The sequence below is a fragment of the Sinohyriopsis cumingii genome, chromosome 10 (assembly GCF_028554795.1).
Source record: "Sinohyriopsis cumingii isolate HCF-2022 chromosome 10, ASM2855479v2, whole genome shotgun sequence".
In the NCBI taxonomy this organism is placed as follows: domain Eukaryota; kingdom Metazoa; phylum Mollusca; class Bivalvia; order Unionida; family Unionidae; genus Sinohyriopsis; species Sinohyriopsis cumingii.
In genome coordinates this window covers 67,437,334-67,509,422 of record NC_142970.1, presented here as the reverse complement: position 1 = coordinate 67,509,422, position 72,089 = coordinate 67,437,334, and the positions used below count along the sequence as shown (strand labels likewise).

The window sequence follows — 72,089 nt, the reverse complement described above, 5'->3', positions numbered from 1 at the left end:
TCCAACATCTAACCTTTTCTACAAGCATAGAATGTTGTAGAAGTGAGTTAATTTATGATTTAGTTGAATTTCGTATCAGCTTTTCAGAATTCTCTAGTGCATAAGTGAAATGAAATATTCATATAAAGGATTCGGGAAACAAACGATTTTTCCCTTGTTAAGATCATTTTGGAATCATTTATATTTGTGCTTAATATAATTTGAGCTGATTTTATTCATTTAAAATATTATTGAATTTAGTGTATGGACATTGTATGTTATCATTGTGATAGACCAAGTCATGCATGATATTTTCGAATTCATTTGGAACATTCAATACTGTTAAACATGTGATATCAAATTTATGAATATTTGGGATTTAATTCACAATTATCTGTCTTTTAAAGTTTCTCTTTGTATTGGGGGGGGATAAATTATTTAGAGCAATATATCCCATCTAGAATATTACTTGGATTTAATAAATTATCCATTGACTCTAACATCAATCTAAAAAGGCATCCTACAGCAACTGATACTTTTATCTTCAACAATTTACAAAGTTTAATACTTTAAGACTTATACATGATTTAGAAATTGGAAAATTAATGATGTGTATCCCTTTGCAAACTATCTTGTAATATAGACAGTTATGAGCGAACGTAGATAAAGCCAAGCACTTAAATATTAAGTTGTATTATGATTAATGGAATGTTGAGGTTATTTGAAACTCTCAAAATGATTCTATAAAATCTCGATAAACAGTTGAGTATCTCACAATGGGATTTTATTAAAGCTTATATTTGCTGTTTGTTGTGCTAAACCTCTGTCGCTGTTCTTTGATAGACAGTAAGTTGTCAGTGTTAATTAAGATCAGTCAATCAATAGTTTTACAGTTTCTTTTTAATTAGTCTAATGTAATGATTTGCTTACACTCATTAAAGATAACACAATTATCTATTTAAAACATGTCCTAGTTTTATCAATATATTAGATATGTCTGTCCATAAAACTAGGGCCATTTCCATATTGATATAATGGTCAACAGATACAAACCCTCATATTAATAAGTAAGTCAAGTATTAACGGTACAAAGTACATTAAAGAAACCATATTGACATGTTCGTGTTTACAATGGGGGTGGGTTGAGATTTATCAGGGAATGTATGGTATACATTCTTGAAGTCTTCTACTGTTGGTATTAGATCAAATAGTTTCCCAAATAATTTTCCATATGTTCTATTTTCATTATGTTCATCATAAATGTGCTCTCTGTCCCGAAAACCGATGGTTACAATCTCATTTCAATTGATTAATATATTGATTGTTTGATTGATTTTTGAATCATACGATTGACTTGTTCGTGGTTTATGCCTCCTTGTAGAACATAGAGACGTGATAATGAAGTGAACCATATATTTTGTTCTGTCCAAGGTTTTTGAGGGGGCCCCGAGTGGCCGAGTGGTCTAAAGCGTTCTTCGTTACGGATCACTACCATCTCACCGCTGTCTGCGTGGGTTCGAGTCTCGGATTCGGCTAATGTGGGTATGTGAGAAAGCTTGCCAGTAGCTTCTCGTGGGTCGGTGGTTTTTTACCAGGTTTTCCCGGGTTCTTCCTCCACCATTAATACTGGCCGCCATGTATAGCCAATCGCGTGCTGAAAAATGGCGTTAAACCCAACAACAACAACTGTCCAAGGTTATAACTGTCCTGATTTCAATTGTATGCATGAAATATATAAATAAAGAAATATATCCAGCGAACATCTGCTCTAAGAACAAAAACATTATGTGCAATAATTTTCAAAATTTCATAATGCACTTGTACTAAATCGCAGTACTATATTTCATACATCCACCAATTTATTATTTCCACGTTCAGTGGCAGTTTGTTGTTTGTGACGGGTGGGGGCTTGAAGCTATAAGCTATATGAAGCTATAAGCTATATGAAGCTATGTTTGTAATGGGGGAGGTGGCGTGAATCAATAAGTCCAATGAAAACTAAAATGTATTGCATATATACTTTTATTTTGCCCGACATGAGGTGTCTGATAGGTGTTATGGTATAGTATGATTTGATATTGTATGGATTCTTAACGTCAACGAATTGCACTGCATTCGATACCATCGTATTAAATAGCAGTATTACAGGATTGTATTTCATTATATTGTGTTTCATTAAATTGTATCATAGAAAACCGGAAACTTGTTAATGCCATTCATATGATGTATTGGTCTTCTGCAGTTTTCATTAACATGTTGTAAGTCAACCAGGTAATGTCACACTGTAGATTAAAGTCAATTTGGGTTTCAAAATATTGTGCAAGCATGCAGGCAAATGAGCGGATTACAATCTGCAGTCTGTAAAACCATCCTTGTTTGCATCTTTGCATTCAAATGTATCAATGTCTCCCACATTCGGGCTATTTCCTTCCTTATAAAAATGATGATAATCATCGTATATCGAGTGAAGTAAAATGCTTTGTAATTGTTTCAGAAGATAAACATTGATTAGTCTCTGTTGTCTCCACCAAGAAAGATTGATCCTTTAAATAATTTCTAAACATGGAAGGAGAACAGGATTTTACATTGCATAGATCACTGTATATGTGATTATACAAATATTTCACAGACAATACGGCTCACAACCAGTACACCTCACAGACAATACACCTCACAGACAATACACCTCACAGGCAGTACACCACACAAACAATACATCTCACAGACAATACACCTCACAGACTCCACCTTCATTGACTATTTCACCACATATCTACATTCAATTATGCATTATGATAATAATGGTTTTATTCAGATAGATCACGACTCTTCCGGGAGTATAAAATAATATCCACTTAAAATCTACTCAAATGCTCTCAAGGGATTGCTTGCAACAAATACAAATTTGAATGTATCCTACTAATTGTGTTCGAATTCATTTAAGCAGAGTACACGCTTCGGATTGATTCAAAGACCCGCTGAACGCAGGGAATTTAAAATGCATGTCTACATCACAAATGTTTTATACAGATACATAAACACAAACAAAGCTAATCACCTGATCGCTGAAAGAAGCAAAGTTCCAACGTAAGATAACTTTCCCGCCTCGTTAGTAACAATAGCTTTCATGAGGATTGAAATCACGTTTGCCAGTGTTGCATCCAAGATTTTGCCAGAGCCGACCCTTCTCGATGCTCAGGAGGTCACGTGTGTAGTATTCCCATTCGTTAGGAAAACAACTCTTTGAGAACGGCAATTGGTCAATGCCCTTGACCTTTTCATTTTATTCCGACTTAAAATAGCTTCAGATTTCCAATGCAAAGGCAGGCCAATGGTGAGGCCCAGAACATATTAGTTGAAAATCTTTCTAAGTCCCACTAATATTGACGTTATTGAGGCGTATAGGCTATAAACAATGCTGCTAAGTGCATTGGCAAAGGACACTTCGATGCAGCCGAAAGGGGTGGGGAGTGGACCGCCTTGTAGTATAATAACATTTGGTATTTGAATTACGATCTACGAAATAGGCAAGAGCTTGTATTTGTTATTTCAATGTGTGTGCTATCAATTATTAGCGTTTTCCTCCCTTGGTTCCTTCTAAGAATTCAGCTTATTCATTCATTAATGCATTATTTTCATGAACCAATTCAATCATATTTAAATCAGCATTTGCGTAAACATCCGCAGCTTACAAGGATATAAGAAATATACCTCCCCATTGAATAAAAGTACACCAAAACCTGACAGCAAAATCGTGTGTGTTTTTTTTTTCTTTCTTGACAATGTCTAACCGTCGTGTTCTGTTAAATGAGTGGTTCAAATATTCTCTGGTGAAACTATTTAGAGCAAATACAAACGAAGCTTAATATAATGTATCATATTTCCAGATGTTCTCATGGCTATAGCTATCATCGAAGTTAAACTTAAGACCAATATTGATATATTCATATTTTCAATGAATATATCAGACCTCAGTAAATTGTATCCTGCCATTGAAAATCATCTGCTCATCAATAGTGTTATTATTGGCGCATTGTTTTCATTTTGATTGATATATTGATTATTTGTTGCTTAAATGGGTGCCACAGTTCCAAATCCAAATCCTAAATAGAGTTTTTTACATATACTATACAATGTATTTATTGTGAAATGTCTACCCAGAAAAGCGTCAGCATTTTATTTTTATGTTCACTTCTATACCACCATAAAATATATAATCCATTAGAACTTGTTATAATGACAAGCTACAAAATAACAAATAAGATACTCTTCAATATTTTTACAAAGCCCTTGGAAAAAAATGGTGTTTTAAAATATTTATCTCTACATGTTTTCATAATGCAGTTAATTACTGCAGTTTTAAATGATAATTTGGACCAAACGTTTTGACACTATTCCAGTTTGTTTTTAAAAACAAAAAGAAAGGTAGAGCAGTATGTTTCTTATCAAACAAAGTATCGTCTAAAATCCATGGTACACGCAATATATTTGAAGTTATTTGAAATAAATAATGATGCAATTGAATGAATCGACATTAAATTTAGCGCTTCATTTGATATGAAAATTATATCACAAATCCAGTTTTACCTGGAAATAGTAGTCACTTATCCTTTCCTCGGACATGAATTTTACCCCTGGGTCTGTTCTTATTTTGGGTTTTGTTATATTTTGTTTTTACCACATTATTTGGAAATGCTGCTTAATATTTTTACGCCTTTCAAACGTTCATCAAATGGTCTTTAATTTTGTACTCTACATACTTTTTACCTCACCCTAGGATCAGACTTTAAATCTTAGATACAAAACAGGAGTGACTCAGATGATGAGCAAAGGAAAACGTCGGCCTTTACCGATCATTGACATCTCACCTCTGTCCGCATGGGTCTGAGTCAAAGGCTCAGCTAATACGTGTATGTGTGAAAACTTGTCAGTGGCTACTCATGGATTGGGGTTCTTATAAAGGTTTTTCCAGAGGTTCTTCCTGCACCTTTCATACTCTCAGCCATTTATAGCCTATGGTCTGTTAAAACTACGTCGGCAAACCCAGATCAACAACATAATTTCAGCAGTCTTCGCATATGCATTCGAATAATCAAAATGAGGCTTAGTGACCGAAACACCAATCACATCTCTTTCAAACCGTTACATCCATCACTGTGACGGTTAAGTGATTGGCCTAAATTATATCAGTCATTTTTTGAGTAGAATCTGTATCGAAAGACAGGAGTATCTCAACAAAGTACGGAGTTCTATTTCGTATGGTTTATTACTTTACGTCGAATAAGCACAATCTAATTATTTATTTAGCGACAGGGAAAATTAAGGAAAAGCAATTAATCATGGACAAGTCACGTTACCTACGCAAAGTTGTTCCGATGGTTCGAACTCGACAACTTTCGGACGCGTTAAAGGCAATCATCCGTGTTAACAAAATTTGGTAATACTATACTCAAACGTTAGGCCCAATTCAGGGCCACCCATTATTCTAAAAACAGAATATTAATCATTACTGCCAACTTCTAAATTGCATGTTTTGTGTATATGTAGACATTTTCTTTGTGTGTATTCACTATGAAACGTACTAATATCCCAAACTTTACATACAATTTGTGACTGAAAGTTTATCTGGACGTATGTAGTTTGAAATCATGACCTTGTCGAAAGTCCATTACCTTAAATAATAAACTGATATAAATGTGTGTCCCTAATAAATTATCTGGTATAGCGATGAAATAATACATTCACCATTCGGTTGTTGTCCATAGAAGTTCTCAAACATACTTCAAAGGTGTTTCTCTGTTGCACAGATATCATAGTATCAGATATTTATTCAAGTAATGACATCATTTTCTAGTGCTATGCCTTTCACGCCTGCCACTGCTCAACAACATATGATTGAATCATGTATCATTTAGGCCCATCGTGATAAAAATCACAAATGTCAACATACAGACGAAAACAGAAGGGCTAAAATATGTGATCATTTTTCATAATCTTAAAAAACCATTGTATACCATGTAGAATTTGTTCGACCTTGTACGCATTTAAATATGATACACCCACTTACGGATGTCTTGTAAACAGTATATTTGGAAACGTTGAATTTTGATGTATATGGATGAGAAGAAAATAATTAAAAATTTGACAACACACTACACATCAAAGACTTGTGAGAAAGAGAGAGCGCGCTAACAGGTTTAGCTCAAAAGGTGACCGTTATTCTACACTAAGAAATTACAGTCGCCTACCATGGATAATCCGAGTTTTGAGCGATTCTGTGTATTGAATCGGTTTAGCTTCCACAATTAAGCCTTAAAACCCTTCTACCCTTCACACCTTATTTGTATTATAGTTTGTAGATACAATGTGATGTTTATCGAAGTTTAGGTCATGGTCAGTGGGTGAAGATTATGGCCTGTAACATTACCTTCAGCCCTGTGTGTGGTAGTATATAAGCATATTTTCGAGTTTATGGGTGAATGTTCACACTTTCAGTCGTGATTGTATGCTGTGAGATAATCTAGGGTCGTGGGTTCGAGCCCGGCAGAGTCATATTAATGATATATAAAAATGGTGCTTGCTACTGCCACGCTTAGCGCTCAGCATGAAGAGGTTAGTGTCAGTACTGGTCGGTCCGCCGTCCGCATAATCTGCCTGGGTGGGATATGACGCTCGGTCGTTAGGTGACTGTGCAAATATTGATATCATGCGGAATGATGTGCAAAGCTAGACATCACTTATAAAATGCAGCAATGCAATAATTGTTCAAGATACTTTTAAAATATAAAAGACACAGAGAAATAAACCCTACTATTTTCTTTTATTTCTCTCGCGCTAATCATACACATTTCATTGATGATGGTATGTAAGTATCCTTGTATGCATGTGTTCGAACATTTCTTTTCATAAGTTATATATTATGTGTTCGTATGTGATTAATCTTTCCCGTTTCAGATGTGATAGTATATTTGTATATGTGGCAGCACTGCAACCCTTTCTGCTGGATAGTACGTATAAGTGTTGGTCAGTAGAGTGCGTAAGTGCTGATTAGTCGGTCTGCGTGCTGGTAATTATGTATCTATATTAAATATTTCAACCTTATATCGATGATATAATGTTTATGTATGTGCATCATTAAAGAGATATGAAGGTGTAGATTTTGGTCAGTAAACGAGTGAATGCTGGTTGGTCATACGACTAGTTGGTTAGTATGGCATCGCTGAATTTTTGTACATCTTGCAGGGGTCATATAATGATTCAGTATGTGGAAACACATTGATCTTTGATGATCACTATATACCTGGGTACTCGTTTGTCAAATGGCATATTGGATTGCAGGTATAGTTGAAAGTCAATCGCCATTAAAAGCATGTTTACATATTTCCAAGAACTCAAATTATTTCGCTGGTTATCAGGTGTATGTGATGTTCAGTAGATGATTCTGTACAAAGCAGTCAGACTGTAGTTTAATAGCCCATGTCTATGCTCAATTCCCTTTCTCAGGGGTGACGGTGTGTGTGCATATGTGTGAACAATATTATCCGTTCCAGTTATTACCGCTCGTACATATTTAATTTTGTTGGTTAGTACTTGTAAGTGTTGGTGAGTGGCTGACGTAGGTGCATATTAGCAGGACTGCGAGTTGGTTAGCGTGTATGTATAGGACAATTCCTACACTTTTCTGGCTGATACGATGTGTGTGAGAGAAACTCTTCCTTTCTTTGGTGCAGGTATTGGTCAATAAATGCAGGTATTGGTCAATACATGGATGGGTCCGTAGTTGAGACGAAATTTGCTTATTTTGTGTTTGTGTGAGCACGTCTAACTTTTATTTGCAATATTATGATTATGTATGCGAAAAGACTCCTAACTATTTGTAGGTTAATTGGTGCAGATGCTGGTCAGCAATTGAGTTGTTACTGGTTAGTCAAAAGTTGTATTGAATGGTTGATGTGAATATTTATCAGAGAGCGTCGATAGTATGTTTGTGTAGTGAAAACACTTCACTTTTCAATGGTTAGATATCAGCCAGGAGAAGAGTGGATGTTGTTCAGTCCAAATGACTTATAGGTTAATTTGCTTGTCAGCCAGAGTTGACAGTATATTTGTTTATTATGAAACACTCTTATTTGTTTGTTGTTTTCGGCTGGTGTTACTCAGTAAATGAACGGGTGATCGTCGTCAGATGTTGCGTATGTTAGAATGTAAATGTATGGAAAATCTTCCATGTTTAGGTTGTTATCTTTGCGCTTGAGTAGGTGTTCTTACTCTTTGTGCTGCTAAGTACTTGTAAGTATTGTCTAGTAGAGAAACGCATGGTCAATAAAACGGTGCATTGGTTAGTAGTTGCAACTTTAACAGTGATTTTATCCTGTTCCGAATAAACTGATTGAAGTAGCATATCGCACTAAATCTAGCAGTGGTAACATAATTCACTTTCCTTATTCATAAAAAACAAAAATACCGCATGAACAAATAGTCAGAAAGCATGCACCTTGTGTGTGATTTGACCATGTTTGCCACTAAACCAGAAGAACAAACATGTAACAAAACGGGGACTGAAATTTTTTGATCATAGTGTTATCAATGTCTAATGACGTGTAGTGAAAATATATTTTTTCGTAAACAATCAAAACTAATCATATTGCAAATTCCACTAGTTCTCGCTAACAATAAATAAAACATTTTGATATTTATCTTGGGATTCGAGATTCAAAGTTAGGGCCCAGAGTATTTTGCTGCATTAGTATATGAAAACGTAGTATCAATAAAGCAAAGGTTGAGAGATATTGTGACCCTGTATTTATTTTCTCTTTTTCTAAACCTGAAATATTCATTTAGATATCTTAATTTCTAACACTTACAGATATGTAGAATGTCAAATGATCAGAGACTCCCGGAGCCAGAACGATACAATCTAGTAGGAGCCACAGCGATGAGGCATGGGATTTGTAATAGGGACAGACCAAAAAGAAAAAGGTGATAAAAGTATACCTGACGAACTAGTGACAATAAAGACAACGTGAAAAAGAGAGCGTAAAGAACCATTTCATCCGTTGCACTTTCAGAATCAAAGATAAGCTTGGAGTAAGATGTCAAACAAAAAACAAAAAGGCTTGGAAACAAAATGCATGTCATGCAAACTATAAGCGGAAGTCACACAGAAGACAACAGAGAAAAAATACATTACTTGGCAAGATTAATATAATCTAGGTTTACAATGAAAAAATGAAACTCCAGTCAAGTATTTACATTATTTATATCATCACTCAGCGGAGCCTCCTGGGGAGATAAACAATGTAACAAACAACTGGGATTTCCTTGCCTCGGTACAAATACTAACATAGATTATTTTCTCATCCAATAATTTCCAATTAAAATAAAAACAAAAGCACTTCCACGATAACGTTAGCACAATCAACCCGTATTGTATTCATCAGGCACTACTATTGCTTCATATTTTTTATACAGCTCAAACGAAATAAGAAACTAGAAAAAGAATAGCTATACTTGTCACATATTGTAAGTTAAGTTGCGCCAAAATCTATATACGACAAGTTGTATCGCGCAATGTATTTCTTATGTGATATTGTCTTGTATATCTTTTGGGTTTTGTAGCGTTGTACATAAATCACAATGCAACAGTTCAGTAACAAAAAATTCTGAAATACAAAAGTAGAAAATCTGTGGGAAAAAAAACAAACGTTTCTTACTGTCACGGAATCGTATAAATCCATTTGTTACTTATTAAATACATGTACTCGGGTTTCCTATGTTTATAAATTCCTCGCCGTAAGACAAATACATTACACTACGGAAATGTAGTGTCAGTGAGCAATCTACTTGAGGACTTTCAGATGTCCAACTTTAGATGCATGTAAATTATTTTTATTAATTTTTTATGTACGTTATAGGTTATAACTATTTGTACTATCAGGTTTATTTTTGTATATATGTTTTGTAACTCCGGCTTGCGTAGTATAACACAACTGTTTTCTACTCTTGTATGTGACTTACCACGAGATCTATATTAACACCAAAGCTGCATTTTATTAAGAAACGTTTTGTAACATATGATTCTTATCGCACACAGGTAGGGTCGCTACGGAACATGTTTATTGCTTTGTAATAGAGTGACGATAATGTACTTTGCATAGCTTACCATATATATCGTCATTACGTGTTACAGTATATGCCCATGTCAATCTTAGCAAACGGTGTTAGATTTATTTTCAGCTGATGAGAGTGGACTGGGAAGCAGCTGTAGAACTGACCATAGTGATCATAGCTGACGGGGTAGCAGCTGTAGAGCTGACAGTAAAGCTGACCATAGCAACCGTAGAGCTGATTGAACAGTGGTTTGCTGGTTCAGCAGTAGGTGATCAGACGTTGTTGACCGATTGGTGACGCTGATTGCCAGATAGACCAAGTGAATAAATAGTGGTCGGTGATTACCTGTCAAGCTGAATGATTGATTGACCAATGCGACTCGTAGCCAAGTATTCTATCAGCGGAGAGTTTTGTGTAACTCCAGACATGTATTCTTTTAGCAGTAGGCCAATTTTGTGGTTTGTGATATCCATTGTTTTGGGACTGTAAAGACATACTTTATGATATCTGTGCAATTTGTATATTATTTTCCTATGTTAGTAAATTTACTCATTGTGATATTTGAGAAAGTACATCATTTTTCACTGTTTGAGAAAATACGTCATTTTTACTATTTCAGTTAAAAATATCATTATTTGCGTCGTGTGAAATTATTATGAATCAATAACGTTTGTCCTTGTACCTTGTAAGGCCGTTTACTTGTATTCACAATTATGTTACGTTATTAGGTTCGTGTTGATTGTGTTAATTTGTCCAATATTTTTATCTTATACACGCACTTATTAATCATAATTCTTTTTTCGAATGTGTCATTCAAAAAAAAAAAACTTTGTATGTTTTTCAATCATCATTAGTGCTTCGTTATACATCCAACCCAAAATGGTTATCTTGTGACACTTACGTAGGTCTTGCTTACGGAGCAACGGCGACGCAAGCTGTCATCACATAACCATGATTTCGTCCGCTTCGGTGACAGATTCATGACATAGTCTCCTGTATTTAAAGAAATAATATTCAGGCTACTTAAGGAATGAATAATTAGACAAATTATCTGCCAGAACCTGCGCGGACGTGAGTCATTCCTCATCGTGAAAAAGTTTGGAAAATTCGGAAAGGAATTCTTAACTTCAAAACACTTTGAAAAATGTGTATCATTTTCTTCTGGTGAACTGCTTTTTGTTTACTTCCTGCTGTGTATCAACTCACCACTTAAGAAGCTGGTCCGGAACACAAATATGTCCAGGTACATTGTAGAATAATTTGTTGGCGGCATATTTAGTTTGATAATTCGCAAATGACTTTATCTATATAATTATAACACGTCGTGTGAAATATTAAATGAGAACGCGCTGCCATGCAAGGAAGAATTTTACAGTAAGCTAGACAGATGATCACGAAGACTAGATCTGCATAATATATATTTGGAACGAATTTGAAAAAAGATGTGTTGGCAAATAGGGCTATTCGTTTTTGAGTTGCTGGTGCCTGACGTATCTCAGAACTTTTATGATCTCTGCATACTATACTGAGATGGATCCTGCTTGGTATTGTTCTTGTTCTGTGCTATCGTGGCATGTTGCACCAAACCTGGCGAAAATTCAGCTGGAAATGCTCACTACGTTGCTAACTTTATGGTCAAGCAAGTTTGTATATTTTATATTTTAAGATAGAATGAAAGCAAGTGGGGCGCAAATCCATTAAATCATGCATGTCCGTTAATGGAGCAGGTAGTGAAATAAATTAGGCATATTTTGTTATGTAAATTCAATATATAAGCATCATCATCTACCATCATGTGTAACTGGTATTTTTTCTCTAGAGAAAGTAGATAACACTAAATGATAATAGAGGAAAAGGGGGGGGTAGTGGGCTGACCCCGCTCATTCAGTGCATGGTCTCGAGCAAGACTTTTCCCATCGCTAAATTATACAGATCAAGTTTCGTTTCCATAGCTGATGTGATAGCAATGCTCTATCGCGTGATGATTATGGCCATGTATTAGCATCGTTATGTAAAAAGGAGAACCGACCTTGGTCCCTGTATGAAACGGATCCCGTTTCCTTTAAGCCTGCTTCTTTTCACTGAACATAATATCGAGTAATTTTACATAGTCCCATGTATAAAATCTGAAATGTTGTATTAGGATTACCTCAAGCAGGCTTAGGTTTTTACGTTTTGATCATTACATATATCTGATTACCAGACAACACACACTCGAATACAGAGATGCATATTGTACGGAAGACGGTATTACCGTTTCGTGATATATGATATTGTTTCCAGTGCAAATATCACACAAAAGTGTAACACCGAATAATGAAAAATAAAATTCATCACAAACGTTAAACTCACATTTTCCAGCCTTTTCTATGACAAAACGAGTTGTTTTATTTTCTTATTTGTGATGGACAATGTTATCTGTATATATTATACTTGGAAGACACAACTAATAAATGAATAATCTCGTCAAAGATAATTTGAAATATCAATGCACATATCAATTCTGGAAATAACTTGCTAAATGTTCTTTTCCACGCTTATATAATTACATGTATCGTTATGACTTAGAGTAATAGTTTAATAGTTTTCAAAAACTGGCTATTGCAGTATTTCTATGAGGACATCTAAACTTTGCAGCAAATGAAGTAAAAAATCATTATTCCGGTAGTCTTCACCAACTGAATGCTCTAACTGCTTCAACCAGAATTATGTTTTTTCATACATCCACCAGTGCGAAGTATCGCGAAAACATTTTTCTTAAAGTTGTTTCCACTATTTCAGTTTCCAATCAGTTTCCAATTTTTCTTTTCCTACTTATCGAAATATTTAAGATAAAATATAAGTACTGAATGAAAGTATATGTTTAGGTTATTATTTTTATTCCTTTTTTTCTTTCTTTCACAAACGTATTTAATTGAGTACTTTGTGCATCAAATAGATGTTGATTAATTGCCACAATATATGTTCTCCATCTCACGTATGATTTGATATTAATCATGTTAAATACATCTAACTTGAGAGAAATGTTCTTAAGCAGTAGGCGTTATGTAGATCTTAATCCCACTTTGTCGCTGCCAAACTCCATTAAACAAAATTAAGATATATTTATATTCAATTTCCAGAAACTTAAATATTTACCTCCAAATATTCCAAACAAAATTTTTCAGAAAAAAAAAACATTTGCCATAACCATCCCGACCCCCTTTATAAAATCTATAAGGGTGTATATTTTAACCATTTCAGTTTAACTTCAACAAGTAACCTGGAAAATGTTTTCCTACAGCTGAAAAAACATCTATTATTTAAGCCAATTGAAGGATTTTATTAGAGCAACTTCTTCACAAATTAATCTAATTGTTCCTGTCATATTATTCAATTAATTTCTAAACTTTCTTCAGCATATTTGACACATTAATTTCTACCCTGTCTTCCGAATTCTAAGAAATGTTTAACTTTCACCAGTCGCACAATCCTCCCGCGTACTAGATGCTTAGACTTTGGCTATATAGTATCAACTTTTCGACTTGTGTATTCATCTGAAATTTGTATTTCCTACCTGAGCATCCTTTTATTTGTAATTTCACTACTACTACTGTACATGACTCAAATAAGGCAACGCTATTAATAACCTGCATTATTACCATGAATGACAAAAGAAATGAAAATCACCAACATCATACGTTCCTAATCTGTACTTCTTATCATTATGAAAAATACCTGCATTGTTTGTATAATAAATCGGTATGGTGCAACAGTTTCACCATGAGTAGTGAATGGGGTTCATCCATCCTCCTATATGTAAGTGCTCATTTTTAGCTACGTACCTTTTTGATTTATTGTAAAATACCTCAGATGGGACGTATGGTTACGGAGTATCTGGTTATCTTATAACTAAGAATATTTCGAAGCAAATTACTAAATGGTACACATAGCAGTCAAACACGTTTTAAACCTCAATCAATTAGAAAGGACCAAATTCATATTTAACCTCAAAATAGAGCGTTATGTTATAACACTTTCTTGTATTTTCACCAATACATCTATATTTCATATACCCTCTATTAACGTCGCTAAAATACCGAATGAACTATCACTTGTTTGTATCTAGACCTGAATGTATACTATCATGGTTTTTAATGGGGTTATATCTCGACAACATATTTTTCTTCTTGAATTTCTATAATCGTTCCTATAAATGTTTGTCTTAATTACATATATTACTTGGATTAATTACTTATGTTGAACATTTCAGAGTCAATTATCATAATGTATGGTTCACGTAATGTTTCTTTGCATTGCTTAGAAATTATTTTTAAATGTTTTCTCCAATCTTTCATTATCATGTTTTTAAAATCAATGCTAAACATTGTGCTTGGAATTTTTCTCATTTCTAACTAAACTGCTTGTTTTTGTTTAGTTCTTTTTTACGACTGGAGTTTGATTCAATGAAGTATTACAGTAACTATTTGCGTGTTGATATCTGGTTGATTTGAATCGTGTAATCATTACATTATTGCTGTACCTAAAGTATATATATATATATATATATATATATATATATATATATATATATATATATATATATATATATATATATATATATATATGGGGGTATGTGGATACGTGTGGGTGTTTTGTGGGTGCTTATCTGGTATTTGTGCTATTACTGAAGAATATTTTAGTTGGCTTAGGTAATAGCCACTGACAATAATAATACGAGTCTAAACAATTACACAGTATGGCCTCAAAGGTTTAGAAAGTTTCAAATCCACTATCCAATACTTTGTTTGTTTCCAGCAAAGTAAATGATACTGTCATCATCGACATTTTACAGTTTTGGACATACAAAACCATTGAAATTTAACTGTCTCATTTATTTATATAGATACTATTTTGTACCTTTAGAATAAAATAAATTATTTTTTATGTTTGTGTTATCGTCCAAATGTATGAGGAAAGCGTAGTAAAAGCACTAAGAAATATGTGAATGAAAATGGACGATGGTTTAGAACAACTGCATAATAATCACTTTACAATGAAAATGAATATCTTGAAATCCGTTTATTTTACCATCTAACAACAAAATAGTTTAATGGATCGTTCAGTAAAACTCCACCTGTTAGCAGATGTCTTATCTGAATACCAGAATGACAGTCTTGGACAGCAAACTGAAAAACAAATTTTAAAAAAATGGTTATGAAGCTCGAAATGGTTTAAAGAGTTTCATGAATTAAATAATTAATCATTATTAATTTTAGAATATATCTGTGTCATAGTTTTAATTTTGAGATCATAAAATCAAGATAGACAGAAGCAAAAAGTATTATCCGCATTTATTGTACAAACGTCGTACCAGACACGAATTAAGATGTGTAAGACAATTAGATATTTGTTGTGTTTGAGTATAACAATTTATTGATTTATTCATCAACTATCTTTGCTTCACATCCATAAAATAGTTGTCAGGGTAAATATTTGTTTTCAGCATTGGTTCCATGCAGGATATTCCTGTTTGATTTCACGTATTCAAGCGGACAAGTCAGCTGGAATAGTTGAGTGGCAATATACATGGCGTTCGGTATGATACTTTTCACTGTTTCCACTGAAAACTGTGTTGATTCTACCAGACGCATTTACCAGAGACTCAGTAATTGATTTGTGCAGTGGAAACATCATTATATATGTGCAATATGCATGTCTCCTGGAATGATTAAAGGAGGTATACATTGTACATGATTTAGATGTACTTCTGCACGTGAAGGAAAATTGCAAGTGCTGATTTGTATTCATTTAACTGTACTTATTCACAGACTAGATGTTTTCCTGGCCAAATATTTGGCAACTTTTTATTTAATGGAATGCAAACATCTTCCATTTTCTGTATTAAATGTTTTCAGACAATGTTATGGGATACTACTGTGTCATTTGACAGGATAAGATTTGTCAACATCTTCATATGAGAGGTGAGTTTGTGTACTTAGATGTAGTCTACGTTGATATTCAAACCATGCTTATCATGTATGGGGCAATAACACAATCGCAAGTGAAATTCTTGTTTAAACTACTAAATTATAGTAGACTACCGGGTGTCTCTCAGCAAAGAATATGAATATTCTGAGTCTTCCTGGATATCTAAAACTTTTTTGTTAAATTAACGATTGTACCATTGGTTTACTCACATACCGGTTTTAGCTTGGTGTTATGAAAATTATATGTGGTGACTTGAGGTCATATTCCGACCTACATCAGCTATATTGTGCATGTCTATAATAGTCACGTGGTGCTTCTAAGATCTACTAAGCTATCAAATGGGAAGACTCTGCTCATATTGGTAGTAGTAAAACGTAGTACAATACAGTATTTCGAGTATGTAGAGCATGGAAACTTCCCACGATCGCATCAGATCAGTAATGGATTTCGTAGGCTTATGAGAATTAATCAAGTCGAAAGAAAATTATATTTTAACGTGTTGGCGTGTCGGAAATAATAAACAGCAAACAGTGCACCGTATCTGCTAAAATACAAAATCGTATCCAACTGCAAACAAATAAACCCTGGTCTGTTATTGCATAATAAGCCAGCAGATTAGGGTCGGTGTTGTTTGTTCTGCTGATCAGTCCAAAACACTTCATACGCTCAGATCTCACAGTGCGATTTATAACGACATATCAAGGTTTGCGTAGTGTGCTGATGGATCCAACGTTTCCGCGAGTATACAAGGTATGTAACGTGAACAAATTATGTAAAAAAGAAAGTGTGTAACGTAGACATTGCTGTATGTTGAAGCAACTTACTAAGTGTTGTCATTATCATTTTGAAATGTGTGCAATAATTGATCTTATTACTATACTCATAGACCTTTTTTATCTTTATAAACCCATCTCATAACTTTCTCGTCATCACATAATGGCATAAACGCAAATGAAGTAATGAAGGGAAATCTGTAGCATCGAATGTGTCCGGTTGTACCTTAGAGTTATTTTACCGCACTATAGTGACGGTTACATTGAATACAAGAAGTGGCTCCTTCATTTCGTGTTATAAACTGACAGTTGAAATTTACGATTTTGAGTAGATGTAATGAATTATTTCACGTGTGAAGTGAAAATATGGTATTGTTGTTGATCGCAAAGACACAGTAAGAATAGGAAAAGTGTTCAATTAACTCGTGCAATAGTTCGTTTTATTGCATGTCTTTTTATTACTACATAGTTCATCTGGCCTCGGATGCAGATATTCAGTCCTTATATTCGTATCATACATCAGAATGGAACTGCTTATACGTTTCACATACATATTCTTTAACGCACCGATTTGTCTGAATTCCGTTTCTTTCATTCACATGGTGCTTCATTTATTGTGGTTTATGTATACGTACTGGGTGATGGTCTCGACATACCATAGCGTACACATTCGAATTAAACCCTCTAGTGTAAAGATGATACGTTCGGAAAGTTGTCAAACTTGACCGATCTGTTATAACACAGCTCCTACCCCAACAATTTCACGGTAGCAATCTGCACACGCTTTTTGTTCTTTTGTTTCCTATGTTGAAGTTATTAATTCCACAAAATATACAGTTTAAAACATTAGATGTACAAGGTTCAATTGTAACATCCTCGGTCTTAAATTACTAAAACTTTCGAAATATCCTGATATCCTGTACCAATAAAGCTTACTAGTTTGCAGGATTGGCAGAAAATGCAAAGATTCTACTGAACGTTTACTGCCTTCAAACAATATAAAGCGAATTATAAGTTTCTAGCAGCTGTATACACAAAATAACTAGGGTTAAAGACCGAGGATTTTACAATTGATTTTATCATAGGCTCATAAAGTTGTGTGCAACGCGTTCTGCTATTCCACAATACCTTAAATCCGTTAGTAAGACATCCAAGAAAAATTCCAGCAGTCCCTCCAGCTGACGTGTACACTCCATCACTTTTGAATGTGGCTATGGGGGTGAACATAGGAATTCTGTTGCATAATGACATGACCTGTATAAATTGAGTATACACAATGGATTATTAAACTGGAAGAAAATTATTATGTATTGTTAAAAGCGTAACTCATCAAAATGGTTTCCATCTCGTTGAATTATTATTATTATTATTATTATTATTATTATTATTATTATTATTATTATTATTATTATTATTATTATTATTAGCTATGGGAAGAGGAGTATCAGTTACAGCAATATTGGTATAGTACGACAATAGATGACTGCTTAGCGTGAACAATCTGCACCTTTAGCACTCCAAATACAAATGTTATTGTGGCTACTCAACGTCAAAAGAGAAATGCATACAGACATCAAATTTAAACTGATTCTTTCTAGGTAATTGAATGATCTCTACGTTTGTTATTACAATTTTTCTATAAATTACGACCTTTTGCTGCCATTATAATATTATAAACTGAGTAACAAACAAATCACAGAGATATCAATGACTTATCGTTTGCGTAGAAATCTGTATGGTATATAAGAGGCTACTTTAAAGATTTTAACCTGCTGGAGAAAATACAAGATGCAGCTGATAGTGGACTTGGAATGCCAAAGGACTAAACGTATGCGTAATAATATCGATTAACTAGTGTTGCCAGTATGTGGTCATAAACTAAGTAACATCAAGAAGTAAGGATTGTAAAATGTATCAAATAATTTGTGTGTGTAAGATTTAGAATGTTGACATATCCTTAATATTTTTTTCAGTAATATCGCTACGATGTCTGCAACGTGGCAGTTTATAGTGATGTCTAGCACTGTGGCATCATACCGCAGACATGTAGCATCATGTCCAACCCTATCGTATTATCCTGACACCAGACCGAGAAGTCCTAAACGTAACCTGTTAATGATAAACGCCTAGCGAGGCAGATGCTAGTACTATTTTTACAAGTCTTTGACATGACGCGACCGAGGCACAAATCGCCACCTAACGAATTCGAGATCGACCCTCAAACCACTCGACCACTGGAGTGGTTAACAATTAAATTAATTACAAAATTATAAAATAAACATTTACGATTAACTTACAGTTAATACTAATTAAATCTAAAATAATATCAAAGGTTATAGCACAGTTCCTGAGGATCGAATATTCCTAACGAATTCCAGATCCTCAAATATACTGGTCTGCCAAAATTACTGATATATCACAATGACATTGTCCAGATCTCCTTTTGATAATTTCAAAGTAATCCCAGGATAATATTTTAGTCCAATGAACAATGTGTAGTTCAATGAATAATCGTAAAAAATGTCTCCACTCAAATTATGTTAGATACATATGCAGACTTATGTTACAACAAAACCATAGGAAATAAGAATTCGAAATAAGAATCCGAAATATGAATGAAATTGCTCAGTTCCATCATTATCTACAAGCATAAGGACCTAAATGCATTTTTTCTCCTACTCAAAACGTGAACATATATTTATTATAAATATTATTGTTAATGACCGTAAACATCTACGTAAACACCTTTTGATACATCCAATACAATCTTCTCGCTTAATATATTAAAATACAAGTTTACACCAATACAATGAAAAATAGCCATCTAATATCTATATTATAGATCATGATTACAATTTACGGTCATGAAAAAACACATAATACAGATAAAGTCGTGTACAAAGAGTTAATCAAACAGAGATATGCATGACGATAGAACAAACCATAGAGGTTCTTGACTATTAATAAAAATTGATGCATCTGCTTTGGACACACAAAACACACCGGCCCTCAATTCAAAAGCTACAGGGTGTACCCGCTAAGGGAAAATATGTCAATTATAATGTGTACGATAATATATTTAATTGTTGTAAATATGCTAGATGAATGCTCATTTACTACAAAAAAGAGATTTTAAAATATCTTTGTCTTTTCCCAATAAATTAAGTATATAAATATGGTGTATATAGGTTGGATGAATCTACACTATGGTCCGTTGAATAAGGTATCACCAATAGTGAGATAAATGATTTACAATCTATATTGTTTTACGCTCTTGGATGTTTCGAGTGCTCTGGCCACGCGGTTATAACAACATCTTAGCAACATATAAAATTATCACATCTGATTGGTCTATTATATCACATTATCCAATCATATGTCTAAATTATGATTTTATGTGACCTTAATGTCAGAATTCCTGTTAGTTGTAAGAAGTTCTTTGGAATTTTAAATAAGCAATGACAAATAGACAACAAAAGTGGAGAGAGAACCCTTCTCAGTGTTTTGTTTCCTACTGATATGAATACAATGTACCTTTCTATCTGATATATTTGATCATACAGATATTTGATTAAAGATCCGATTGCACATCTTAATCCAATTTAACTTACTATATAGAGAGTGGAGACAATACTTCTCAGATGTATGAAAAGGTTTTGAAGATTTGTCAGAGAATTTACAAAATGATGTTGTTTGTTGTATGTTTCCTTAAATGAGATATAATTATTTGGGGCAATCACGTTGCGACTAAATAATTTGTAACAAAATAATTGAAGAAACAGCCATTTGTCAATACGTACATTTTCTCCTTGTCTCCAAGTTGCTGTGGAGCTTGTATTGCAGCTGACCAATACAAGAGCTTCTGATGACTTGTGATTTCCCGTTATACAGTCGGATGCGTTCGCATGGATAAGCGTGACGTTATGCGCAATCTCGGAGATAGTTAATGCTTTGTTACATGCATGAAGACCTAACATGAAGAGAAAATATTATCTGAAAATATATGAAAACTAAAACCTTCATTTCCATTTTATTCTTGTAATGATAAATAACGTGCGAACACTAGTGGAGGTGAATTTATTTTTGTAATGGTGTGGATTTGGCAGGCTATGTGCACCTACACGTATCATTAGACATTGATTATGTTACACTGAACCACAAATAATGATTTCATGGTTTCAAAGGTTTTCGGAGCACTACAAATAAATAAGCATAGATAGAAAGGCATATATTACAATGGCTTGATTATGCATTAAATCAGAGGATAAAAACAACTAAATATTTGTAAGATATTAAGCCTGGCCGTAGTGGACCGGCACGTCAGTGTGATGAACAAATACCACTTAAACACACACTACAATAATAAAGAGAGACACAGTCAGATTTATTAAGTAAACGTCAAGTAAACTGTGACTTAGATGGTACATTTTATAAAATGATAGGGTCATAAACCATTTTATGATTGCTACATAGCATTTATATTGTCACAAGTAATTTCATACACAGTCATTCTAAAGTAGATAATACCTTGACTGCTTTTAAAATTGTTCGCTAATGAGTTAAATTGTATTAGGTTTGTTTTTATAAATTTACCAGTATTGTCATGCTACTATTGTTTGAAGGAATGTTTGATTTAATATCAAAATAAATGATTTAGACAACCACAATGACACATGAGATGTTACCATTCTGTCTTCTCCTACAAGACATTCAGACATTCTAGCTCCCCTGTTGTCCGATTGCGCTTCTAATATCTTAAAACAAAATCGAAATATGTGTTTATAATTACCTGTTAAAATACCTGTTGTTTCTTGAGTAGTAGTAGATGTCGTTGTCGATGGTACACTAGTGCTTGTCGATGTGGCAGCAACTATCATTTAAAGTTAGAAAGTGGCTAATTTGAGGTTTGAAGCATATTTGTCTTTCATGTTTCATAATTTGTATATCCTCTGAAAAAGTTTTCAAATGCAGTCATTCTGTCTTTTCCTACAAGACAATCAGACATTCTAGCTCATTAGGAAAAATATAACGGGAGAATGAAATCAATTTTAATAATTTTGTCGTGGCTGTTAGCAACATATCAGTCCAAGAAAGAGTATAGATTCATGTGACAGTTTGAATAGTCTCATCCTTCAAAACACACAATTACAATAAACAAGGGAATATCTGGGCAAATTTAGATGCCCAAGGTACGGCCCATACGTCTGACATGCTAGATGTTGAGCTAACCCACTACTTGTTGTCTGATTGCGCTTCTAATAGCTTAAAACAAAATTGAAATGTGTCTTTATAATTACCTATTAAAATACCTGTTGTTTCTTGAGTAGTATTAGGAGATGCCGTTGTCAATGGTACACTAGCGCTTGTCGATGTGGCAGCAACTATCATTTAAAGTTAGAAAAGTGGCTGATTTGAGGTTTGAAGCATATGTGTCTTTCAGGTTTCATAATTTGTTTCATAATTTGTATATCCTTGAAAACGTTTTCAAACGCAGTCAAATTTGATCAAGCGTTCCCATTCTCGCAGTGACCACTGATTTAATATCTTTAAAATACCCTTTTAGCCTACCCACTAAAAGAGACCACCTCACTGTCACCATCGCCACATCTATGCAGTCCCTCAATATACACTACACTGCGCATAGTGACACTTTGTTGTTACAGGTGAATGTCCGATTAATCTATCTCCTATACGAATATACAGCAAACAGTTCGAAAAGTGGTATAAATGGATGCTACAGGCGGATGCCCCAAAGAATATATATATATATATATATATATATATATATATATATATATATATATATATATATATATATATATATATAGTGTTTCGTATATCTGATTTAATTCATATTTATTTAAATTTAATTGTTTGTCAGTTTTAATTTTTGTATTCTATTATATGCTATTATAATGTAAATTTATTCACGGGAGATTATATTTTTTCCAGAAAATCAGTTGACAAAAATCATTCTTACGTAAACACAAGGTGTTGACCTAGATCCTTACCGTGATTCAAAATTAGTAGCTACCATATAATTAAGTTCTATTTTTATTTTAAAATGATTGGTTTTTGTCGAGGCCATAATTTAAGATGTAAAAAAATGTACTTTTATTCTCGGAGTAAAATCATTGGTCTAATCAAGGCCATATTTTGTGTAAGTCTTTGTTTTAATATGTAAACACGGTCAAGTGACCCTGTGTTTCTCAATTCTGGTTTTTCCATTACCACGCATTTGTTAATTTTAATATAGATGTGTAGAGAGATTTCTCAGTTTTAAGCTTTATATACTGATGTCAGTTTATTTTGTTGTAGCCAGAATTTGCATTATAGTTATATTTCAAAAGGATTAATTATTTTTTCTCTGCAAATATCTTGAGGAGTGCGTACACATAAATTTCTGAAAGACATTGCTTACAAATTTAATTTGGATTTCCAACACCGGAGTGTCATTATTTGTATTTCTACAAGGAACTGTAAAAGTCAACACAGTACAGACTACAACATACGTCATCGTCATCCATCTTGGATTTTCCATCAGGAATCGAACTTGAAAGTATTAGACTATTCATTACTAGGACTTTTGCATTATTGTTGTATTATTTTTTGGATTATTCTTGGAATATTTTTGGATTTGATTCTTGAAACCGTAAGTTCTTCTCCTTTCTTTTTCCTTTTCACAGAAGTTTTCCAGGGAAATAAATCATCTGTTAAATTTAAAAAAGCTTGTCGTTTTCACTCTTGCTGTGTCACTATTTATTACAGTCTAAACACGTAACAATATATGTATATATATATATATATTTCTCTGACATATGAATACTTCATCATATCCTTGAATCCTTAAATTCGACTTTCAAGACCCATATATCGATACTTTGACATTATTTCAGATACATTTACGTTACTCGAGAGCTCGCTATGATAGGATTGGCAGTATATATTTTCTGAATTGCTATTAAATTAAAAGAATGATTAGTAAAATGCATCACATTTATTACTAATAGGTTTTTGCTCTCATAGCATAGCATATTCACACAAGAGTTTGTTAAATATGGCTTCCAGGATGTTTTAGTGAACTATATCGACGAGCATAGAGAAACGTTTTGTTTTAAATCTTAACCTTATCTAATTATACCGACGGATGTCAAGTTTTCAAAAGAAACTAATATTAAATTTTTAAATCTAATACACAGAGATATACGTTATATATCAGACAGCACTTAAGAAAGTTCAGTAAACCCTAAATTAAATACATAAGTCAATCATAAAGACATTATAACCTATAACCTATGTTATTTGAAGGAATGGTACAAATACAGCATGATTGTTTCAAGACAATTGTAACTGAGTAAAACTACAATCGTTTAGAAATTATTATTTCTCAGATATCACTATTGAAATGCATTATACTGTTCAGGAGAAACAAAAATTCTTGTTTGTGTCAAAGTCGTTAAAACCATTATATCTACTTTAATAACTAGCACGATTCTTTATCAAAGTAATATAAATATACATATAAAAGTAGACAGGAACTAGACATACATGCGCCCAAACAAGTAGATAAAGACATAATAAGGTACATAGAGAGGTAGAACAATACCTTGTAAACACAAGCATGGATCATGTCTTGGCTCCGGATAGGTGGCTATGGTTAGACCAAATGTTTACAGATTTACGATTGTAGTATGTATTATGTGTAATGCAATCAAAATGAAGTTTAATTAAAAGAAGATACTTTATGCACATATTTGTTTAAAAGTGCTTACAAATCATTATAAACGGTTTAATCAAACGTGTGCTTTTAAATTTTTGAAAATCAATTACATTTCTAATTGAATCCCTTCATTCAGAATAAAACATGTTATCTCCCGTTTGTATGGTTTTTATGTGTCGATTGTATGAATGCATGCACTTGTTAGCATGTTGAAAAATATCGTAAAATCGCATGACTTTCTCGTTATGATTACGTAACAAAAAAGGTATTTTATTTGCCGTTTCTTGAGGACAAAAATAGTATATTTTTATTACAACATCGATGTATGCACGTGTGGGTTAAGTAGCCTTAACGATTAAAGATTTAGAGACAGAAAGATAGACACATTACCCGCTGCATGAAGTATAAGATCCGCCCTACAGTCTCTCTCACCGTGATTTATAGGGATGTTAAGAAGTCTTTGCCACACTGAAACAATTCACAAATATTTATGCTATCTATACTTTTAAGACTTTTGTAACTGCACGTATTGTTCTAATGCTAAAAATTCAAAAGTGGCTACTATGTTACAACGTTATCCGCTTAATCTTAATTATAGGTATGCCTGTATGTGACTTGGGAAGTGAGTCACAAACATTTATTGCAAGAAAGACACAGATATAACATTATATCCAAATACATAGAACAATATATACTACACTCACTATATCAGTCGGAAAGATGTATGATGTGCTCTTTAGTTTTGAGTCAATGCAATGAAATCTAGATAAAGAGCAATTTCGAAACTAAGCTCAGAAATCACGTGGAATGTCTGACTCTAACCAAAATACTACTCGATACCCTTGGTGCCTCTAAGTCCAACATCTGACGAGCTGTTTGCGTATATCGGCTATTGAATAATAGCGAGACGGGACTATGAATATATAATTTTCTTCAATTGGTTTATACACGTGTCAGAAACCAATAATATTTTGGCGCATCAAGTAAATAGCATATCGAAAAGTGCTCTTGAAATCCGAAGTTTATGAGCATTTAGATGCACGCTCTACCTGTTTAGAATAGCCAAAAACAATATCGGAATAAAAGGCAAGTGGATGATATGTCCTGTTTTACACGCTTAACGTCAAATTTGTTCACAGTGTTCAACCCTCGTCCCCTACTTTTGCAGACTTCAAGTGGAATGTGCTTATAAACTTCTTCCGCAGATAATCGATCTCCAAAGAAATCAAACAACATATGTCATAAGTATAGTCGTATCAACTTACCGCAAGGACCTACAAAATGGTAAAGATGTTAAAGACGATATATTATATCAGAGAGAACATTTTCTGATCAACAGTCATAGCTGAATAGTAAGAGTAAAAACATTCTCACGGTATTGGTGTGACCTGCATGGTGATGGGCTGTGCGCATAAATTTCGTTATGCAGAACTGGAATAAAGCAATAAAACAGATTATATATATATATATATATATATATATATATATATATATATATATATATATATATATATATATATATATATATATATATCCGAGTCTAACATTTTGTTTTCATGGTTCTTCGATTATATTCTTTTATTTACATCTTTACAACTGTGAGTATCATTTCATTTGTTACAGTATGTCAAATCTGTCATGTGTTCATGTTTTAATTTTCATTTGTTATGTTTTTACATGAATGTAACTTTTCAGAAACTATAGAAGTTACACAAGATAGAAGGGGGGATTGTGTTCGAAAGGAAAGGCGTATATATAAAAGCGAAACTGATAAATAACTGGTTTAACAGCACAGGATATTTCGAAATCTATTTCGAAATTCTTAGTATCAAAATCCTGCAAAAGAGGTGTAAGCAAACTGTGCAAGATTACATCACAAAACGTGGATTCAGAAACCATATGACATTTGCCTTTAGATATTATCAAAAAGATGAGATATAATGATAAACAATACCAACAAGGCTGTACGGCACGGGCACACTGACTTTGAACGAAATACGTTGCCAGTAATAAACGTACGATATAGTCTCTGAGCTATACTGATATTATGATTTTAAATAAGAACATGTGTTCAAACATGATACCCGTGCTGCGTCGGAAGCATGCTGTCTCTCTTACATTGAAATATTTTTGGACTTTAACGTAATCAGAAATAGAAGTGGAGAGTACAGGTAGTCAGGCAGGCAAGGGAGTTATGACCCTCTAGCCTTCACAGAGTGTTTTGATCGGTGAATGGTATAGTCGAAGTACAGGAAGATGTTATGTGATCCGACTGAGCTCGCCAACCGTTTCAGCAGGTGAATGTGAAATAAGAAGGGGGAGTGTGCATCTGCATACAAGGGGCCTTACCGAGCTTCCTGGTCAGCGAAGGAACGATTCGATATATGAGAAGGAAAACAGAATTATGTTGTCGAATTCTAGAACCATGAATAGTGTAGAATTTTGACCACGTTTAGATGGTATTTGTGAAGAACAAGTATGTATATATATATATATATATATATATATATATATATATATATATATATATATATATATATAGATAGATAGATAGATAGATAGATAGATAGATAGATAGATAGATAGATATGTGTGTGTGTGTGTGTGTGTGTGTATGTATGTTGATGTAAGCAAATAGATCAGTACAATTGGAAAGAAATTTGTGCCATATGTATGGCTGCAGGTAACTGTCCAATTAAAGATTGAATTTAGTATAAGCTATGTTCTTGCACTGGAGGTTAGTTTAGTAAATTGTTGGTCAAAGGAATTGACAGGAATTGTATTGAGAGTGATTCAATCATACAGTCCGATTAAGTAAATGATGTACATTTTTTATTTCATGTTTGCTTATTTATTTTCTTCTATGGAAATGTATGTTAAGGTCATGGGGTTGAGAAAGCGAGATAATGCCAGCGAAATAAGACTTAAGTAATATGAAACTTCCTTGATATTTGTACACGTGCTTCTCCTGTTTAATTACGTGAGTGCTAGATAGATTTAAATATTTGCAGGCAGCGAATCCAATATCACTCTTTGAAGTTCCTATTTTCTGGACTAATTTTGATTTATGTGCGATTCCAGTCAGGATTTCATAACCGAAACTATAGCCATCGAAAGACAAGTCTACCGCCACTGGTCGCCATTTCGTTTCTTTAGTTTTCCACTCTTATGTCTTTAGGTTCATTATATTGTTTACTTTCTCCGTTTCTCCAACATGTTAAATTTGTCATGCTTTGCAAGTAATGGGGTACATCATTTGCATTTCATCTATGACTCTGCAAGACAATATGTTTGTTTTGGGGGTTGTTTGTTGTTTTGTTTTTTCTGGTTTGGGCAAATCATGCATTTTTGTCTCAGTCTTTGATTTCCCAATTATTGTTTAACCTGATAGTGGCTTTAATAATGATTTATTAAGCATGTCTCTCAAATTGTGATGTTTGAACAATGCTATACCTGGTCTGTGTGGAAATATTATTATCCTTGAATGTCATAGATTTGTGTTTGGTCAAGTGCTTTTGCAATGTACCAAAGACTTCGTTGGAATAAGACAGACAGACAGACAGACAGATAGATAGATTGATAGATAGATAGATAGATAGATAGATAGATAGATAGATAGATAGATAGATAGGTAGGTAGGTAGGTAGGTAGGTAGGTAGGTAGGTAGGTAGATAGATAGATAGATAGATAGATAGATAGATAGATAGATAGATAGATAGATAGATAGATATAGAGAAAGATGGACATATAAATAAGTAGATATAGCTATATTTACAAACGGTACACTTACATTGGTAGGGCTCATGCATTTTATTACAGTAATCCTGGTTCAAATTTTCTGTAATTAAGAAAGATTTTTACTTTTACCCAATATTATAGACATCTTAAATATTTTTTATATAACGGAAATACAATCCAGTAAAACGTGTGCTCGATATCGATAATTGCAGAATGGATAATTCAATGCAAAATAGCCTTTATTTGCCTTGGAAATTAACGTTAATTAATAATTGCCCAAAAAATACCTTTTCCATTCTCTAGCTTTACTGATCTTTCTTATCCACTTAAATGTTTAGACATCACAGGCTTAGCAACATAATACTTGGCTTGTTGACATATCTCAACAATATCTCGAAATTTGGCACTTAGCAGTAAGAACAGCAGCAGGCACAACAAAAACAACAACAACAAACAATAATACGTGGACGTTTCTTAGATTCCTAAACAAAATTCATAATTAAATAAGATCTTAACAGCCTGAGAACTTCTGACTCTCAATGAGTCAAAGGCAAACAGTAAACAGAGACAAAACAAACAATACACACAAAAAGCGTTGAAATTACAAGCTTCCTTAACTATTTCTAATGGGATAAAATCTTGAAAGCTGGTGATATATATATATATATATATATATATATATATATATATATATATATATATATATATATATATATATATATATATATATATATATACCAACCTACAAAGGATGAGTCATATCACAATCTATGTTTACTGGGAAAGTAGCCATTTGGTAAGCGGTTGCATTTGAAAATTACTGTCTCATATTAATTAAAATGTACAATATGTAGTCATCGTTCTACCTTTCTCTTTTTACACAAGCAACTGATGAAGAAGACTAAAAGTTCTTATTATAATTATTATTATTATTATCATACCCATCTAATTCAAATAAGTATCATATGTTTTTCGTTGGCAAAAGCAACGCAAAATTAAGAAAACAAAATATTACACTGATAAATTCTGAATGAATATCTCTATATGGCAACTACTCCAATGAGATTATTTTGCTATAATATTCGTATCATTTGAATCAATAGTGATAACAAGTCGAAATATTCGATTAAGTGTGCTGATCATTAATAAGAACACCAGCGTACCTATATAAGCGAATGGTACTCAAGGCACGTTGAACTGCAGAAATATTATTGAATTGACAATTTTAAAAACACATAATCTGACATGTTGAATTACTGATTGTATCTAGAACACAAGTTGAGTCTAAGCACACTAGATCAGCTGAAGAACTAGTACAATTCTGAAACTGAAATAATAGGATCTTCTCCAGCTCGAAAGTAGTATTCACAGTTAAAGTTTTAATATTTAGTTATGTACTACCATATTGATGGCGAAAGAAATGAAGAAATGATGTTCATTCAGATATTGTATTCATTTTTGGTGTTTGTAATTTTGTCCAATTTATTAATATCTCTCTCTCTCTCTCTCTCTTTGTTTCGGAGACCCATACATGTTTACATGTACGAAATCGTTTTTATTTGCTGCAGCTGTTCATTTAAATGACGCGGAAGGGCTAATTCAAAGCTGTGAGAAATTTTTACCCAAACCAGGTTATGGCAACATATAATCTCTTTATATGGAATATATGATCACACTTAGAAATTTTAAATTCACCACTGACTGTATTAATTCTATTATAGCTGATGAGGTATCACGATTCCACAAAACCTTAAATATACACCCCCAAAAGCGTATAATAAGCTTCTACCACATATCCACAATCATGTAGTAGTGATGTGCAACAGTAAGATATATCCTACACAAGGCAAACAACTAAACCTTCCCCCATCCAAAAACGAAAATGCTTTATTTGTACCTGATGTCAATTCATAACTGATAAATACAAATCCCTTTTACAGGATAATGATTCCATTCAGGTCTTTTACAACTCGTTAAGTACGATCTTAAAGCGAAGTGAAAAGATTTAATACTGAAACATGCAGGACCTGATGAATATGAGACATTTTAATTAAATCAAGGTGTGAAAAACAGTGAGAAAACAAACAGTTACATAGTACTCTGCCAATCAGTCTTATAGATCTGCTATAGAAGTCTTGATCTTAACGAATTTTTATAGAAGTCTTGATCTTAACGGTGTTATAGACGTCTTGATCTTAACGAACTGTTATAGAAGTCTTGCTCTTAACAATCTGTTATAGAAGTCTTGCTAACAACGATATGTTATAAGTCTTGCTCTTAACGAACTGTTATAAAAGTCTTGCTCTTATCGACTGTCATTAACATTTTCGTACCCAAATTACACGTCAGTATGTATTAATTACTTCCCATGTGACGAGTTCACGTTTTCATGAAGACTCTTGCACAATGTTCCAGATGTAACGGAAAATTCATACAGAAAATCGCGAACTAAATGTTTTATTTCGCAAGGATTTCATACATTATAGGTCGTGGAAGAAGGTCGGTTCATGAGATAATCTATAATCTGGCTGGTTAAAAAATATGTGATACCAATTTTACAGGAACTCTAGACAACGTTAGAGCCATGAGGAAAGATATTTACCCATACCAATATATTATTAGTTTCCAAACGCGAAATGAAACATATTTCCACTCCAATAAAAAATGTCACTTAAGGATTTAAAATATCAAAATCAGATCATAAGATTGAATATTATTGTATAGAGCATTTAAGCCTTGAGACATTCAATAACATTTATGACTAGTTATATCAATTTAACATAACTTTCTCAACTGGGACAAATTTAGGAATATCAGCATTAAAATGTTGCAGACTAGAATTTGATCGTTGTTTAAGTTCTAGATGATTAACTCATGATGCTAAGTTGAACAAAACGATATTCAATTAAAAACTCGACACCCGTGCACTTCAATATCACTAATCAGTACCAATGAGATAATTCATGGCAGTAAGTGTTTGAGATGGTTAAATGATGTCCACATTAGACGGATACAAGAAAATCCATTTGCAATTGCTGATAATTGTTATACATGATGAATATTACAAGCATACTAGCATATTAAAATCAACTACATGATTATTCGAAGGACTCTAATACAGACCGATTCGTGTACCTTGCACAATGACTAAAATGACTTATCTCAGTTAAAGATTAGACTAACACATAATTGCGAAGAAACTGAAATGACGCAAATTTAATTTACTTTTTTTTTTTTTAATTTTATTTTGTTATGGTTAATTAGTTTCGGACTTGACCTTGTCCATAACTAAGATCGTTATCTACCTGACCTAAGTCATTGATTTTGGCTTTGCAGTAAACACGTTTTTCTCAAGCCATGATTTTACAAATTCCTAATGACATGCCGGATCTACAAGTGTACTACATTTTATATTATAATATTACTAACAGACCTAAGATTTTATCATATTAACATATCTAATCTTCCTAAATGAAATTTTCAATTACATAATAGTTGCTTTAAAAAAATTTAATTTTGACCTGAGGTCAATTAAAAGACTATATAATCTTGTTTTTCTAGAACTTACGCTTTAAGATCGGAGCATAATCAATTGTAGTATTAATATTGTGAGATTCTCCCCTGTGGAAAAAATGTCAAGAGAAACATTCTTGGAAATTGAGACTTGGAATCATATTTCAATTTAAAAAAAGGATATATATTCTTGGAAAGTATTGGTATGACCCAAAAACAAATGCCGGCACAACACCATGACATGGGTGACCACACGCACGTCAACACTTCCAGCGTTGGATTTGTTTCACAATACCGCTGAAGTTTGTTAAATGCTTTGATCATTAGGACTTGTGTTCGCAATAGCGTAAGTTCGTTATACATGTTTCACTTTTCGCTTTCTTTCTATATCAAAAAATATTTCTCGAATCTCATAAAACTTGTTCTCGCTCTTTTATATTACTTTTCTTAAGACCATAGTCGTAATAATATATAGTGATATTTAAAACGAATCTACATTATCGTTAATTAAATCGCAAATACTGCTAAACCTACTATCACAATTCCAAATGTATACATTTCCTATTGAAATATAGTGGTATATCAAATACACTCTGATATTGAACGTGTTGAAGTGCCAGTAATCTCGACCCTCCAGACCCAACGACTGGTCAACAACCTGCGTGAGCTAGGTGGGATGTTACGGTCTTGCACCATTTGTGCAATACGCCTCCAGCCAAGGCACACTTGGTACTTTTCCACTTTCGACTTCGTGTGTTGTGCCATGCGACACTATTAACAATGTTTACCATTGGCAATAATAAGTCTTAACCTTTGTAGGTTATACAGTTGTATTTTTCACAGTCTCTTCATACATGCTACGCAAGTCGTATTTGATTTGTCTTCAAAGCATAGATTATTATATACGTTAATCCATATATACTAATGTACCGTGATGCACATTCACGATTGCACGGAATATACAATTATTAAATTCAGAGATGCTAAACTATACTGCTATTGCAGAATTCCATTTAGGTCATATCGACAACTTCCATTTCATTGTATTAACTGTCCTTCCTAGAATCAACATACGTATTGATTGTACACTATACATAATGACATCTGACAATAAGTAGGAAACATTAGTATATGTACCATTTTGACAGATTTCATACGTTTTCTCAATTTCTTTCGTGTTATACTTATAGAGATCTAAATGATGAAATATGGTCCCCATCGACATATAGATACAGTCTTGTAGTTTAAGTATTATTCCAAATGGTAGTACAAAATGTTCAGCACTTTATTCAACAGAAATGATCGGGCTCAGAAAAGCACAATTTATAAAAGAGCTAAACTCAGAAAATTTAGCAAACCAATATTTAGAAATTGTATCTTGAAGAATATCTGTAGGGATTAAATAGATTTAGATACGATATATCTTCACATCTTTATCGTGTTTAATTTTACAATATTACTATTACAATGTATAATTCGATGTGAAAAACATTTCAAGATATGGATAGTATGCTTTCCATGTTAGACCTCTCTAACCTGTGCTGCATTGCCGGTGGTATGGCGAGTCTATTACTTTAGCACTTTATTCCTCTAATGTTAACAAAGCTTCTTGAATATCCTCCAAACACAATTCATGGATGTCTATAAATCCGCTAGAGTGTCTGCGTCTATATGTAAACCGGATTAAATTAGGTTTTATTTTATGTTGTGTTGATATTTCGTAAATACATTAATCTGCAGTTTGCGTTCGTTATTTTATACTTTGATCTTCCGTGATCTATTTTTCCACATTTAGTTGTAATTCTCTCCTTCTTTCTCAGTTTCCTTCATTGATATAGAATATTGTTCCTTTTGATAACTATTTACAACTTTGATTTTATAATTTATTTTCTTCATTTATTTCTGGTAGTTTTAGTGCAGATGTAACATTTCAACACAAATTATTGTCCCTTACATACCTTTTGCAAGGCTGAGTTTTGTCAGTAACATGAAATGGTGATTCCAAAATGTATTTGTTTTAATCTAGTTCCAAGGGTGAAAATAAAGTTCAGTGAAAATCTTCAGATTCTGTATATTGACACCATACAAAATGTGTTCTGATTTTCACTTCATCCATGTGCTGTAAAGATTCCTCCTGATTTGGATTGCTCTTGTAGAATTGCTCCTAGTTTACGGTTTTAGTAAGACTCTAAACTTTTACATGTTCATTGAGTATGTATACTCATTCAGTATTGTGTGAATCGCTATTTTAGGTTCTTTGAAATTAACTTGAAAGGAGTTTAAATATCCTCAGAACTGCAGCAAAGGTTGTCATTGTAATTAACCTTTTTGTTGTTTAAGATCGTGTAAGCCAGTTTGCAATGTTTTCCACTGGGTTTAGTTTGAACTTTTAACAGTTTTAATGTAGTGAAAATCAACTTAATTTATTTCTAATGTATAATTTTTTAATTTATTATGTGACGCGATTTAACATCTGGCTAATACATCGTCTATATAGTAATCGCCTGATCGAGCTTTTCATTATATTGAAGAGGACGTGTTACAAGATGGCCGCTATCGCTTAACCGGCTTGAAGCAGCTGTTCCGTTTGTTACTGCCGTTTTCATGATATTTGTGCTTTTTGCCTGTTTTCATCTTCGTTATTGTGTTCATTATGAATTGGCTGTTAAATTCGTATGTGTTTCTTCATCTCCTTGTTTTGGAAACGAGAACAATTAAACTTTTCTCAGCTGTCTTGCTCCACTGTTTTTGAACAAACCGACATCAAGTGACATTCGCCAGTCAATCCGATTATGCTACGACGGACATTCATTAATTGCTTTAAATGATCAATTCTTGGCTCTCCACGCTACATTGTGCTCTAGACTAAATGAAATGGGACTACATTCACCATTACCTAAATGTAAACAGAAGCGAAAAAATAAACGTTTTTTCAAAGCTGGCTGGCGTTGAACAGAAATAGTTAATTTTATCAACGACCAAAATATTGACATACTTTTTATGACAGAAACATGGCTAAAAACATCAGGCGATGAACCCAAGTGTGCGGATCTAACACCCACTGGTTACTCCAACAGGTACTTCCCCCGTAATTCTCGCGGAAGTGGAATTGCTGTCATCACAAAGAACGCCTTGATCAAACGCCTTAACTACACCACAACATTCAATTTCGACCACACATTGTTTGAACTAGTCCAAACCACACTCACACTGGAGCAAAAGTCAGTCCATGCTTTCTGCCTATACCGCCCTCCTCCTAGTAGAAAAAACAAGCTGGCTGACTCTCTCTTTTTGGAGCAGTTTCCAAATCTCCTGGACAATAAAAATTCGATAGGTGGCAACCTGATTATTCTTGGAGATTTCAACTTTCACTTTGACTGTCCCGGAAACTCAAATACATCAAAACTCATAGATTCCATTAATGTTTTCAACCTCAAACAGTCAGTTACCCAACCCACCCATAAACATGGTCACATTTTACACTGGATTCTACACAGACCTGATGATAACATTCTACGGTCCTCCCTGATATCCCATTACCTTGCATCAGATCACCTCTGCATTATATGCCATCCTGACGTATCAGTCCCTAACCCTCTACTTTTATTTGCTACTAAGAGAAACCTCCGTATGATAAATAGGACCAAACTAATGCACGACATCCAACCTAACCTAACAACTTTCTTACCTCCTACCGCAGAACAACTCGATAACTGTCTGCGTTCATTGCTTTACAAACATGCCCCTGCTACCAAGTGCAGAGTATCAATTCAAAAGTGTTCTCCATGGTATAGCAGTGTTAGGGACCAGCTTCGCACTGCTAAAAGAGACCGCCGTAAAGCTGAGAGGCTCTGGCTTTCCACCGGACTCACTATTCATAAGCAAATCTATGAAGTCGCTAAAAAGAATGTCACAAATATAGTCCATGCAGCGAAATCAGCCCAATACACTACTAAGATCATGGAAAGTTCCAGCTGCAAAGAGCTCGTCGATATTACTAACAAGCTAATGTCAAGGAACAAATCAACACCACTTCCAACTACCTTCTCTACGGATATGTTTGCAAATTTCTTCCGTGACAAAGTACAAACCGTTAGAGATAACCTTGACACCACAATTTCAATTGACTCGTCATCAACATACAGATGGGATACACAGTTTGAGCGGCAACTATTAGCAGCATTTGAACCTCTCTCTATGGATTTTCTACGTGCAATCGTGATGAAGAATACACCAAAGTCATGTGAACTTGATCCAATTCCAACATCACTGCTGCTTGAGTGTTTAGGTCCAGTATTACCTTCACTAACTGATGTTATTAATACCTCTCTCTCATCCGGGGAATTCCCATCATTTTTCAACACTGCCATTGTAAAGCCTCTGCTGACGAAACCAACACTAGATCATAACGACTTAAAGAACTACCGCCCAGTTTCTAATCTCCCATTCATATCAAAAATCTTAGAAAAGATTATTCAATCAAAGCTTGCATATCATCTAAATTCAAAGAATATTTTTAGCAATGTACAATCTGCACATCGCCCTTGCCACAGTACTGAAACTACTCTTCTAAACGTAGTTAATGGCATTCTCTCTGCGTTGGATAGAGGAAAGATTACAGTCTTCACCCTCCTTGATTTGCCTCCATCATTTGACACAATAGACCATGATATATTACTTCACCGTCTCCAGCATTTATTTGGCATTCATGATACAGCCATGCTGTGGTTGAAGTCCTACTTGATCAACAGGAGACAAATTGTACCTGCAAATGGAATACACTCCAGCCCAGTTGATCTCTGTTATTGGACCTGTTCTCTTCATGCTGTACATTCAGCCGCTCTCAAGTGTCATAGATCATCATCCAGTGTCTCACCAATTGTATGCTGATGACACCCAAATATGCAAATCTAGCCACCCCACTAAAGTTGATACTACCATCCAAGATGTAGAGAGGTGCATTTCTGATGTGAAATCATGGATGACATGAGGCCATGCTGATCACAACACAAAGACTTTCTCATTCACATCCTTTACCTCAAACAGTAAATATCTGCAACACCAACATTAAATTCACACAATCAGTACGAAACCTAGGTGTTACTCTGGACAGTACTCTCACATTGCACCATCCTGTCATGAACATATGCAAGGCTGTATATATTGAGCTGAGACGCATCAGCTCAATTAGCAAATATCTTTCAGTTGATGCCACTAAAACACTTGTGTGTTCATTAGTACTTTCAAGACTGGACTATTGTAACTCAATTATGTCTGGTTCATCTCAATATCTACTCCTGAAACTTCAAAAAGTTCAAAACACAGCTGCTCGGATCATACTTAGAGTACCACGATCAGAGCACACCTCCCCGCTGCTATGTACCCTACACTGGCTATCCATTCGATCCAGAATCAAACACAAAATTTGTTCTTTTTGCTAAATTTCACTGTCGGACTCTAGTCCAACATACCTATCTGACCTCACCCATGTGTACACACCAGCAAGATACTTACGCTTCTCTTCTGACAATCGTATACTCATTATTCCCACTATGAAAACAAAGTCATATGGACAGCGTTCTTTTGCATACCAAAGCCCAGCAACGTGGAATGAATTACCCATTGAACTTAGACACAAAGACACAATGATCACATTCAAGAGGGCTCTCAAAACTCACTTATTTCGACTGCAAGAACAAACTTAAAGATGTAATAATGTTTCCTACCTGAAATATTCTCAGCATGTTCTTTATTTTTTAATGTTTTTTTTTTTTTAATTTCTTGGTGTTTGTTTTTGTAATAATATTATTATATGTTTTTTTTTATCTTATAGGTGTTGTCTAATGTTGTGAAGCGCTTAGAGCTTCTAAAGATTAGGCGCTATACAAAGTCGTCATTATTATTATTATTATTATTATTATTATTATTATTATTATTATTATTGTTATTATTATATTGTTGATTATGAATTAAGATTTAAGTACAATTGTGACCAATGGAAATTCCACAGAATTGAATATCTTGATTCCATTATCTCGTAATGCTCTCTTTGTTTTGTGTTGTGTGCGTGCGTTTTTGTGCTTTATGTTTATTCTTCTGATTATTTTTTTGCACATCTCACACGTTACAAAATTATGACATTTAAAAACAGTAATCTTTCTTCCTCCTTGATGTTACTGATGTGTTTATTTTGTCCTTCCTTCTCAGGGGAGACCTGCACTTTACGCACGTCGCCTCAGTAACACTGGTGATGTTTGCTATTTGACATATTATTCATTTAATAGCGTGTTTTTCACCTGGTTCTCATATTTTACATAGTTATCATATCTTTTCCATACTTTGTGTCTTCATTATATGGTCTACATTGTAAATATGATTTTGACTTTCAATTATAGACTACTTTTATTCGTAAATTATATTTTTTATATTCTATCTATTTTAGTTAGTAAACTACGGGATCATCGGAAACTAACTGACAGGCATTACCTCTTTAGTCATTGCAAAATGGTATTCTTTTGAAATATTATTTTATATATTAGACTAATCTGATTTCTCTCTTGCTTTTTGCAACTTGAATTATGTAAAGTGATGTGTGATTATTGTCATTCTATCCTTCAATAAGCTATGGTAAATCTTCAAACCATTATCTTGTTTTGGACGAAATATTTCCATACTCTTTAGGGTTCTGTTAAACCTGCAAAGGTTGTTTTTGTCTACATTGAAAAGCATTCGATGCTTTTCTTCTGCCAAAAGGTATGACTTGGCTCGTTGTTAAACTATTTTCTCTTATACAACTTAAGTTTTTCAGGTTTTCTCTCATTAAACGTTGGTTGCCACCTTCCTGTGTGTCATTCCGCGTGTCGTTTTTATATTCTACCCTCATGCATATTTCTAAAATATGTTTAACATTTTCAAATTGTTTTTTTATACCCATTGCTGCATTCGACACATTTTTGCATGTCATCCATAGAACCTTGTCACTGTGCAGCCAAACGATCTACATAAACCATGTTGCAGGAAAATCGTTTCCTCGCTAGCATGCGAAGTGTGACAAAGGACAGTTCAGATAGTCATTCTTTTAACTTAGATTGTTTTATTTTATTTTTGTCACGTTTAATTTTTGCAATTATTTTATTCTTTTTAATCAATTACAATATCATAAGCTTAGTAACGATGTATATAATAGTGTCATTGTCAGCAATTAAAAGAGGAATAAAACATCCGGAAAATACTTTACGCTCAGCGATCTCCAGTGTATTCAATCCTTTAAAACCTTTGAATCATTTTGAGATCGGCTAATCAAACATTTCTAATCTATTGTATACTAGTTTGTAACGTAACTAGCTATAAGCACACTTGTATATCATCCTAGTTTGTAAACATTATTATTATAAAACACGTTGTAACATGGCATATTGGATATTGCTTATATTTATGTCACATCTGTAATATCAACTGAGTTTATACCAATGTATCTTCGTGCCTGCATTTATGTACTAAATAAACGTTCAAATTATTTGTTGTACGGTATGTTAAACTATGCCGCTCTGTATTGATAGGTAGGTTATTTTACTGTGCAAATTAAAATTATTCAATCAATAGTTTAATTCACGTCTTAGTGAATCAATATACCATTTTAATTTATCTATTGCGATTGACCTACTCACATAAAAGATGGCTCAATATTAGCTCCAACAAATGTGATGGTTTTGCTCAATATGTTAATTATTACTAATATCCATAATTGTCCATACAACTAGACCCAGCTGCATAGTGGCATAATGCTCAGCAGATATAATGTTTTCACACGTAAGGGCAAGTCCGATAAGAACAGTACGATGTACCAAAAATAAGTACAGAATTGTGTATTTTTACAAGAGGACAACAGAGATATATGCAGGAAATTATTGTATATATTCGAGAAGATTCTATGTTGAAATTAGAAGTATTAGTCAAAAATTTTGTAAGTGATTTTTCACATATTCTTCTTTCATTATGTTCATCATAAATGCACCCATCGTCCCGAATACTCGTGCTTTCATTATCATTTTAGCTGCATCATTCATTCATTCGTTCGTTCGTTCGTTCATTGACAGTTTCAAACTACATCGACATTTTCGTATTTTTCGATGTATTTTATTGGTTCATTAGCCTGCTTATGGAACTTAAATAAATGACTATGACGCAAACTGCGGTTTTGTCCTCTTTAAAAGGTTCTAACGGTCAGGACTTCAACTTTCTGCATAACTAAAGAGTTATTTCCAGACTACGAAAACCAACTGATCTCAGAAATAATTATGAAGCTATGGGCACGATTTTATACGTACCAAGACGTATGATGTTATGATGCGTATCGTGTCCTGTGCAGCGACAATTCTGTGAGCTTTCCTGGCCATGGAAAATACCTGTAATAGATTGAAATGCATCTTAATTAACTTGTCTTATATTGCAGAACTATATGCACACTCAATGGCAGCTGGATGTTTGGGCGGGTCTTTTTATTTTGAAGGCAATGAGCCCAAAGAAAAGTTCAAAACAAGTATTTCTTAAATTGCATAACTCTATGCAAGCGCAATGGCTACTGTTTCGTGCTTTATTGGGGTGTTTATTTTCATTTTTAGGATATATACCAAAGAAAACTAAAAACGTAGTAGATGTGTCATATCTCCCGAAATGAGGTGTTGGTTCGTGAGTAACGATATAATATATAATTTTATGGTATGGGTTGTAAACATAAATGAACTGCACTGCGTTGGATCGATAGGTATTGCAGTAAAGCACATTGCTGTGCTGTGCAGTGCTATCCTGTGCTGTACTGTGCAATGCCGCACTGCATTGCATTGAAATGTATTAGATTGTATTGTGTTATTTTGTATCGTATTGTACTGTATAATATTGTAGTGTATTCTCTTGTCTTGTCTTGTCTTGTCTTGTATTGTATTGTATTGTATTGTATTGTATTGTGTTGTATTGAATAGTACCGTGTTATATTGCATTGTTCTGTATTATGTTGTATTGAATTGTATTGTGCTGTGTTGTATTGTTTTGTATTGTATTGTATTGTATTGTATTGTATTGTATTGCATTGTATTGTATTGTATTGTATTCTGTTGTATTGTATTGTATTGTATTGTATTGTTTTGTATTATATTTTAATTGACAATTATTCTTACCATTCATATGGTTCATAATTATTCTTCTGCAGTCCACATTTATATGCTGCAAGTCTGCCAGGTAATGCCACACTACGAATAAGAATCATTGCTATAAGTATTTGGGAGAAATACACCTTTGTGACAAAAAAGTGAATATGGAATCGATACTGTGATCTAAATATACTTTAATTCTTTAACTAGAACTTGATCCGAACAGTTCAAACTCTATAGAATTTCCACGCATGGGACGAAAGGACTTTATAGCAGCAACTTGCCTGTAATTTCGCAGAAACGATTTAGGAGGAGAGAAAGAAAAAGAACTTTCTTGTTAAATCTTGTTTTAATACATTTTCTACATCTTCCTATACTAGTATTCATTACAATGATAATTTGTTTCTCAAGTTGTTCAACTGTTAGTCGGAACATAAAATATAATTTACTTCAGCTATTAAAACGTTAAGTGTTTTTTGTTTGAGATTTTAGATCGATATGGCTTCCAATTATCCTGATGGAATAATGCACTCTGGCGATCCGATCTCTTTTCATCACTGACTTACTTCACTGGATAGAAATTTTAGATGATTATGCCTGCTTGTCGATGAATTCAAATATATCTTGTAGATTATGATTTACTCGTGGATATACTACTTAGATCTGAATCGGAGGTTTGTAATTTATATCATTGACCAAAACCTGTATATATCGTTCAAAATGCACCTCAATATATGAATATTCGTTGTGTGTGTTCACTTTACTTAATAGTATCGTATATCAAATTAACTTTAGTCTTAGTTTTAAGTAATTCGGCACGATGCTATAAAAATTTTGGTTATATCCAGTTATTAACAGGAATATTTGCATGTGCTGTTAATGATGGCAATTATATGTTTTGTATTTGGAGTTTAGATACGTTAAAGAAACGGTGCTAATTGATTAGGAATCCTACATTTTATTATTGTATTCGTTTTAACACGGAATAGTTCCCATACTAATATTCCTTGTAAATTTATGAAACAGAATATAAACAAATCTCTTTAATAAATCATGTGTTTATTCAGACATATACATTTAGTCATGTTTGCGGTCGATTCAATCATATATTGAATTAGTTACCGAAGAAAGTGAGGTGAGATATAAAAGTCTAGTCAGAAAATAAAGGTAGATTTTCATTTTGTTCTAAAAATATGCGCACTATTTCCGTGTGTGATGCAGTTGAAAGTAACACTTGTAATAATGTATGACATTAACGGAATCCTTTGAATGCGTCCATGTATGAAGGCCAATAATCACCCTTGAATTGAAAGTGTTTGTCAAACAGGAAACTTTGCCGAGAGTTTTGATGCAAAATATTTTATCATGATGGTGGAATTTTCTTATCGAACACTGAACCATAATAAGTGATTTGTTTTGTTAATGACACATGAGATCGAAATCAGTAAACCGTATTATGCATACAGATGTAACTTTCAAATAGGAAACCGCCTATTGAAAATATCCGTAATTTATGAGAGACAGCACAGAGTTTAGTTTTTACTAAACAATCCAGTGCAAATTCAAAACAACATTTGAATGAATTTTGTTTTCAAAAACAGTGATTATAATGGCTACGTAATTACAAAATCTTTACTACAAATACTAAGAGCAATGATACCAAAATGTGCGCAAGCAAAAACTAGAGACCACTTTCTCCATAATATTAATAGAGACAGACAAAACTTTGCGAAATAGTCATCGATTCCACTTTGACAGAGACTTCATTTACATTTTAGAAATAGTAATGAGAATATGAATTTGTAAAAACAAATTTACAACAACGACTTTATTACTAGAGATATTGGGCTAAAGTAGCAGTACAAATAGCTAGGTAGTCCAATGCGAAAGGATATGTTTTGCGGAGACTTCACTGCAACAACTGCTAGCGCTATCGCGCAAGAGCGTTACAGTCGATAAGTATATTCATAACTGTGAAAGAATATGTATGTGCTTCTGGAAATCTGGAAGTGTTTGTGACTTTGTGTACGTTGTGTTCGCAGTGGAAGTTCATAATATTAGAACGAATCAGGAAATATATCACGTGTGACGTAGGATAAAGTTATCCTGTACCGGTGTTTTACACTGGAAAGCACGGCAATACACGCATACACACATTAGAATATGAGAAAATAGTCAAGTAGCAATTTTGTTCACATTTTGACTTTATTAAGTCATAATCAAATTACTAAATATATTTGCATTTCCATATAACACGTAGAACGTAATTAGAGTTTGTACACTTACTGTTATTGACACTCACACATCGATCAACGTGAAGGCTTAGGTCATACAAATCTGTAAAGAGAAAAGCTATATAAAGGCAATGGAGACATTTAATGGATGTGCATCTCTCGTTTCATAGTAAAGAGGATGAAAGGATATAACTCTATGCAATTCGAAAAAAGCCTTGACAGGACAAGTGCCAAATTATATATCATCAACATTATTAAAATCCAAATGTTTGTGTAACGTAAAAATCAAAGCTCATTTATATTGTCCAGATTATATTTATATTATGGCGAATTATCAATTTGCTATCCTATCCAATGTTTCTATGGCTTTTTCATGTTCATTAAAAAATTTACATTTTACAATTTGTATTCAGCATTGAATAAACTTTCGTGTGCAGAGACTTTCATTTTTCCACATACATGATGCAAGCCGTTTCATTGCAAAGATGTCGCAGATGAAATAAACAGAAATAATGTGGGGCATTAGATACATTCTTACGTAAAATTAAATCGAAAAAACTACAATGTATAATATTAATACAGAATCGTGTGTATGTTTAATTTATTTGTTAAGTGATTATGTGGTTTAGAAAACTAATTTTCTTCTCCCATTTCATCAATATTTCATCAATTTGAATATGTGAATTCCGTCAGAAGAAAATATCTTGCTGAGATAACATATTGTCGTGTTAGAAGAGGTTTTGTCTATTTGTTTCTGACGGATTTTGATTTCAATAGATACTATATGTATATAAGTATCAATATGACACATAAACACGTTCAAGAAATATACGGATAAAGTTAGTACCTTGAGCACAAGCTTTCTGCATATTTTAGGTAAAAACAAAAGATTGGTGGATCATTTTGTTAGCCTGATTTGTGTCAATACTAGGAAGCTTGATTCCATCACACGCGTATTATAATTTCTTCAAAGTTTTCCCATGCTTTTTTTTCTGCACAAGGTGAAATAATAAAATATAAAATGTCTGCATCCCAATGTTTAGTGGTACAATGTAGTTTTCCTATGTCAGGAGTGTGAGCAGCTTGAGCTTTCATCTGTTTCATCTGTTTGATATGTGGCAATCACTAGAGGAATGGAAATATAAATTATAAAGGACAATTGTGGGAATATTCGAGTTACCTATATTTAAAATGTTCAAAGATTTATTAAAATTTTTTAAAAAAATGCAATCATTCGGAAACGCTGATAGAATAGCAACTTACATTTGTAAGATTCATACTGCAAGCAGGGATCAGAGTTTGCGGCTTGGGTGGTTGTATGATTCATTTGTTGCATTGCAGTTCCTGAGAAAGTAATGCAAAATGAAGCATCTGCATCAATAAAATGAAAATATAAGCATACTTAAAATGAGAAGCCATTTCAACTATAAAGATTTCAATGTAATGCATGAATATGATAAATTTATCAAGAACGATTTAAATCTACAAGAGTTCCGGGAAAAGGTTAGAGAACAGCGATATGTCAGAATTATTAGATTTCCAAAGCATACATAATAATAATAATACTTACGGGGAACAAATGTAAGTAATATGTCCTTACAATGCCTTCCATGCCAAACTGTTTCAGGCATTATATAATAAAATTTGGAATCAATACAAAATATGTCAGAACAAGGAGGACACGATAAAACATACGTATCACTGCCTTATCATGTCTTCAATCAAATATAGGTACATAATGCAGACAAATAGCACATTTATAAATAATACGCTCAATACATTGAGTGCATGCGTGTATACATACATACATACATACATACATACATACATACATACATACATACATACATATATAGTTTATACCTGCTTCTTTATTTTGGCAAGAACACTGGTCTCGAGAAGTTGCGACTGTATAAAGACAATACAGATAACATAATAATGGAAATGCATCTTAGTATACTAATTACGTACCACTTGTCGGAAGAATAAGGGAAGTTTCTTTGCTCTGAATATATGTTTGCATATAGGCATATGCAGAAAAAAAGATAATTGATTAAAAACTAAATTAGATCATTTACAGTAAAACAAGCAAAATATATGTATTTCCGAGAATCATTGGAGTAGGAAATGCTTTGCTTAACATTAAAGCTGGAAAGTTTCATTTAGTATTATTTCAAGTGCAATGCTGTCCGATTCTTTCTTTTATAGACTAAAGAAACAATAATTTGATCAAATCCAATAGCCATAGCTCTATGCTCATAAATCCCAAAATAACTTAGAATGTTCTTGAATGTGATTAGTGAAAAATAAACGTCTGTTAATTTCATTGCCTGCCATCATGTTAAAATATATACTCGTGATATTGCCATCCTTACAGTATTAATTCACGAAGAATGCGTTAAGTTTGTTTCAAGACGGATGTACTATTTGCCTTTATTTAAACTAACTACCACCTTAAAACGTTCGTGTTACAGAGGTAAAATCGGTTGTTAAAGTGGCCAACGTGACTAAATCAAACTCTACTGAAGGAAACCTCTCATTTTAGCGTTTAGGTTTGATATTAATCATAATTGTTGTTTTTTACCAGCCACGTGTCGAACGATTTCGTTTCTGCATAGATCGCTGCCAATAGAAGCCAGTCTATGCCAAACTGAAATAAAACGGTATAGAATATGCTAGCATATAGGCATTCTATGTAAGTTTAATTTGCTTGGGTATATCGTTAATATAAATATGCATGTATTTATCTAAATCTGTAGACAGATTTGTGTATATATTATTTGCCTTTATGTCTAATATTTACTCATTGTTATGTATACATTTAGAGAAATGTAAATATCGAGGAATATTACCTCAGAGTGTAAACTGTGCATACCTTAGGCTGCATTCCGGATTTTCTTGGCTAAACGTCATAACATGTTTTTCTTTGATGTGTGTAAACTCCTTTGTTGTTACACAGTGAACATATTAATTTGTCCATGTCAGCCCATACCTAGAATGAATGGCTATATCCATCGGAACGGTCAAACCCAAGGGAACGCTCAAACATATTTGAGACAATGCGGTAGAGACTACAAGTGGAACCAGCAAGTCTAATTAACTGTCATGCATTGACTGATGTGAAGATATGAAGCATACACATGTTAAAACGGTGCTAACTGAAAACACAGGAATGAAAGGTTATGAATGCATACAGATGAACTATGTCAAAAAGTCAAACAAAAGTGAAGCAAACTTTTAAATATTTAATTTCATAAAGAAAACAAATTTCATAAAGCAACACTTATACAACAACGAAAGAAAAGGGATTCAAAAAAAATAAAGAAAGGAAGAAATGACATTCAATGATAAATACGACGATAATGCGTCAAGTACAACATTTTCCTAGCAGAGGCACCCCAGTCAAAATGTAGCGAACACATTTTCAAACGCTGGAACAAAGCATGACAAATTCAGACGATCGGAAACATGTAGATAAGAAACAAAAATTCCAACCAACCATATGATGTACAAGCTATAACAAACAGTACCATGAATGATGTGCGTAACGTTTCATTGAAAACATGGAAAAGGTTACTGACATTGAAATTGACAAGAAAAATACTGCATTTCAAGTTGTAGCCAAAATGGTCGTCCTATGAAGTTTGTTTCGTTTACAGTGTTTATCCGCACTAATTTACATTTCATTTTTAATATCTGATCATCAAATTGCAGCCTAAAATTTAAACAAGATTTAAAAAAGGAAGACCTTATTTCATCTGAAAATGAAGTCGTTCTTTGTTTCAATTTATTAAACAGTTATCTGCTTTTAACAAACTACTATTTCGTCAACTTTTCTTCACCGTACGTCATCAAATTCAAATATCCATAAGGTTTTATGCTTTCGTATTTATAGAAAGTGATAAATATTTGTATTACTGTTTCGTTTTCATTGTGACATCTTCCATAAATAGTTACCAATATCTCTCCCCATACTATATACACTAATCTGGTGGTATGTCTAAGCTCGTTAGCACCGTATTATCGAGAGATGGCATAACATCTAAGATTTTCTAGTGCGGATATATGACCCTTATTGTCACATAACGCCAACTACATGGCGGTTAAGAAGTATATAATCTTACACGAGTGTCCATTAGGTAAGAAATAAGGAAAACAAGTTTAATCATATTGTCCATGTTGTGCTTGGTGTCAGTGGCATATTGTATAACTGTAAAATATAATAGTTCCTGTTATAATGAGTTATATTTTCTCCATGTCATTCCTATGTAACAATATTATTAGCTTTCCTATAATGTAAATGAAGATTATTAACGTCACGGTTGTAACTGAGTTCATATTCATTACGTTTATTGACGTTAAACTTATATAGGATAATTGGATAACAGGGTTGTACTTACTTTGTCATTCATTTCATAGTATTTTAAAAAGCTCCTGTTAAATGAAAATTCTGTGCATAGTAATACTGACAATGATGATGACACTGTCCGATCGGAAGCTGGCAATATCTTGGATGACATAGTAACGGGTCAATAAATCATAACCAGTTTAAAGCCAATGTCAATCGAAACTACTGGAGTCATTATGATTCATATAATATAGTAGGAAGATTGTATTGCCTTTTTGTTGATTTTAATACTGCGTTCGACATCACTATCATGCAAAAGTGCGGGCATGACTTATCCATACTGGTCTCTAAGGTACATGATAAATATACTACGAAAACGGTATGCATTCTTAATGAGCTGTGTTAGAGGTACTACTGGTTGGATATATTATTAACTGCATAATGTGACATGAAAGCGCTGCGAGAAAAGCCAAATTTCGTTTAGTTTGTATATAACTGATCCGATCTCAGAGTTAAGAGGCAAATATAGCAAAGGCATACATATAGATCCCAGATATTAGAGAACTCGTTCCTTTACTTTATGCACATGATGTGGGGAACTGTTCTGATACAGTTAGACTATTGCAACAACAAAGAGATATTACATAAATCTCCTACGATAGAACCGGTATTGAATTAACCCTGGACAAGATAACAATAGTGGTATTTACGAATAGGGGTATGTGAAGAGATCTAAAGCAGGGTATATGGTATATGGGTTTATTTTGTACGCCTAAGTTGAAATGGCCTGAGACAAAGCAAATGATAAAACAACTAGCCAAAAAATATGTGACACAAATGTTTTGGTTTCTTCCCAAAAACGGTTTGGAAAATTTCATCCTAAAAATATGTTTAAAAAATTTGACTTAATGATTAGACCAATATTATGTTATGGAGCTTAGATATGTGGAGCTGAATACTAGATAGTTAGTCTGTATCTACAGTTTCAATTTTGTAAGGGATATAACTCTGTTTCAAATATTAGAAATAAGTGGGTGTCTATTGGTGAATACGGTAGGTTTTCTCTCTTTACCACATGTATGGTAAGATATAACACAAGGTATTGACGATCAAAGAGTATTTCTAAGTTCATAAAGCGGATCGTAGATACGACATACGTCGATCAGAGCATATTACTAATTCCTCAAAATGCAACTGTTATAGTCAGTAGAGATCTATACCTCAATGTGAGAAATACCTCTCATGCAATATGCCTTTTAATTTGAGAAAATATTTGCTACAACTACGGAGTTAAAGCCATAAACTGATGATTGAACAAGGAGGAGGGACAATTTGATAGAGCAATGATATTTTGGGACTGTGAGGAAGAAGAAATATCTATATAGTAAAGGATAAAGTTCACTTTGTTTCCCGTTACCCCAAATATGATATTACTATCAGAAAATATCTGAAACATTTATGAAATGCACAACAAATTTGTCTAGATTATGTGTAGCAGTGATCTTGTGACACCGTATAATTTATCACACCACTTGTACAGCTCATTTTCTTGGACAGAGGCTCTATTATCTCTATCCAAATATAATCGTGTAAAACTGAAACTGATATTATTATTAAAAAAGTGTAGAAGTATATCAATAGTTTATACTTCAATAGTATGAAGTCACATGTGACGTTCCGATATTCAATATTATATATAAAATTTCATATTTCCGGCCTATATTATTGAAATAAATTGATTTTCGTTTTTGTTTCTCCCTATCGTTGCTATGTAATATAGCTTTGTGTTTTCGCATAGTTTATCTGATGATTAGTAACGTCGATGATTTCATGTATGTTTTCTTTAGTTACGTTCAACTGCTTGATGATAATTAGATATCATGCTTGCACTTTTTGTTCTTTCCATGGAACTTACCTTCGTGATGACTTCTGCAATGGGGACGATGAAGGAATTGTTGTCCGAAGTGTGAGTAGTATAAACCTGCGAAAGTCAATATCAGCACATGAGACACGTATGAAAACAGTTCTTTAAACACTCAAAATGCTTTGTATTATAAGATTTTAATAAAACCATAACAACATCCAACAAAACTGTTCAGGAGTGTCCGGCTTTGTTGTTAGAGTATAGCATCTTTGTGCCATCATTCCTTGTATAATCTATTTTTCCCAAATTTCTAATTAAATAAACAAAACGGTTTGCACATATTTCTTTCTTCGCAAATGCGTTTTGTTAGGGGATTTTAGGAATAGTTCACGAAAAGTTATAAACAAAATTAAATATAACTTCATCTATCATAAAACTGTGTGGAAAATAGATGACGGTTAAACAATCATGAAATATAAATCTAAACAACAAAAAAAAAACACCCCGCATTTACCTTGTCCTTACGACATTATTAGCGGTGTATGGATAAATCGGGACATCGAATAGCGATAGTTAAAAGTGACATAGCAGCATAGACCGTATAGCAAAATCCCTTCAGCCAGTCGCTTCCTTTCTTATTTGTGAAGTCTTTTCAAGAAGCAGATATATAACTCAAATTTACCAATATTTTTTTTTTTTGTTATTGGGACTGTAATATATCAAGCCAAGGATCCGTAGCCTATTTACATCTCATATCGGCAAGTTCGCCATTATGTATGATTCATAATTACAGTCTTTGCAAAGATTCTTCTCCTACTTATGTCACTGAGAAATTGCTCTCCGACCGTTTCACCATTCGACCCGATATCAACAGGATTAATTCTTCCCTCAAAAACCCACCATCCACTCTAGTTGGTCAAGGTAAGTACTCACTGTGGCATTGACCTGTGCTCTTTCAGCACCATAAAAAGTAGATGTCCTTCGCATCGAAATTGTCACCAATCCACAAAGTTTCGTCTCGCTGAATCGTATAGAAATGAAGTTTACGGCTTCTACACAAGTCAAAGTTTAAATGTGTTAACCCTATCTACACTTCGGAGGATCGTTTAGATATTTCAGAGCTTTGTCCTAGCGAGATAGATAGATAGATAGATAGATAGACAGATAGATAGATATATAGATACATAGATAGATAGATATAAGAGAGAATCGGGTGTGGAGGAGAGGGATGAGGGAGGAAGATTGTTGCATGGAGAAAATGGAATAAAGCACTTACGTTGGAATGAATGGTCATTCAAGCAATCACGCGCATGTTCCCCGAAATCTGAAAGTACAGATTAGCAGAAAAATATAAAATATTGCATTATAATAACATTTGTGGAATACATACGATTATTTGCACGTTTATATATTTGATTGTGCTCGTAAGCAATTTGTAAAAAGCTTTTTTTCGTCTTTTTTCGTATTGCTGTGGGTAATAACGCAATTTGATTAAAGAACAAACATATCAAAAATGTATGTAATGGACATTAATTAAAGACTGCCCATTTTTCTTAACATTATAATCATGGTTAAAATGTGCCCTATGTATAATTCCCTTGTCCTGTTGATTTGTTTGTTGTTTTTCTGTCTTTAGAATATACAACTCAAATTGAATAATATAAACAAGTGGACAAGCAATAAACAATTTTCAATTTTGATCTTTGCCAAAATTAAGATCATTCGTCTCTCTCTTGGGGATATTATTTTTTTAAGTCATTGCTAGGGTGAAATTCTTGTGTTCCTTTAATACGCTATCCAATGCAGTTTTTACAATTTTATGGTCTTAAACTATACAAAAAAAACAAACAAGGTTATTAAAATTCAAAAAGTAATCAAAATCTCAAAATTAATATGCGTACTTACATATGACACTTACAGTATTGTGAATTCAGTCGCAAATAATCCTAAACCTTAGTCACAATGTCAAAAGCATTGAATGCTTAAAAACATTAAAATAGTCTTGATATATCGCAATGATATATTCCTGAATGTCCTTGAATCAGACCTCGTTAATCCCAAAGTGATAGTTTTATCCCAAATGTCAGTGAGTCCATTGTTAATCTAAAGAATATATTAAATACACAAATTCTCTAAGTTTGTTAGTAAACACATATCATACATTCACGAAAACTCAAACTAACTCAGGAAAAAATGACTTTGCTCACAAAAGCCTCCATTTATATACAAATTATAACATTATTGTAACCCAGTTGAATGTTCTGGATAAAGGATAATTTCTAATAAAAACTTTAATTCGCAAACGTGGTCAGCCATTCAACATAAATTTTAATAGACATTTGATTACCACTATATATATGCGATTCTATCATTAAAAAAAAAAAAACATTTGACAGAAAAGAACGAGAAACAATAGGGTTTGTAACATTCAACAAATAGTAGAGTGAAAGTGAAACTGCCTGTGAACAAAACGCAGGTACGATATTGTGATTAAAATCACAAGTGTAAATGACTAATGTTCTAATAAACTTTAGTGGAAATAAAAAATTGCATCGAATACTGAAAGTGTTAATTTGTCTGTGACGGCCTGTGTCGTGGAGATGTACCAACATTGTTTTGTTGGATCACTTTAATACAATACACGAGTACATCCTCATTTGAAATTTCACTTTTCACTTTAAAATTCAAGTCTCTTTTCCAGGAATGTTAGTTTGATGAGCACTTTGTATTTTCAGTGAATTAATAATTTGAACAAATACAATTCCAGCCCAAATGAACTATTAGACACAACAATAATACAATCAGTACGGCTCAGGCTTTAAAGCATGGTCAAATAATGTCTAGGAAAACAAGATTAAATAATGCTTTACTTGACCTCACACTAATTGAAAATAATCTTCTAGAAGTTTTTTAATGTTTACAACATAAATTCTTAGTTATAATTATAATGTAAAATGGGTTTAACACAATGTCCTTGACTCAGCTAAATATAATAATCATACTAATTGACAATTACTCCTAGGAAACTGATATGTGTTCGCTCTTAACGGAATATAAAAAATGATGAATGTCACGTACAGAATAAACTTAATTTTGGACAAGGTATAGACCAAAATAAAATGTACCATCGCATATAATGAATTTAGAAAAGATACATACAAACGCAAGCAAATAAGCATTGCAACTTAATTATACGCAAGAATATATAAGTGTTACAAACTCACCAGGCACGTGAGGATACTCGTGGTAGTGTATCGACCCAGAGCAGATACAATAATCGGGAGTATATCTGGTATCTCTAAATTTTTCTGAAATAAAAACGTGCAGACAGATCTTAAGCTCTATCAAAGTATTTGTTAAGTCTTCGAGCAATTACATTGTAATCTTATTTTCGAATCTTCTATCGTGTGAATATCTTCCTACAGGCACATATATGTACATACATGCACTGATACAAACAAACGTTTATTCTATTGGCAGTCTGTATAGCCTGATGTGCACGATAGAGGACTAGTCGACGGCCAAGTTTTAATATAATAATAATAATAATAATAATAATGAGGACTTTGTATAGCGCCTAATCTTTAGAAGCTCTAAGCGCTTTACAACACATATAAGATAAGAAACATAATCATATTATTACAAAAACAAACAACACGAAATTAGAAAAACATTAAAAAATAAAATATATGCTGACAATAGTTCAGGTAGGAAATATTATTAGGTCTTTAAGTTTGTTCTTGCAGTCGAAATAAGAGAGTTTTGAGAGCCCTCTTGAATGTGATCACTGTGTTTTTGTGTCTCAGTTCAGTGGGCAATTCATTCCACGCTGCTGGGCCCTGGTATGCAAAAGAACGCTGTCCATATGACTTTGTTTTCATAGTGGGAATAATGAGTATACAATTGTCAGAAGAGGAGCGTAAGTATCTTGCTGGTGTGTACACATGGGTGAGGTCAGATAGGTATGTTAAACTGGAGTCCGACAGTGCAATGTAGCACAGTGAACAAATTTTGTGTTTGATTCTGGATCGAATGGATAGCCAGTGTAGGGTACAGAGCAGCGGGGAGGTGTGCTCTGATCGTGATACTCTAAGTATGATCCGAGCAGCAGTGTTTTGAACTTTTTGAAGTTTCAGGAGTAGATATTGAGATGAACCAGACAGAACTGAGTCACAAGAGTCCAGTCTTGAAAGTACTAATGAACACATAAGTGTTTTAGTGGCATCAGCTGAAAGATATTTGCGAACTGAACTGATGCGTCTCAGCTCAAGATATGCAACCTTGCATATGTTCATGACATGTTGGTGCAATGTGAGAGTACTGTCCAGAGTAACACCTAGGTTTCGTACTGATTGTGTGAATTTAATGTTGGCGTTGCTGATATTTATTGTTTTAGGTAAAGGATGTGAATGAGAAAGTCTTTGTGTTATGATCAGAATGGGCTCAGATTTATCATCATTCACCTGCAGCTTGTTACAAGTCATCCATGATTTCACATCAGAAATGCACCTCTCTACACCTTGCATGGTAGCATCAACTTCAGTTGAGTGGCTAGATTTGTATATTTGGGTGTCATCAGCATACAATTGGTGAGACACTGGATGATGATCTATGACACTTGAGAGCGACTGAGTGTACAGAATGAAGAGAACAGGTCCAAGAACAGACCCATGTGGAACACCACAGGATAGATCGACTGGGCTGGAGTGTATTCCATTTGCAGATATCATTTGTGTCCTGTTGACCAAGGAGGACTTGAACCAGAGTAAGGCTGTATCATGAATGCCAAATACATGCTTGAGACGGTGAAGTAATATATCATGGTCTATTGTGTCAAATGCTGCAGATAAATCAAGGAGGATGAGTATTGTAATCTGTCCGCTATCCAACGCAGAGAGAATGTCATTAACTACTTTTAGAAGACTTGTTTCAGTACTGTGGCAAGGTCGATATGCTGATTGTACATTGCAAAAAAGACTGTTTGAATTCAGATGAGATACAAGCTGGGATAGAACAACCTTTTCTAAGATTTTTGAAATTAATTTGAGATTAGAAACTGGGCGGTAGTTCTTTAAATCGTTATGGTCTAGTGTTGGTTTCGTCAGCAGAGGCTTTACAATGGCAGTTTTGAAAATGATGGTAATTCCCCAGATGAGAGAGAGGTATTAATAACATCAGTTAGTGAAGGCAATACTGCATCTAAGCACTCAAGCAGCAGTGATGTTGGAATTGGATCAAGTTCACATGACTTTGGTGCACTCTTCATCACGATTGTACGTACGAAATCCATAGAGACAGGTTCAAATGCTACTAATAGTTGCAGCTCAAATTGTGTACCCCAACTGTATGGTGATGAAGAGTCATTTGAAATTGTGGTGTCAAGCTTATCTCTAATGGTTTGTACTTTTTCACGGAAGAAATTTGCAAACATGTCCGGAAGGTCGACTGGAGAGAAGGTAGTTGGAAGTGGTGTTGATTTGTTCCTTGACATTAGCTTGTTAGTAATTTCGACGAGCTCTTTGCAGCTGGAACTTTCCATGATCTTAGTAGTGTATTGGGCTGATTTCGCTGCATGGACTATATTTGTGACATTCTTCTTAGCGACTTCATAGATTTGCTTATGAATAGTGAGTCTGGTGGAAAGCCAGAGCCTCTCAGCTTTACGGCGGTCTCTTTTAGCAGTGCGAAGCTGGTCCCTAACTCTGCTATACCATGGAGAACACTTTTGAATTGATACTCTGCACTTGGTAGCTGGGGCATGTTTGTCAAATAATGAACGCAGACAGGTATCGAGTGGTTCTTCGGTAGGAGGTAAGCAATTTGTTAGGTTAGCTTGGATGTCGTGCATTAGTTTGGTTCTATTTATCGTACGGAGGTTTCTCTTAGTAGCAGATAAAGGTGGAGGGTTAGGGACTGATACGTCAACATGGCATATAATGCAGAGGTGATCTGATGCAAGGTAATGGGATACCAGAGAGGACCGTATAATGTCATCATCAGGTCTATGAAGAATCCAGTCTAAAATGTGACCATGTTTATGGGTGGGTTGGTTAAATGGCTGTTTGAGGTTGAAAACATTAATGGAATCTATGAGTTTTGATGTATTTGAGTTTCCGGGACAGTCAAAGTGAAAGTTGAAATCTCCAAGAATAATCAGGTTGCCACCTATCGAATTTCCATAGTCCAGGAGATTCGGAAACTGCTCCAAAAAGAGAGAGTCAGCCAGCTTGTTTTTTCTACTAGGAGGAGGGCGGTATAGGCAGAAAAAATGGACTGACCTTTTCTCCAGTGTGAGTGTGGTTTGGACTACTTCAAACGATGTGTGGTCGAAATTAAATGTTGTGGTATAGGCATTGTATATACAAAATTCATTCTAAACAAATGTTTTGGTTAACTTACGTGCTAACGATATCATAAGATATTAAATTAGAAAATCTCTCCTTTTCTAACCTTTAAAAATCATGATAAAATGCTATCTGTTTTACCACTTATGCCGCACCCCTCTGCCCGACACAATAATAAGATTCCAAAATTGTAAGTAAATGGACAAAAGATGTAAAATTAGAAATTAAATGAAGTTGACAAGATTTATGGCTTAAACTTGTCATACTACTACATTATCTGAATAATGATTCGCTAAAATACCGGTTCTATTATTAATTCCTTTACTCTTCATAAGTGCTCTTTATATCTAAGACCAAGCAAACAACATTTGCCAACCTCTTGTTGTTAGTCGGACTATGGGGGAGAGATAACGTTACCAAATATTACGAGCCACTTTAATGAAACAATAAGTAAACTGCTCAAATTACGCACACCGATATTTAAGGAACCACGTCAGCCGTTATAGTACCCCCTTACGGTATCCATAAATTGTTCACAGAGATAAAAAGAAACAGAAGAAAAGTTCATCAAAGACCCATTTACAATCGCTTTAAGAACTTTTGCAGATATTCTAAAGTTTCGAAGACACGTGTAAATTTATTGCACTGCAAATATACCTGCCCAATTAAATATGTGTCGCGTTTCTAAATGAAGTTATGAGCGGATGTTATGACTATCCAAACCAGTACATGAATAAGTGTGTGCAAACATTATTCAAGATAAAATTACCATTTTAAATTAACAAAACCTAATTTACCAAAGATACAGTGACATAGGTGAAAACGAAAATATTGTTGCTGTACAATAACTGATACTACTACTACTACCACTACTTTTAGTACCACTTATTATGAATAGGACTAACAGTGGTAATAATAGTAATAGTATTATTATTATTTTATATCTCTAGTTAATGAAATTTTATTACATATCAGACAATTTTCACACTTATCTTGTAATATTGTCCATGCTGTGCTTTTACTTCAAAATGTGGAGTTCTGTAAGCGCTTGAGTATGACGGTTTGAAATATTACCACGCGTGTTATTTATTCAGACACGTTGTTGCAGGTAGTAGGTCCAATGATTAAAGATTTCCCAGTGTTTCCAGATAGACTGCTGTACATTTGTCGTGACCCGGGACATAAAACAAAAGTTTGGATGCAATGGTCTTACTTTTACAATGGTGCTATATATGTCAAAATCTCATTAACTTAGTTTCAACAATAACCTGTCTGTAATATCTAGTTTGATTTCATGATATTAGATCTTGAAAATTTTAATAATCTCGCTTTTGGTTTGATTTATTTTACTTACTTTCCCATTGCTAGATCATATGTCTGATGTACAACCAACACAGGGGGGTGCTATGAAGGGGGTATACAATCTAAGCATGTGACTCGGGTGACAAGAATGAACATTCATGGCACTTAAATTAATATTATGTCTCTAAGGTTCACTCTTGTTATATGGCTCTTGTAAACAGACCTATCATATGTCGTTAATGCATAAACATTTTATTGAAGTTTGTAACTAAATGGTTTGGGTTTCTTCTATTTCTACGTACAGTATAAACAAAGACAACAAGTGTAAGGGACAATTCCTTACCATTTAGATGTGTGATTGCCTGTTTCATGCAGTCAGGGCCATTTGTTTCATGGTAGAGACGATCCAGCATACCCCACACTACAAATTCACAGCAATACATTTTATACATGTATAGTATGCAACGATGCATCAACATTATAAGGCCACAATTTTGTTCAATGCGAACCATGATTTTCGTGTCATCGGGGTCTGTTTATTTTCCTTTTTCTGATTAGTACTCCAAATTATTAAACGTGATTCCTAATGGAAACAATCATTAAGGAACAGTACATTGATACTATTTAAACCATATTTATTTCAGACCTTACAAAGTACACTAAATGTATAAAATATTGAATTCATTTCTCAAGAAGTGTATATCACACGTTTATTAGCCCATATCCAAACGAAAGACACCTAATAAAGTGACGCAATAAATGCACAATGAGCACTTCACGTTGATTCCGAGTGGTGGGGCAATGGGTGATGATAAATTTGCATTATTGTTATTGCAATGAACGGCAATTATTATGTTTCTATTATTACCCATGTATATAATAAACAGACGGATAATTAAGAAAGTTCAAATTGTGCAATCATTTAAGTTCAGGAAAATGATACGGTAACATTGCTTTAAATGGATTAGATACTGATAAAATGAAATTATCCGAAATATTTTAATCACTCAAATAAAGACAAATTGGATTTTTCTTGTCATATTATTAAAAACACTAATATCATTATCCTAAATACGGGGTCGAAGCTTAAATAAATTTCAACGCAAAACAAAAATGATATAATAAAATTAAAACCCGGCACCGCCTAGATTATTGATAATGTCAATAACTGCTTATAAATTATAAATTTTTCCATGTATCCAACTTTCGCTTATAATATTATATATTAAACTGTAGAGTATAACCTTGATTGTCTCCAGTACAATTATGTGTGTCTCTTAAAGCCAACAAATCTGAAATAAAATAACAAAAACATCATTACAACAAGAACAAATTATTGATTTCAGCACCTTTATTGTTAATTCGGAAATCTTTATATCTCCAAAACTGGGATATCGACCTCAGACGAGCAAAGAAAACATACCGGATTTAACACGAAAACATTAAGTCAGGGCGGTTTAAATCAGGAAGCTGTTTTGTGTTTTGTCACTCTTAGTTCGCTTGTTTGTCTCTTATTTTCCTTGGTTGTTTTGCTTTGATTCCTTTAGTTTCTTTGTTTTTATTACTGGGCTGCTTTATTTTATTTTTTTTAATTTTCATTAGTTTACTTACCATTATTCTGCAATTTGTAATTTTATGAAAGTATATTCAATAGAATACAACTCTATAATATTTGGCACTTTGTCAATCTCCAGTCCGATTTTCTTCTTGATGAGACAAAGAAGACACATGTGCAAATGTATCAATCACCTAAACATAATAACAGTGAGATAGAGATAACTTGATGAAACTTATTTGGCTTAACCTTGCGTCGATATCACCACAAGCAGTTATGTCCATACAATAAGGCAAGAACATCAAATCGTCGTAACCGTGAGGATTAGCAAACCAAACAAGCTAGTAATAGCATATCGCAGACCATAAAACTATACATGTCAGAAATAGACTCAAACCAGCGGCCAAACAACCATTCTCTTAGGCTAAACCTTTCGTCGAGAAAGCAATTTAAAAACATCCGGACACATGATAAAGACATACACATTTCTCCAATACATTCAGTGAAGATCAACTTGTCATACACAATCAAAATGTCATAGGAAACATTGAAAATATCTTCTTTTCATTTAGTGTAAAGTGTTCCGAAGCTGCGCTGTTGGAAAGACAGAAGTAATAAACAGAATGGAAAACTTATTCGGATCTGGCACGTACACCAACAAGTTTGACAGGGGACATTTTAGCAATAGATTTTTTCCTGGCCATAGTGATGATGACATTGATTTATACATCCCACAATACAAGCGTTGATACCATAGGGGAAAATGAAAGTTACTTTATTCATAGCAAAGCAAAACTCCTGTTAGATTTTATTACAAAAATATTACTCATATGTGTGTGTGTGACTTGAACTGTTAACGTAGCTCTAACACTTTTTCAGTCATATCGCTACGTTATCTACTGTGTGACAGTTTATAGTGATGTCTAGCACTGGGACATCATGCTGAAGACACGAAGCATGATGTCCCACCCAGTCATATTATCATGACACCAGGCCGACCAGTCATAACACTAACCTCTTAATGCTGAGCGCCAGGCGAGGCAGCAATTAGTACCATCTTTTAATTCTTTGGTTTCACTCGGCCGGGGATCGAACCCACGACTTCCGGCATCCAAGGTAGACGCTCTGTGTGTGTATGTATGTATGAATGTATGTATGTATGTATGTATGTATGTATGTATGTATGTATGTATGTATGTATGTATGCATGCAGCCAGGCAGGCAGGTATGTATGTATGTAGGTAGGTAGGTAGGTAGGTAGGTAGGTAGATAGGTAGGTAGGTAGGTATGTTATATTTCGGTTATGACTACAAATTTACATTAAAAATAGTTCCGCTTAATAAATATTTGCATAGATACATACATACGCATGGAAACCTTTCGAAAACGAACATAGCAGGACAAGTACAATGTATTGGCCCATATATAGTGGTGGCTAGCGTACAATTCCTTTAGTATCAGAATCACCGTATTGTGTGTGGGGTGGGGGTGGTAAATTATGCATTTATGTATGTATGTATGAATTTATATATATGTATGTGTGTGTGTGTGTATATATATATATATATATATATATATATATATATATATATATATATATATATATATATATATAAAGCAAGAAATATAAATATATGCATAATATAAATTTAATACTATAATCTTCCTAGATAATAAGAGCTAATTACCTCTGTACAACTGACTGCTGTCACACGTGCTTCGCCTGCTGTGTCCTCCATTTCCGTTCAAGATACTGCATTTAACTGTTACAGTGAACAGAAGCAAATGTTATGATGCTATGGAATCAATTGTGAACCGTAACCTTACTAAGTACATAGAAACAACTGTTCAAAATAATGACTAAATTCCAATAAGGTGAAAGTATTACATTTTGATGTACTTGCTAGTAGTTGCATATCAAGGTGACTATAGAATATGTATTATTAGGTCACACAATAGACTATAATTTAAAATTAAGCTTCATCTAAGCAATCTTAATTAACCGGTTGTAACGATATACATGATATAATTGAAGCGATATATATGATATAATTGTAGTGATAGACATGATATAATTGTAGCGATAGAAATGATATGATTATAGCGATATATATGATATAATTGATGTGACAGACAAGATATAATTGTAGCGATAGACATGATATAATTGTAGCGATATACACGGTATAAGAGTAGCGATGGACATGATATAATTGTAACGATAGACATGATATAATTGTAGCGATAGGCATGATATAATTGTTGCGATAGACATTATATAATTATAGCGATAGACATGATATAATTGTAGCGTTATACATGATATAATGGTAGCGATAGACATGATATAATTGTAGCGATAGACTGTAGCGATAGACATGATATAATTGTAGCGATAGACATGATATAATTGTAGCGATATACATGATATAATTGTAGCGATAGACATGATATAATTGTAGCGATACACATGATATAATTGTACCGATACACATGATATAATTGTTCCCATAAGAGAAGGAAACCCAATACACGAGTTTTGACAGGTAGGTCATGCAAACTACCGACTTGTTTTGAAAGTGTATGTGTATTGTTTGTATGTGATTGCTGATGGTTCAAAATTAACATTAAATCATAAATGTATTTTCCTTTAATAACCAGGCCGACATCTATTTTAGTTCTTGAATAATATATCACTGTGATGAGCAACATATTTAAAGAAAATTACATGATTTGCTTGGACATTATAGTGCCAACATATACCTTATTCTTATTATCAATATATCAGCGCGGTAACCAACGGTGCCCAGCACCTATTTAAGTTTAGGTGAAATCAACTTCAGCTACTGACTTTATATAATGAAAAATATTTCCCGATACATTTAACAAATAAAAAAAATTAATGAGTCAATTATGTTAGGAAATCTGATTTGTCTGACCTATTGCGAATAGTTGTGCCATTAATAGCCTCAATGTTTCCTTCAGAAATAAGAAGAACTTCAAATCATCTCATTTTTTAAAATATTTTCTCAGAAACATAGGCAAACAGAAACAGCAATGTAATGTCTTCAGCAAACTTATAAAAAGTACAATTAATAAAATTAACATAATTCACATCTGCTACCTTTCCTTCCGACATAATGAAAAATTTTTTAGTAATTTTATATTTTAGGGGAAAACATTATAAATAAAACACAATATAGAAAAGTGGAGTATCTCCAATTACAATGCCTTTTTATGAATGATGAGCAAATACGAAACGCTTGCGATGCTTATGGAAAGGACGATAATTAAACTCATGCTGTAATGTATATATTTATTTATTGTGACTCTTGGTACATGAATGTGTATATAGCATGTCTAATGCTTTGGTGACTATAAATTGCAATGAACGTCTATAATAACAATATTAGATAGTTAATTTTTGTATACGGATATAACATTTTATTTTAAGGTATTAAGAATGTAAATTGCGTAGGGTCTATAAATAGTTGTTGACCTAGTTGTATTAATGTATTTCCCATTGAATGGCTTAGGTCTCATGAAATGGGTAGTTTGAAATATTAGAATGAGTAGTAAGTACTGTCACGTGTGCTATATTACGAGATATAGTCGTGATAGTCTCTTGAAGGAGCATATACCGAGAGAATTTATGAGCTCTCAGATTCATGACTATTGTTTATTCATTCCCATGTTGAATTCTTATTTCATATGTTCAAATCAGTCTACAAATATTTATAATTTTATGTTTAGATCATTTGAAAGAGTGTTGTCATTATTCATTACAATTACAAAGTGCTCACTCAACTAAATTGTTATTCTGAGACAATGTCATTTTCATACGTACATTTCATGATCTGAAATTTTTTCGTCACATTCTATTCTTTTGGATTTGAATAGAACTTGTTATAATTATTTGGATTCAATTCATAATATCGCATGTCCTTTAAATTTCATTTTATAACTTTGATATTTAAATTATTTTGTAAGTTTTACAAAACTTGTTGGCTTTGGTTTTTATGTTACTTAGTGTGACCTTAGAGTCGTAACAATGTACAGTAATGAGATACATATTATCCCATATTTAGAAATGATATTCCCTTAATCCGTCGTTACCATTGTTTCTAAATTAGCTCAATCTAAACAATAATTTTGCGTTAATGCTATTCTATTTTGAAAGGATAAAAGGAAACAATTCTGAAATTTGAATGAAAAACTAGAAATCACTCATGTAAAGTTCTAAAGCGAAAGAGTAAGACCGCTGCCCAACATAATGATTTTTTTGGGGGGGGTGGGGTTACCTTGTATTGCTGAAGTCAAAGCTACCACCCATAATATTAACCTTGCAGTGGAATCTGGAAGATACAAAATCACAATTAATCAAGCAGCTACGCTGATTCTAATGCTTTTATACTTTTATTCCATTGCTTGACATCCTCATCCACATTAGCAATGTATGTGTGCTATATATATATATATATATATATATATATATATATATATATATATATATATATATATATATATATATATATATATATATATATACTCTCTAAATTAAATTTAGGTTTCTATATCTACAATTACCCATAAAAACGGTGGCCTTATATTTCTTACGTCATTCACAGCTGACACATCGTGTGTAGAATTTATATACTAATCCATGTACAAGAATAAATACGAATAAGGAGATATATTTATAAGATCTCATTATAACAAGGACACAAACACGTAAACACAGACACACACATATATATATATATATATTTATTTATGTTTATATTTATATTTATATTCTCCTAAATAAATGACTTTAGCGAGAGTGTAGTCAATCTAGAAATGTGTTTGAAAAGAGTCCGAGAACAAATGACTCCTAGTGCGGACAATTAATAAAATAATAAATGACAATGAGAAAACCTGTTATATATCAAGAATGTATGCTGTAGCAATCATATGAACGGAGCGGGAAGCATAACTTATTCATTAAAAGGAAATAATGATGCTTCCCGAGATTCCTTTTAATAAAATCTTTATACAACGAGTGGTATATCAAAGATACAGTGTACATACTATGCATACATTATATATATATATATATATATATATATATATATATATATATATATATATATATATATATATATATATATATATATATATATATATATATATCACATACAAAATGGAAGTATCCAACGCAGATATGATTTGCTATTAGCAACAAGCCTGTGTGTTTGCTAAAAATGTAGTTATTTACCATTGACGAGTTATCACAGTCTTCCAGATTATAAGGCTTCTTTTTATGCTTTTACTTCTATTTTCATTCATTTTGATTAAATAAATACAAACGTATGATTTAAGCTGGAAGTATGGTTTAAATGAAGAAAGTATCACATAGAGCCTAAAATAAATTATATGAGCCGGAATTATATAGTAGACGAAATGAGGAACCAAACATTTAAATATATGTATATTTCATCTAAGTCAGTAATATGATTTAATTAATACTGCTACATACAGTATAATCTTATCTATCCTCAATTTTGTGACTTGCCCCTTTCCGTACCTTTGTGTGACTACAATTTCCCTTCATTCCTAGGTCCAGACACATCGTTGCATGACACAGGCAAAAAATCTGAATCGCTCATTTTATTAACGGATTTTTACTGGAATCGTTCTGCTAATAGAGAGAGAGAGACAGACACAGACAGACAGATAGAGACAGAGAGAGAGTACAAAGGAAAGGGAAAACAATGAGGATTTCGATCAAATTGTGTACGATGTTTAAGTCATTGACAAGACGTGGATTATTATCATTTGTAAGGACATCTCATTACATTGTTATTGATTAATCAGTTGAAATTCATCACAGATTTAGAGAATACAGAAGCGATAGCCTAATATTGCTATAGCATAAAGTTGAAGTAATATTTATATATGTGTAATGATGCTACACCGGCGGATCGCAATTTGATATACCAACAGTAGTTGTCTATCTAAGTGCTTCATACCGACACTTCAAATCCATGTTACGTTTATATATATATATATATATATATATATATATATATATATATATATATATATATATATATATATATATATATATATATATATATATATATATATATATATGCAATAAACTGGCAACGAACAGTGCGAAACTAGTATCTATTTAGGTTGAGCGATTTCGACTCTTAAATGAGTCTTTGTGAAAGGCAAATACCAAACATAGACAAGACAAACAAATAAAACAAACGGTCGTTTGCGAAATTTTACATGGATTTTTCTACAGGAATTAAACCTTTTAACTTTATTATGTTTCAACTAGTTTATTTCAGTTTGTTGCTGATACTGATATATATATATATATATATATATATATATATATATATATATATATATATATATATATATATATCGCAAAAGAAAGAGGCCTCTGGAGAATTACAGTACTTAGACTTCAACAATTCCACAATTATTTATATGGTATGGGGAAGACGACACTAAGTGGTGTCACCAGGCGAGTCTGTAATGAAACGTTAGATAATGATCACTTTATACGGGGATCACCTTTTCATGGCGACAGTCCTAACAGCCTCCTCGAAGAAAATCAGCACCATCCCAAAGAATGGTGTTTGTATTATTAGTCACAAAAATGGTACACCTGGTTCAAATTATATCGAGTACGCGGCGAAACGGAATGGGTCGAGTTTGATTCCGTATTCACTATCTGTGCTTAAGTCATAACAAGTCATGAGGAAGTTATACAGTTATACATACATACATGCATACATACATACATACATACATACATACATACATACATACATACATACATACATACATACATATGTACGTACGATACATACATACATACATATGTACGTACGTACGTCTTTACATAAAAACATGCATACACTATTTGATTACGCAATATCAACAAAATGGCAATAACAGCCAAAGCAAGTAGATTCAAATTCTCCGTATATTATTTCCGTCGAGGATGAATGGTTAGACCCTCCGCCGCCGATGCGGGAGGTCGCTGGTTCGAACCAGGACCCGAACCAGGGCCGAGTCATACCAAATATTAAAAATGGTACTTTCAGCTCCCTCCGTTAGCGATCAACATTAATAGGTTTGTGTTAGGACTGGTCGACCTGGTGTCAGGATAATGTGACTGGGTGGAACATGATGCCTCAGTGCTAGACATAACTATAAACTGCAACACTGAAGACTCCGAAGTGATGCGACTGAAAAAGTGTCAAAGCTCCGTTAAAAATCTAAATCACACACACACACACACACACACACACACACACTCCATCGGTGATGAATCCAATAATTTCTTAAGGCTATGTATTGCAATGGGTTCATCGGCTATTATAACCTAACATATATTCATGGAATGTTGATCGAAATCGACTTCATCGCAGATATCACGAAGATTGAGACATATTTATTATATCTTACCAATTTTCATTTTCGATGCGACCACTGATCTCCTGTCGACAGCCCTTCTCCTGCTTTTCTACGGCCAAATGGAAAAGTCCAATCTACTTGTATAAGGCTTCGTTTGTTGTGCACGGAGAACGTGATTGGATTCTATTCTAAGTACTAGTCCTATTTTATATCACGCACGATCTCTAACTTATCATAATATCACCTATCCCGTGTGAAAGTGTTCTTATCACTCCGCGGTGTATGGCATACAACATTACCATTGTGAGTTGACTTGAATCTCGAATGCTTGGTACTTCAGATATCTTTCATCGAAATGCATGAAAATGTGTTACGGACATCTTTATGGGTTTTACTAGAAGAATACGTCCAAATAAATATAGTGATTGAAACTATATTATAATCATGGCACTTTCAATGCTTTAGAAAACTCCAAATAATGTAAATGAAATGATGGGCGAAATCGACTTCATCGCATATATCACGAAGATTGAGGGTGCAAGGAACAGTTTCTGTGTACAAATTTAATGTAGCATATACCTACCGAATATTAAATTCATTAGAAATAAGATTTATGAGTGAGGTCAAAAAGGTCCATATTTTTGGATAGAAATAATAAAGTCAAATAGAAGAAAATCATTCACTTGACCTGACAAGTCAACGGGAATTCATATAATAAAAAGTTGATTCACACAAACCCCAAATGTATATATGCATTTATCATATTCGAAGGTCATTTTCGTGAACACGTGACGCTCACAGTGCAAACACAAGCCCTTTCCCAGAATGATAATTTTGAAAAACATTAATATTTAATGTACTTAATAGCTTGATGCAATTCAAAATAGTTGTTGTCCAGGCAGTGTGTTAGATATTCTACTTGCCTTTAACCAACCTATACAAGTGGCTAAGTAGTGAATGGGGCCACCCTAGCCTCAATGGGAATTAGCATTACAGAGACCACTGGGCCACTCTAGCCTCAATGGAAAATTAACATGGAGAAAAATCGTGGGCCACTCTAGCCTCAAGGGGAATTTAACATGGGAAATAGTCTTGGGCTACTCTAGCCTCAAAGGGAATTGAACATGGAGAAAAAACCCTGGGCCACTCTAGCCTCAAGGGGATTTGAACATGGGATTTTTTTTTTTTATTTTTTTTTAAATTTAAATTTAAATTTAAATTTAAAAAAGGGGTAGGCAATTGAATAAAGTCATTCTCTATTCGAGAAATATGGCTGGCCCTGAAAAGGGCCTTTGGGTTTATGTTAATGTTTCCATTAGCATAAAGGGCACCGCATTGGTCTTCTTCTTGTCCTTAGGCTGCGTTTCACTGTAGGACCGTAAATCAGGACTCTTTTGAGGCATCCTTGTCTTTCTACGTAGATCCTACGTATCCACAGACTGGTGTTTGTCCTGTGGACAACGGTCCACTTGGATCGAACATACATGGGTATGTCCGTCCGGAACATCATGGAAGACACAAGCGTAGAAGATTGCACATCGGTCCACATCTTGAAGCGACGAGAACAAGTGAATCAATGCACTGAACTGCGCTTATTTATAGGTAGAGGTAGGATTGAAACGGATTGAGTTCATTCACCAATCCAAACACGCGTTACAAAATTCAGTCAGCCCGCATCGAATCCGAAGAGATTAGTCTGTGACGTCAGTTGGTCTATATAGATTCGCTAGCGCCTGTGTGCAGTCAATCTATGCGACAGTGATTCAACATGACGGAAATTCAGAAAACGATCCATTGGGGTGCACCAGCAGGGGAGACCGCCCAAGGGAACCCGGACTTACTTTCAGAAGAGGTACATTGGGATTTTGTGGATTTTCTTACCTCGCAAGAATTTGTTCCGGAACCTTCGTCTCATTCTTCATTACCGCAAGTGGAGAATTTTAGACAGAGACAGAAAGAAGAATTGGAGAAATTTATGCAACGACAAAAGAAAGCGGAACACGTTTTTCTCCTACAGCAACAGCAACAGCAACAAGAAGAGGTAAGAAAAAAACAACAGCAACAACAGCAAGAAGAAGTAGCAGCAAAGAAACAAGAGGGTGAAAATCAAACGGCTACGGTACTGTTGGACATTTTAGAGGAGTTAAGAAGTCTGAAACAAATGTATCAGACTTCTTTATCACGACCGAAGAGAATACGACCTAACCGAGCTATACACGCCAACCCTGTGACTAAGCCTATCGTACCACCCTTAGTGATTTCAACCCAATCATCAGAAGTAGGCCTTGGCCGTGGCAAATGCTTAAGGCAGTTAAAGTTGATTGGTTAAGCTCACTCCTACACCATAAAGAAAAAAGGCCCTTTTCAGGGCCACCCACATTTCTCGAAAAGAAATACAATTTCAATTTGCCAATAACTCAAAAATAAACCCCACCCATTTTACCCTTATAGTACGTGTCTGTGTATGAGTGCGTGAGTGTAGCTTCTTATTTTAAAATCAAAACTCAAAGACACTTACCTTATATCATTAATGTATTCTTTTCTCCATAGTTACAATCCAATTCACAATTCACAACAGAACACTTTAATTAAAAGTTCATTGACTTCTTCTTTCTCCTTGTTTAGTCTCTCTGTTTTTTGAATTTCTTCACCGTTTTTTCCTCATTTTCTTCCCTTCTTCTTTTCTTCTCCTGTTTCTTTGCCTCTTTTAAATAAAATTGTCTTCTTTCTTCCTCTTCTTCCTCTGAAGAATCCCTCTCTTCTTTCGAAGAATCCCTCTCTTCTTCCGAAGAATCCCTCTCTTCTTCTGAAGAATCCTTCTTTTCTTCTGACTCCTCTTGTTTCTTTTTTGGGCAATCTGGAGACCAATGTCCCTTTTCTCGACAATAATAACAGGTATCTTGACTTTTGTCTTTTTTAGCCCCTGTTTTTTTTTTCTTTTTTGACGGTCTGGACACTCTGAAGACCAATGCCCTTTCTTCTGACAGATATAGCAAGTATCCTGACTTTTATCTCGAAAGGAAGGAGAGTAGTCCGTAGGCTGGTCTGAAGAGAATTTTCTAATGACCCCTCGCAAAGCTCTGACGAAACGTTCCATCTGGGTAGTCTCTTCCATCGTTGTGCTCGGTTTGAGAGTGAAATGAATAGTGAAAGGACAAGACACACACCCTTTTATATACGCTGGTTTGTCATGACTATAAATTAGTCTATGGTGTTTAAACTTTAGTCATTTGACGTTTTTCACTCAAGATGAAACGATCCTATTCATTCGAGAAGAAAGAAGAAGAAGAAGAAAGTAAGAGGCAGAAACGTGATCTATCGCCTCGTACCAGGGCTGAAATCTTGACACAAATTCATGCCAGTGATTTTGAAGAGGACATGAGTGAACCAGAATCAGAACCCTCTAAACCAAGTTCACCACCCTTAGTCAACCCTGAAAAGTACTATTCCATTCGAGAGACGGAAAAGCGCTCCTCTAGAAAATTTAGAACCACGGCTTACACCTACACAGTGAAGTTTAAAGATTTCAAGTCCGACGTACCTTTGGAGAAAGCAGAAGGGTTTATCACCGAGATGTGGGATTCTTTGCTCACCGCACTCAAGCGACAATGTCAACCCAAAGAAGACGATCGCTTGACACTATCCATAGATCACGACGGTTTGAAATCCCCTGTTTGGATCGAGTTTAGCAGACCCGCAGAACTAACCCCTTCCAAAGTCATGGACAAGATTCAACACGTACAACAATCTAATGACCAGTTTGACATCACCGATGGTAAAGCCACACTGAAAATGGCCCACGTCTCTCCTCCTCAAGGGACTGGACGCAAAAAGATGTTATTGGTGGACGACCTTCGCAACACCAAAACAAGTCTCGTCCGAATTAACAACCCTCAAGACCAGATGTGCTTAGCTCGAGCCATCGTGGTGGGACGAACCTATGCCAACAAGAACGACACGGTAGAATGGAAAAGAGCCTGGAAAACTATTCGACAATCGGACCGAGAACAAACAACGAAACGAAGCAGAACTCCTGTTCCAACAAGCTGGTCTGTCCAAAGACACACCCTGTGGCATTCCTGAGATGCAAAAATTGCAAGATGCCCTAGCTCCACGCTACACCTTGAAAGTGCACCCTCAAGAAATGCGCGGACCTCTGTTGTTTCGAGGCCAAGACTTTAAGGACGGAAAATACATTCATGTTTATTATCACGATGACCATTTCGATACCATTACCACTATCACCGGATTCCTGGCATACAGATATTACTGTGAGAAATGTGATTATGGTTATAACAATCGAGAGCAACACAAGCATTGTGGATGGAAATGCCCAGGATGTTTGGCCTCTCCACCCTGTCTGAGCGAAGAACCAGTGCCTTGTTCGACTTGTCTGCGCACGTTTGTCAGCTCTACCTGTTACCAACAACATTTGAAAACACAAGGTTCACAGAAGAAATGTGCTTGTCAGCTCCTGAGATTGTGCCCTACCTGTGGACAAGGCATACTTACCAATAATGCCAAGGCACACGTATGTCGAGGAAAGAAAAAATGTCACATTTGTCACCACATCGTCGACTTGGAACACCAATGCTACGTGCAAAAATACCAACCCCCACCAGAGAAAGAGGACGGTCACAAGAAGAAAAGCAATTTCATCCTTTTTGATTTCGAATGCATGCAAGAGACCGGCATTCACATTCCTAATTTCTGCGTGGCTCATCGAGCGTGCGAGAAGTGCATTCAAGAACCTATCTTCAGTCATTGCCCTCACTGCAGCAAGATTCCTGGAGGGCGTGAAATAATCTTTCGAGGACCGAACACGTTAGCCGATTTTGCCCAATGGGTCTTAGATCCCATCGACAAGACGTGGAGCCAAGAGGACATCGAACGTTACGGAGATTGTCATCGTCATGCCACAGTGATGGCTCACAATTTCTCCGGATACGATGGACAGTTTCTTCTCAGATACTATACGGAACAAGGCACCGAGCGTCCTAAAGTCACTTTGAACGGAGCCAAAATCATTTTCATGCAAGTGGGACAAGCGCAGTTTAAAGATTCGATGAGTTACTTGGCCATGCCTTTGAGGCGAATGCCTAAAACGTTTGGAATGACACAAATGGCTAAAGGGTACTTTCCTCACTTTTTCAATACGGAAGCCAATCAACATGCCGTTCTACCCCATTTACCTGAGGCTCACTATTACGACACCGACAACATGCGTACCGAACAACGAGAAGCTTTCTACGCTTGGTACCAAGCTCACGCCTCGGACCCTTTCGACTTTCAGGAAGAAATGCTAAAGTATTGTCGTTCCGACGTGGACATTTTACGGCGTTGCTGTGGAAAATTTCGAGAACTGTTCATGGAACACGGAGTGGTCGATCCTTTGAAAGAAGCTTGCACCATTGCCAAAGCGTGTTCCTTAGTGTATCGACAACGATTCATGCCTGAAAACACTGTGGCTGTCATCAGTCCTCAAACGACCCACTTTGTCAAACGTCAATACTCGGTCAAAGCCCTACGTTGGTTACATTACTTGTGCGACAAAGAAGACAAGTGGATTCAGCATGCCCGCAACGGAGGGGGCGAAAAGACCATCGGAACGTATTCGGTCGATGGCTGGGACTTAGAAAACCCCAAGATCGTGTACGAGTTTAACGGTTGTTTATTTCACGGGTGTCCCGTCTGTTACCCTGACCGTGGCACTAAAAATCAGTTTTTGCAACGAACCATGGAAGACTTGTACCAGGACACTTGGCAGCGGCGCCTAAAGTTAGAACAGCAAGGATACCAAGTGGTGGAAATGTGGGAACACGAGTACGATCACCGTATGAAAACCGATCCCGAGTTTAAACGCCTCGTGGAAGGTTACCAGTTCATGGACCCGCTGAACCCGAGGGATAGTTTGTACGGAGGAAGGACCAATGCCACCTGTTTGCTGTACCAAGCCGACGAAGAGAAAGGAGAAGAAATCAAATACTTGGACGTGTGTTCGCTGTATCCCTACGTGTGCAAATATTGTCGCTTTCCTGTAGGTCACCCGCAATTGTTAACGGAACACATCG

The 72,089-nt window shown here is 34.2% G+C and overlaps 1 protein-coding gene across 3 annotated transcripts; it reads right to left on the bottom strand.

The window, feature by feature from the left end:
* Positions 1 to 15,135: 15,135 nt before the first annotated feature.
* LOC149790323 (uncharacterized) lies at positions 15,136 to 66,216 on the bottom strand. 3 transcript variants are annotated; one of them, XM_089973447.1, is made up of 23 exons: positions 66,070 to 66,216; positions 62,898 to 62,951; positions 60,285 to 60,359; positions 58,286 to 58,333; positions 57,385 to 57,462; positions 52,620 to 52,703; positions 50,672 to 50,719; positions 49,447 to 49,512; positions 45,768 to 45,833; positions 45,047 to 45,091; positions 44,447 to 44,527; positions 43,236 to 43,286; positions 40,977 to 41,048; positions 40,131 to 40,208; positions 28,343 to 28,390; positions 25,927 to 25,983; positions 24,943 to 25,020; positions 24,439 to 24,483; positions 22,142 to 22,213; positions 21,622 to 21,702; positions 20,633 to 20,802; positions 17,961 to 18,086; positions 15,136 to 15,257 (listed from the first exon to the last, which is right to left on the bottom strand). In XM_089973447.1, exons 1-23 carry the CDS (start codon positions 66,077 to 66,079, stop codon positions 15,156 to 15,158), a joined length of 1,635 nt encoding a protein of 544 aa, XP_089829573.1. In that variant the 5' UTR covers positions 66,080 to 66,216; the 3' UTR covers positions 15,136 to 15,155. The 3 variants fall into 3 exon arrangements, with proteins under 3 accessions (XP_089829573.1, XP_089829572.1, XP_089829574.1); XM_089973446.1 differs by having other exon boundaries at positions 22,130 to 22,213; positions 66,070 to 66,215; XM_089973448.1 differs by lacking the exon at positions 22,142 to 22,213.
* Positions 66,217 to 72,089: the final 5,873 nt, after the last annotated feature.

Coding starts and splice junctions, on each gene's coding strand:
- LOC149790323 (XM_089973446.1), bottom strand. Junction 52,704..57,384: donor GGCAATCACACATCTAAATG/GTAAGGAATTGT, acceptor TTTTTATTTCAG/AAAAATTTAGAGATACCAGA. Junction 40,209..40,976: donor AATTATGAACCATATGAATG/GTAAGAATAATT, acceptor AATCTATTACAG/GTATTTTCCATGGCCAGGAA.